The sequence below is a fragment of the Hordeum vulgare genome, chromosome 5H (genome assembly GCF_904849725.1).
Source record: "Hordeum vulgare subsp. vulgare chromosome 5H, MorexV3_pseudomolecules_assembly, whole genome shotgun sequence".
Taxonomy (NCBI): Eukaryota; Viridiplantae; Streptophyta; class Magnoliopsida; order Poales; family Poaceae; genus Hordeum; species Hordeum vulgare.
In genome coordinates, this window is record NC_058522.1 from 356,607,289 (window position 1) to 356,679,377 (window position 72,089).

Here is a 72,089-nt window from a genome sequence, read left to right on the forward strand (position 1 = left end):
ACACCGCAAAAGAAGATTACATCGGATAGATCTCCATGAAAATCATGGAGAACTTTGTATTGAAGATCCAAGAGAGAGAAGAAGCCATCTACCTACTAGCTATAGACCCCTAGGTCTGTGGTGAACTACTCATGCATCATTGGAGAGGTCATGGTGTTGATGAAGAAGCCCTCCCTATCCGAATCCCCCTCCGGCAGGGCACGAGAACATGCCCAGATGGGATCTTGTGGAGAGAGAAGCTTGCGGCGGCGGAAAAGTACTGTCGATGATCTCCTGATTTTTTGGCATTTTAGGGAATATATAGGCGAAAGACCTAGGGCAGAGGTGGCCCAGGGAGCCCACAAGCCTGGGAGACGTGGGCCCCCCTAGCCGCGGCTAGGGGGCTTGTGGGGTCCCTGGTGGCCCCCTGCCCTGATTCTCAGGCTTCCCGGTCTTCCTCTGTTTCGGAAAAAATCTTTTTGGAAGTTTTGTTCCGTTTGGACTCCGTTTAAAATCCTCCTCTGAAAAGGGTCAAAAACATGGAAAAAAACAGGATTTGGCACTTGGCACTCGGTTAATAAGTTAGTCCCAAAAAAGATATAAAAGGCATACAAAACATCCAAAGTTTGACAAGACAATAGCATGAAACCATTAAAAATAATAGATATGTTGGAGACGTATCAAGCATCCCCAAGCTTAACTCTTGCTCGTCCTCGAGTAGGGAAGTGATAAAGACTGAATTTTTGATGTGGAATGCTACCTAGCATAGGTGTCCTTTGTAACTTCTTTCATGTGACATGAATGTTCAGATCTGTAATATTCAAAACAATAGTTTGCTATTGATATCAAAACAATAATACTTCAAGCAAACTAGCAAGGTAATCATGAACTTTCAAAATAACAAGGCCAAAGACAGTTATCCCTACAAAATCATATAGTCTGGCAATGCTCCATCATCCTCACACAACTAATGTAAATCATGCACAACCCCGGTATTGGACAAGTAATTGTTTTCGCACTCTTACTTTCTCAAACCTTTTATAACTATCACGCAATACATGAGCGTGAGCCATGGATATAACACTATAGGTGGAATAGAGTGTGGTGGTGGTTGTGAGACAAAAAGGGAGGAGATGGTCACATTGACTAGGCGTATCAAAGGGCTATGGAGATGCCCATTAATAGATATCAATGTCAATGGGTAGGTATTGCCATACAAAGGATGCACTAGAGCTATAAGTATGTGAAACCTCAAAGAAAACTAGTGGGTGTGCATCCAACTTGCTTGCTCATGAAGACCTAGGGCAATTTGGGGGAAGCCCATCATTGGAATATACAAGCCAAGTTATATAATGAATATTCCCACTAGCATATGGTGGTGACGAAACGAGGGGCTCTCAATCATGAAGAACATGGTGCTATTATGAAGCACAAGTGTGGAAAAAATAGTACTATTGTCCCTTCTCTCTTTTTCTCTTTTTTTTATTTGTTTGGGCTCTTTGGCCTCTTTTTTTCTCACATGGGACAATGCTCTAATAATGATGATCATCACACTTTTATTTACTCACAGCTCAGAGCTTAGAATGATGATGACTCTATAGGAAATGCCTCCGGCAGTGTACCGGGATGTGCAACGATCTAGCTTGGCGTATGACGTTGAAACATCTCGCTAGCTATCTTACGATCATGCAATGGCAATATGAGAGTGACGGCACAAGTCATGAGACGGAACGGTGGGATTTGCATGGCAATATATCTCGGAATGGCTATGGAAATGCCATATTAGGTAGGTATTGTGGCTGTTTTAAGGAAGGCATATGGTGGGTTTGTGTACCGGGGAAAGTTGCGCGGCACTAGAGGGGCTAGCAATGGTGGAAGGTGAAAGTGCATATATACCATGGACTCACATTAGTCATGAAGAATTCACATACTTGTTGCGAAAGTTTTTATTAGTAATCGAAACAAAGTGCTAAACGCATACTCCCAGGGGAAGGGTTGGTAGGTGTTAACCATCGCGCGATCCCGACCTCTACACAAAGGATGACAATCAATAGATCAATTATGCTCTGACTTCTTAACATAGCGGTTCACCATACGTGCATGCTACGGGAATCACTAACTTCAACACAAGTATTTCTGGATTCACAACACCCTACTAACATAACTCTTAATATTACCAAATCCACGTCTCAAAACTAATTGAGGGGAATCAAAACTTATCTTTCTACTCAATGCACATGAAGATGGAGGTTTTTGTATCCTCTTTGGGTACCTATCATCTTTGGGACTACTTTTGTAGCACAAGCCAACTACCAAGTCACGCACCGTCGTGCTCTAAAAGATCCAAGTGAAGCACATAGAGCAAAATTATCTAGCTCAAAAGATATAAGTGAAGCACGATGAGCATTCTAGCCAAATCAAGATGAGTGCATGTCTCTCTCAAAAGGTGTGCAACAAGGATGATTGTGACACAACAAAAATAAATGACTCCTACGATACAGGACGCTCCAAGAAAAACACATATCATGTGGTAAATAAAAATATAGCTCCAAGTAATGTTAACGATGGATTGAAGACGAAAGAGGGGATGCCTTCCCGGGGCATCCCCAAGCTTAGGCTTTTTGATGTCCTTGAATTTGGCTTGGGATGCCTTGGGAATCCCCAAGCTTGGCTCTTTCCACTCCTTATCTCTTTGTCCATGAGAACATCACCCAAAACTTGAAAACTTCACAACACAAAACTTAAACAAAAACTCGTGATATCATTAGCACAAGAAAACAAACTACCACCTCTTTAGGTACTGTAGAAATCTTGATTTCTATTTATATTGGTGTTGGGCTACTATATTCTCACTTTTCCATGGCTAGTACCCCGTGATACTATACATAGTTTCATCAAAACAAGCAACCAACTGAACAAAAACAGAATCTGTCAAAAACAGACCAGTCTGTAGCAATCTGTATACTTCGTATACTTCTGTACCTCAAAAACTCTGAAAATTTACGACTGCCTGGGAAAAAGGCATATCAACCAGCATAAAAAAGAATCAACTCAAAATATCTTTCTGAATAAAAATGAAAAATCATCTCGTGAGCGAAACGTTTCTGTCTTTTTTCCAGCAGGATCAAACAACCATTACCAAGACTAATCATAAAGGTTTTGCTTGGCTCAAACACAAAAAGAAACACAAAAGACACAATCATAACAGAATTATGATAGTGTGGACACAGCAAAACATAAAGAAGAAGAAATAAATTCATTGGGTTGCCTCCCAACAAGCGCTATTGTTTAACGCCCTTAGCTAGGCATAAGGCGATAGAATCACGTATCGTCGTCTTTGGTGCTCAAACCATAAGTAGCGTGATCACTTATCATATTAAGGTTTTCATCTTTCTTGCTAGATGATTCACCACTATTTTTGGGAACAAGAACAGACTTGGTGACCTTATTGTGGGCAAAATTTGGAGTATTCTGCACGGCGGCAAAAGCGGAACCCAAGTTGGTTATAACATCCTCTAGTTTGCCAATCCTAGCGGAATCATGACCTAGTTTTTCGTTAACTGTGGGTTCCTTCTCCTTTAAATTTTTCAAAACCATTCCCACCATGGATTCATACCGAGTGATTTGATTATGGATGTTTTTATCCAAATTCTCAATAAGTTCCATCGTAGCGACTTTATTTTCAATTACGTCCAGCCTACGCATCACATGTTCCAGAGTTAAGCTAGTTCCATTGACCATGAGTGGGGGTCATCCTACCAAATATATTACCGCTCCATAAGAATCAACGGTATGGCTACCCAAGAAATTTCCACCTACGATGGTGTCAAGAATATACCTATTCCAAGGAGAATCACCCACGTAAAAACTGCAAAGCGGGACGGTAGTGGATTGCTTATGAGTAGATCTACTCTGAGCATTGCAAATCCTATACCAAGCGTCCTTTAAGTTTTCTTCCTCAATTTGTTTGAAATTGAGAACTTCGTTCTCGGGAGTATCGTTCGAAGTGGTGGATCTAGCCATGAGGATAGACTATCCCACACAAACGAACAGAAAACAAGCGAGAGAAAAGGGCAAACGAAAAAGGCAAAAAAAAATTGTAAACTTTGTTTTTCAGAAGTGGGGGAGAGGAAAATGAGAGGCAAAAAACTAAATGCAAGAGATGAGTTTGCGACACTTACTTGGATGAGTTCTTGACTTGATCCTCCCGGGCAACGGCGCCAGAAATCCTTCTGCTACGGTGACAGAAATATTCTGTCGTCTCTTCAGCTTACGTTGGTTTTTCCCTTGAAGAGGAAAGGGCGATGCAGCACAGGAGCAGTAAGTATTTCCCTCAGTTTGAGAACCAAGGTATCAATCCAGTAGGAGAATCTCGTCAAGTCCAGAGTACCTGCGCAAACACAAAAGCGCTTGCACCCAACGCTTTTAAGGGGTTGTCAATCCCTTCAAGTTTGATTGCAAAGTGAGATCTGAAGGCGGAAAGTGCAAAGAAGAAAAAGTGTAAGGCTGAAAATATGATGTGAAGTAGACCCGGGGGCCATAGTGCTCACTAGAGGCTTCTCTCAAAATAGCAAATATTACGGTGGGTGAACAAATTACTGTCGAGCAATTGACACAACCGCGCAATGTCATGACGATATCTAAGGCAATGATCAAACATATAGGCATCACGTCCGAGACAAGTAGACCGATACTTTCTTCTTCTACTACTATTACTACACACATCAACCGCTATCTAGCATGCATCTAGTGTATTGAGTTCATGACGAACAGAGTAACGCCTTAAGCAAGATGACATGATGTAGAGGGATAATCTCAAACCAATGATGAAAACCCCATCTTTTTACCCTTGATGGCAACAACATGATGCGTGCCTCACTACACCTTCTGTCACTGGGTGAGGTCACTGGCGGTATGAACCCAAAACCAAGCACTTCTCCCATTGCAAGAATCATAGATCTAGTTGGCCAAACAAAACCCACAACTCGAAGAGAATTACAAGGATATAAAATCATGCATAAGAGATATCATAAGAAACTCAAATAAGATTCATAGATAATCTGATCATAAATCCACAATTCATCGGATCTCGACAAACACACCGCAAAAGAATATTACATCGGATAGATCTCCATGAAGATCATGGAGAACTTTGTATTGAAGATCCAAGAGAGAGAAGAAGCCATCTAGCTACTAGCTATGGACCCGTAGGTCTGTGGTGAACTACTAACGCATCATCGGAGAGGTCATGGTGTTGATGAAGAATCCCTCCGTATCCGAACCCCCCTCCGGCAGGGCACCAGAACGTGCCACAGATGGGATCTTGCAAAGTCAGAAGCTTGCGGCGACGGAAAAGTACTTTCGATGATCTCCTGATTTTTTTCTGGGATTTTAGGGAATATATAGGCGAAAGGTCTAGGGAAGAGGTGGCCCAGGGAGCCCACAAGCTTGGGAGGCGCGCCCCCTGGCCGCGGCTAGGGGGCTTGTGGGTTACCTCGTGGCCCCCTCCCTGATTCTCATGCTTCCCGATCTTCTTCTGTTTCGGAAAAAATCTTTTCGGAAGTTTCGTTCCGTTTGGACTCCGTTTAAAATCCTCCTCTCAAAAGGGTCAAAAACATGGAAAAAACAGGAATTGGCACTTGGCACTGAGTTAATAAGTTAGTCCCAAAAAAGATATAAAAGGCATACAAAACATCCAAAGTTTGACAAGATAATAGCATGAAACCATCAAAAATTATAGATACGTTGGAGACGTATCACATAGCCTATACTATGTCAATGCTTCTCCCTTCAAAGATAAAGGGCAAACCTTCTTCTTAGCTTCATCTCCGGGTAAACCTGCAAGCTTAAACAATCCACAAAATTCATCCATGTATATCAAGTGCGTATTAGGATGTTTGGTTCCATCTCCTGCATAAGGATTAGCTAGCAGTTGTTCTACCATACCCGAAGGAATTTAATATTCAATATTTTCAGTAGGTGCAGTAGGTTGAGGGGCAACTAATTGTGGTTCCATTCAAGGTGAAGATACCCCGAACAAACCCCTCAAAGGATTTTTTTTCCATAGTACCAAGTGACAATAAATTTCAGCATGTAGTAATAATGTTTCCTTACCAATTTCCACTTACCAAGAGCGCTTCACTCTCCGGCAACGGTGCCAGAAAATAGCCTTGATGACCCACAAGTATATGGGGTCAATTGTAGCCTTTTCGATAAGTAAAAGTGTCGAACCCAACGAGGAGCAGAAGGAAATGAAAAGTGGTTTTCATCAAGGTAATGTATGCAAGTGCTAAAATTGTAAGTAGTGGAGTAGTTTGATTGCAAGATAATTTGTAACGAGCAAGTAACGAAAGTAGTAATAAAAGTGCAGCAATGTAGCCTAATCCTTTTGAGGCAAAGGACAGGCCAAAACGGTCTCTTATGATAAGCAAAGTGTTCTTGAGGGTACACGGGAATTTCATTTAGTCACTTTCATCATGTTGGCTTAATTCGTGTTCGCTACTTTGATAATTTGGTATGTGGGTGGACCGGTGCTTAGGTGATGTTCTTACTTGAAGAAACCTCCTACTTATGATTAACCCTCTCACAAGCATCTGCAACTACGAGAAAAGTATTAAGAATAAATTCTAACCATGACATTAAACTTTTGGATCCAATTGGTCCCTTATGGAATAGCCCATAAACTAGGCTTTAAGCTTCTGTCACTCTCGCAACCCATCATCTAATAACTACTCCACAATGTATTTCCTTAGGCCCAAATATGGTGAAGTGTCATGTAGTCGACGTTCACATGACACCACTAAGGGAATCACAACATACATATCATCAAAATATCGAACACATATCAAGTTCACATGATTATTTGCAACATGATTTCTCTCGTGACCTCAAGAACAAAAGTAACTACTCACAAATGATAATCATGCTTAGTACACCACTTCTTTCTCAAGTGGTCCCCATCTCAACACCATCACCATCTGGCATTAGTGGCACCCGACGAGGTTTTTGAAAAGCTTTTGAAATCGCCTCCGTGTTACCATCACCATGCATATGCTCATCCTATGCGTAGCACTACTTAGCAACCTATCAGCTTTTTATCAGCATGACCCTCAGAGATGGTAGGGTCATACTCACATGCAAGTGTTATTGAAGAACCATCGAAAACACCATACCGAGGGGTTTACCAACTCAATCATGATCACATGCATCGGAGTGATATAATAAACATGGCATGCATGAAAGTATTTTCTCAGACATGGTCAAAGGGTTGTTTGCCTTGGTGAAATAGGTCTCCGTCTTCTGGTCCAGCTCCGAGTACTTAGTTTACTCTGTCAACTAACGTCAGAAACAACCACAATAAGCCACATAACAAGCAGAAACAAAAGTGTTATATAAATAGGAGTTTTGTTTTTGTGGGATATCTCTGGTCATAAGAAAAATACCTAAAGCTTGTTCTAGGAGATTTGGATTACTAGAGAATTTCGAACGGAGGAAGTGAAGGCATTACTGGCCCCACAAGAAGTATACAGAAAACATTTTATTAAATATGATTTGAGGCACTCATTTAATAGGGAATGAATTTAGAAAAAATTAGGAAATGGGGACACTGGATTTGGAGTTGGTATGAATTTCCTATTTATTTTCTAATATGGAATAAATAGCAAAAGGGGGCTATTTATTTGATGCAACAGAAACATGACACAAATGTTGACTAATGCTGCAAAAATAGTGCATGATATTAGAAGTCTCTGGAAATTGGAATCACTCCATTTAGAGTTGATTTGAGCCCTCTAGGATTTTTGCAAGGAGGATTTCAAATATTCAAATTTGTATTTGAATATTAATACTACATGAAGTTTCCTTGTAAAAATGTGCAATGCACATATTTGGGTAGGAAATGATTTTAGGAATCTGTAGAAACTTGAATCATTACATTTGGAGTTTATTTGAATTTATTAAATATTTATTAGCTCCTTTGGAAAAGAAAATAGGAATAAATTACCAAGGCAACCGGCTATATAACCCTGTGGGCGTTACATAGCTGCTGGGCCGGCCCAGCAGCTCATCCACGGTGAAGGGGGCAATGCCGAAGACGTACTGCGTTGAGTACGCTTCCTGCGCGGGGAAACGCACCCCACGGAAGCCGCCTTCACTTAACAGAGGCCCTAGCCGGCGAGAGGCTTACATGAGGGGCCCACCCATCATATTCCTCTTCCTCCTCCTGTCCGAGAAGGGGAAGGCAGGGGAGACAAAGCCGGGCGGTGGCGGTACTTGCCCCGGTGGCTCCGGCCAGCCCCGGCGGTGCTCCGATCATTGGTGGGCTTGGGGCATCTTGCAGCACCCACCTGGGTGCTCTTTGACCCTGGGGAAGGCCTTGGCTAGCCGTGCCGTCGGCCGAGGCGGAGGCCAGCAATGACGGCTGCGGTGGGGTGGAATCCCGGCCACCTAGAGGAAGGAGGAGGACACGATGAAGCTGGTAGAGCGGTGGGAAGCATCCCAGTGCATCTCAATGGTGGGAAGGGGCTCGGAGGAGCCCGAATTGGAGCGGGGCCAAAACGGCGACCTCACTGCCATGGGAGCTTTTGTAGTGCGCGGGAGGAGAGAGGGATGGGCTCGAGGTGTCTGCGGGAGGGAGAGAAGGATATAGGAGGCATCACGGGCTCTGGGAGAGGGGCATATTGAGGAGGCGCCCGAGGGGAATCTCGGGTCCACCTTTGTTGCTCTGGGCACGGCGCCCACGCGCGGCAGAGGCGACTTGGCACGTTCTTGCCGTCGGGGAGGGGCGTGGCTGGTCAAAAGGGGAATCCCTGGCGCACGCTGGTGCTCTGCCAAGGCCAGACATGGGATGCAGGATGAGGACAGGGTGTAGAGCATCGTTTGTGCATGTCAGGGGTGTGGTCACCATGGCCACTCATATCTAAAGTGCTCATCTGGCAGACCAACCTTGTGTGACGCGCGAGGCAGGCATGCAGGAGGTTGATGGAGGAGTTTGGCCTCATATGGAGCTGGTTAGGCTAGGCTTTAACTGCAATTAAGTTTGCAGCAGCAAACTTGGGGCTAGCAAAAGTGGTTTTCAATGGGGAATCTTGGGATGAAACAATGTATAGTAGGATTATGTCTAGAAGGACTACAAGTGTACCAAGTTTGAACTCGGGGAGTTGAGTGTAGCTAGCACTTGCAGTTCAAGGCTACATTTCTGCCCCAAAACTAGTTTCACAAGGGTTGCTCATATTTCCCACATGAGCATGCCATATCTCGTAAAAATATGGGCTCAAGGAGATTAGTAGAAGGGGCCAAAGAAGCAAGTTTGGTATCTCAGCAAAAGGTGTTTGATGGGTGTTAGGGTTAGCAAATGAATTTCAATTGCTATGAAACTTAACAGGATCACATGATAGGTGAAAATGAGACAAGATACCAAATTTTGGATTTGTTGGAGAAAGTTTCCAATGTAAACTTAAAAAACCCTAGAAATAGGCAGAAGTTACTTTCTAAAGATAAACCCATGCAATTTAATTCCCACAAATGCACCACTTGGTGTGGTGACATTATTTGAGTATTATAGCATGTCCAAAAAGTTTGGGATCAATTGTATAAACTTCACAATGTAAAGTTTTCCCAATTCTAGAAATCAACACAGCAGGTTTTGAGGGGTTTTGGACAAGTTAATCTATTCTCCTTGATGCACCACTTGGTGTGGATGCATTATTGGAGCATCAAAACATGTCCACAAAATTTGAGCACAATTGGAGACACTTTGCAAGGTAGAGTCGCTCACATTTGAATCTGGAAAAATAGGGTTTTGGAATATTTAGCTGAATCAAATCATCTTTGAATGAGGTGTAATTTGGCAAGATAAACACATATCATGTGTGAATTTCTAGAATTTTACTAGGATTTATTGAGAATATTTCCTATGAAAATATTCCAAAATCTAGAAATAGGTAGAAGGGATATTGAGGGGTTTTATCCAATATTTTGAACGTGTACATGTGTTGAAACTCTTATATATGGAATATATATGTCCACTCAGTTTCCCTAAATTTTCTCAAATATTTTGAAACCAAGAAAAATAATATTTCTTTGTCAAAGACTATTTCTGGTCTCAAAAAGAGGTATTTAAATAAAATTGGAAAATAAATGTTATAATAATATTTTGTGATTTTGAGAAGTCTTTTTGATAATGGGGTTCAAATAAAATATTTGGGGCAAAAGAACTTCCCTAATTTGGGGACTTGTAGTACAAATCCCAACTCAGGGTTTTTTGGAAAGCTTAAATTAAATAACTTCCTTTTGGTCAAAATAATATTTGGTAAAAGTAGTTTCTGGTCCTATACACATGGTATGGTCATTTGACAAAGGTTTGGGACAAGAAGATGAGCCTAGAGAATAGTAGGAACCTTGTGATTTAAAACACCAGTAAACAAGCACCAAGCAATAATCACATCAAGCATCACAAGCATTCATAAAAATTTTAATTGGTCCTAATTTTTGAGCTATGTTAGTTTAGCCAGGAGAGTTAAAACATAGGGTGACATCACAGCGGCTCCGTCTCATAAAACATGATGAAATCTTCTCTCGCAAAACTGTTGTTGATGAAAGATCTCGTCCCCTTGATGGACAATTTCGCAAAGCAGCATGTGATACGTCTCCGTCGTATCTACTTTTCCGAACTCTTTTGCCCTTGTTTTGGACTCTAATTTAGATGATTTGAATGGAACTAACACGGACTAATGCTGTTTTCAACAGAATTGATATGGTGTTGTTTTGTGCAGAAATAAAAGTTCTCGGAATGACCTGAAAATTTATGAAGAATTTTTCTGGAACTAATGAAAAATACCAACGCAAAGATCCACCGGAGGAGGTGAGCCAGTGGGCCACAAGCCCAGGAGGCGCGGCCACCCCCTGGCCGCGCCTACCAGGCTTGTGGGGCCCACGTTGCTCCACCGCCTCCAATCTCCCCTCTATTTAGTCCGTCTCGCTCGGAAAAAAATAAAGGAGAAGGATTCATCGCGTTTTACGATACGGAGGCGCCGCCACTTCCTGTTATTCATCTCGAGGACAGATCTGGAGTCCGTTCTGGGCTCCGGAGAGGGGAAATCATCGCCATCGTCATCATCAACCTTCCTTCATCGCCAATTCCATGATGCTCTTCACCGTTTGTGAGTAATCTCATCTAGGCTTGCTGGACGGTGATGAGTTGGATGAGATATATCATGTAATCGAGTTAGTTTTGACGGGGATTGATCCCTAGTATCCACTATGTTCTGAGATTGATGTTGCTACTACTTTGCCATGCTTAATGCTTGTCACTAGGGCCCGAGTGCCATCATTTCAGACCTGAACCTATTATGTTGTCACCAATATATGTGTGTTTTAGATCCTATCTTGCAAATTGTAGTCACCTACTATGTGTTATGACCCAGCAACCCCGGAGTGACAATAGCCGGAACCAATCCCGGAGATGACCATAGTATGAGGAGTTCATGTATTCACCAAGTGTTAATGCGTTGGTCCGGTTCTTTATTAAAAGGAGAACCTTAATATCCCGTAGTTTCCATTAGGACCCCACTGCCACGGGAGGGATGGACAATAGATGTCATGCAAGTTCTTTTCCCTAAGCACGTATGACTACATACGGAATACATGCCTACATTAGATTGACGAACTGGAGCTAGTTACTTATCTCTCCGTGTTATAATTGTTGCATGATGAATCACATCTGGCATAATCATCCATCACCGATCCAATGCCTACGAGTCTTTTACTACTGGTCCTTGCTCTGTTACTTTGCCGCTGCTACTGTCACGGCTGCTACAGTTACTCTGTTGCTACTGTTGTTACTTTGCTGCTACTGGTTACTGTTGCTACTGCTGCTATCACCCTACTTTGCTACTGATACTTTGCTGCAGACACTAAATCTTTCAGGTGTGGTTGAATTGACAACTCGACTGCTAATACTTGAGAATATTCTTTCGCTTCCCCTTGAGTCGAATCAATAAATTTGGGTTGAATACTCTACCCTCGAAAACTGTTGCGATCCCCTATACTTGTGGGTTATCAAGACATTTTTCTGGCGTCGTTGCCGGGGAAGCACAGCTATATTCTCTGGGTCACTTGGGATTTACGTCTGCTGGTCACTATGAAGAATGTGAGAGATCCAAGAAGTAAAGTCTTGCCCTCAACTACGAGGACAGGTAAGGAACTGCCATCTAGCTCTGCACTTGATTCACCTTCAGTTATGAGTAAGTTTGCGACACCACCTCGTGCTAGAAATCTTGATATGTCGCATGTGCTTGATGATGCTACTTCTGCTGCCCATGATGCTTATGATGATGCTATGCTTGATACTGCTTTGCCCGATGATGCTATGCTTGATACTGCTTTGCCTGATGATGTTATGCTTGATACTGCTTTGCCTGATGATGCTATGCTTGATACTACTTTGCCACTAGGTCCATTCCTTGATGCACAAATTGCTAGAGTTGGTGCTAGATGTGATGATACTTCTGAAACTACTGATATTATTGAAGTAGAACCTACTTTGCCTGAATTGCCTGATATGCCTGAGCGTTATGTTATGCAGGGAGAGATAGCTGAGGATTTTCTTGCATGTAAGGATAGCTATGATGTTGAGAAATTACTGCGCCAGTGGAAAGAAAAATCTCTGAACGCTAGGATGAAATATGACCCAAAGTTTGCTACTTCGCCTATCTTTGTGGCTGATAAGGATTATGAATTCTCAGTCGACCCTGAGTTAATCACTCTGGTCGAATCTGATCCTTTTCACGGTTATGAGTCTGAAACGGTTGTAGCTCATCTTACCAAACTGTGCGATATAGCCACCCTATTCACTAGTGAGGAAAAGATCCACCACTACTATATCCTCAAGTTGTTTCCTTTCTCGCTAAAGGATGATGCTAAGACCTGGTTCACTTATCTTGCTCCTGGTTGTGTGCGTAGCCCCTAGGATATGGTCTACTACTTCTCTGAAAAATATTTCTCTGCCCATAAGAAGCAAGCTGCCTTGCAGGAAATATACAACTTTGCTCAAGCTGAAGAAGAGAGTCTCCCACAAGCTTGGGGGAGGCTCGTCCAGCTACTGAATGCTTTTCCTGATCACCCTCTTGAGAAGAATGAAATACTTGATATCTTCTATAATGGACTTACCGACGCTTCTAAAGACCACCTAGATAGTTGTGTCGGTTGTGTTTTTAGGGAACGAACCGTAGAACAAGCTGAGATTCTATTGAATAATACCTTGTGCAATGAGAATGCTTGGACTATTCCCGAACCACCTCCTAAGCCAACTCCAAAGAAAATAGGTATTATATTCCTCAGTCCTGAAGATATGCAAGAAGCTAAGAAATCTATGCGAGAGAAAGGCATTAAATCTGAAGATGTCAAAACTCTACCACCTACCGAAGAGATCCATGGTCTTGATAACCGATACAGGTAGTAGAAGTAAATTCTCTGCGTAGGTTTGATGAGAGTGATATTCCTTTTGATAAACCTGCTAGCCTATGCCTGGATGAATTTGATAACTTTGTTGCCAAACAACAGAGTTTCAATGATTATGTTAGCACACAATTGGAACAGAATGCTCGTATGCTTAGTCATTTAAGTGCTTGTGTGGACAGAAATGTCAATGATCTTATGCTTTTGAGTAAACATGCCTCTATGGTTACTACTCAGGTAGAACAAGTATGTAAAGCTCAGAATGACTTGCTCAATGAGTTGAATGAAAATTCTATTAGAGTCGTTACTAGAGGTGGTAGAATGACCCAGGAACCTTTGTATCCTGAGGGTCACCCGAAGAGGATTGAACAAGCTTCTCAAGGAGTTAGCACTAATGCACCTAGTCATCATAGAACGAAGATGATGATAGGAACCTGCACGCTAGCAACCCAGATGCTGATACACCTGAGAATCCAAACGATGTCTCCGTCTCTGATGCTGAAACACAATCTCGTGATGAACATGAGCCTAATGATAATATCAGTAGTGATGTTCATGATAATGCTCAACCTAGCAATGATAAGGATGTGGAGATTGAACCTGTTGATCTTGATAACCCACAGCCTAAGAATAAGAGATACGATAAGAATGACTTTGCTGCTAGGAAGCATGGTAAAGAAAGGGAACAATGGGTTCAGAAACCCATGCCCTTTCCTCGCAAACCATCCAAGAAAAAGGATGACGAGGATTTTGAGCGATTTGTTGAAATGATCAGACCTGTCTTTCTGCAAATGTGTTTGACAAATATGCTCAAAATGTCTCTGTATACTAAGTACATGAAAGATGTTGTGACTAATAAGAGGAGGATATCCGAGGTTGAGATTTCCACCATGCTCGCTAATTATACTTCAAGGGTGGAACTCCCAAGAAACTAGGTGATCCCGGTGTGCCCACTATACCTTGCTCCATTATAGGCAATTACGTTAGAACTGCTTTATGCGGCCTTGGAGCCGGTGTTAGTGTTATGCCTCTCTCTCTTTATCGTAGGCATGAACTGGATAAGTTGACACCCACTGAAATCTCTCTACAAATGGCCGACAAATCAACTGCTTTCCCTATCGGCATTTGCGAGGATGTGCCTGTTATGGTTGCCAACGTCACCATCTTAACAGACTTTGTTATTTTGGATATTCCTGAGGACGATGCCATGGCGGTCATCCTCGGAAGACCCTTTTTAAACACTGCAGGGGCTGTTATAGATTGCAACAAAGGCAATGTCACTTTCCATGTCAACGGTAATGAGCATACGGTGCACTTTCCGAAGAAACAATATCGAGTACATTGCATCAATGCTATTGAAAAAACTTTATCGATTCTTATTGGGAGCTTTGAATGCCCTATTCCTACTGTCAAGATGAAGTATGATTTGCTTGTTGGGGAGATACACATCCCCATTAAGGTGACCTAGTGACTATTCGAAAATTCTCCATTCTCTTTTGCGATTCGAAAAGGTTTGTCGAGGAGACTTGATCAACCTCATTGACGGATTTTCTTTTGATGACCATGAGATGGATGAATCGAGGAGTCACAAACCTCTGTTCCAAGCTTTCACCTTCGGTTGCTTAGAAGAAAAATGATAGGTTTAGTTTAGTTTTCCCTGTTTTCTGTTTTAGCGTCCGGTAGAAAAGTACCCCCAAAAAAAGTTCTCCGAACGCCGTGAAAATCAAGTATGATTTTTTCTGGAATTTTTGAAAAATACTGGGACGAAGAGCTAGTCTGGGGGCTGCACCAGTGGGCCACAAGCCTTGGAGGCGCGGGCACCCCCCCCCCCCTAGCCGCACCTACCTGGCTTGTGGGGCCCACGTGCACCCCCTCCACTCATTCTTGCTCTCATCTGGTTCTCCTACCTCTAGAAAAAACCATTTCGCAGCTCAAACCCATGTTCTTGCTCCTCTTGCTGGGATTTCCGATATCTTTGCTCAAAGCACCATTCTCCGAACTGTTTTGGGGAAATTACTCCTTGGTAAGTGACTCCTCCATTGGTCCAATTAGTTTTTTCTCTGGTGCCTTATACTTGGCATATTTTGTTGCCTTGGTGACCATGTTCTTGAGCTTTGCATGCTAATTTTAGCTGGTCCCAAGTAGTTTTGATGCGTAATATGGCCTCTAGGCACTTGTGGGAGTAGTTGCTACAAGTTTTGTTGAGACTTGTTCACTTTTCCTTTGGGTCACTGAAAATTTCAGAAAAGGAAGATGTTCAGGAGAAACTATCATGGTGGTTCCTCAAGCAAGAGAGGTCCCCGTCTTGCGAATCGGGAGCCCGATCCTTACCAACCAAGGGACGCGCAGTTACAACCATGTGAATGGCCTTCTAATGAATTTATGATTGAGGCAGGTTTCAAAGATGAGTTTGATGCACTTGTTCAGAATGTCGGACTCGAAGAATTCATCTCCGATAAATGTGAACAGTATCTTGCTCTCACTGCCTCTTTTGTTCGTAGATTCAAATTCTTAGTTGGTCGTGACACATCCGTACTGTTTGATCTCTATGACAAATCGTATACCATGGATTTAGAGGATTTCAATAGAATTTGCAAGATACCTATTTGGGGTAGTTTCAGTGATCCTCCTAAATCTTCGGTTAGAGATTTTTTTTTCTCTGGTATAACTGTTGGAGAAACTAGAGATATTACGCAGGCTACCAAGGGGAGCATTCATTTTCCTGCCTTGCATTATTTTTCCCTCTTCGTAGGCAAATGCATTAATGGCAAGATTGAGCATTGTCACCTCTGCGCACCCGACCTTAGTATCCTTAAGAGCGTAGTAACGGGTGATAAAAGTTTCAACATGGGAGCTACTATAGCAAGGAGGCTGAATAATAATGCTAATGAAGGGGATTTCTTTGGTGGGATCTATGCCACTCACATAGCAAATTTTCTTGGAGTACCCATCCACGAAGGAGATCCCCCGCTCCATACAGCTTTCCTTGACTGCGTCGCTTTGACACGCTACTACTTCCTTGAGAGGGATGATGAATCCCTCCTATACCATTTGATATTTAACCGACAGCGTGTTTTCCATATTACCCTTCCTGCTCTTGTCTTCTTTGACTTTCAGGTAAAATGGAGATATTACATAACCAGGGGAGAGGCAGAGGAGTATGAGAGGGAGGCAAAGGTTGCTCGTTTACGTGAGGCAGCTATTCAGGCAGTGGCTGCAGTGCTCCCGTATAACCCCCATTATGATTTTGGGTATCGCCCGGACATCCTTGGGAGTAGACCAACTTAGGCCAAAAGCCTAAGCTTGGGGGAGTACGTGTTTCTCACCGACTTTACATTCTTGCTTATGCTTTCACTTTGTTCGTCGGTATTCACACTTTACCACGGTATCATCCATGCTAGTTTATTTTCTTTTTCTCGTTTTTGTTTAGTGTGTCTATCTAGTTTGGAAAAAAAACAAAAAGATTTTATTTTTATTCTTTGCTTGTTGGGAGCTTTCCCGTGTAAATAGTTTTCTTTTTCTTTGGGTCAAGGTAGAAGACCATGGTTACAATGTTTAGTGGCTCTCGCATGCATACGTGTTTAGATGTCAAAGAGCCATATTACTTTGTCTTCTCCTTTGTGTTTGCCTGCAGATTCCAGCTTTAGTCCAATGCACGAGCACTCCTATTATTGTTCACATCATTCGGTCGTGCAAGTGAAAGGCAATTATGACGATATATGATGAAGTGACTGAGCCTGGAAAAGCTGGTATGAACTCGATCTATTTTGTTTTTGTAAATATGACTAGCTCATCGTGCCTAGTTCAGCTTTGTTGTGAGAGAAACATGTTTGCAATGACAACTTAGAGATCATAGTTGCTTATGCCATGCTTATTTAGCTAGGATCTTATAATGGTTTGTCTTGGATGCCCACATGAATGTTGAGATAACTATGATGTAGTGTGATAGGATGGTATCCTCCTTTGAATTATTCAAGTGGCTTGACTTGGCGCATGTTCACGCATGTAGCTGAAACAAAATCAACATACCTCTATGATATTCATGTTCATGGTGTTTATGTCCTACTCATGCTTGCATTCAATGTTAGTTAATCTCAATGCATTTTGATGACTGTTGTCGCTCTCCAGTTGGTCGCTTCCCAATCTTTTGCTAGCCTTCACTTGTACTAAGCGGGAATACTGCTTGTGCATCCACTTCCATAAACCCAAAGTTGTTCCATATGAGTCCACCATACCTACCTATATGCGGTATCTACCTATCGTTCCAAGTAAATTTGCATGTGCCACTCTCTAAACCTTCAAGAAATAATCTGTTTTGCGTGCCCGAACCACTCATGTGGTGACAGGGGGCTATCATTATCTTCCATGTTAGGCATGTTATCCTTGATATGTGTTTATTCACTATCATTCACGAGAAAGGGGCCGGTAATTGGAATTACCAATTCCATGCTCAAATCGAAAAGATAATTACAAACAAAACTCCCCCTAGATTGGTGTTGGTATGGACGGTACCCGAGGATTCGGCTAGCCGTGGAGTGTGATTGATTGGTGGTGGGGGAGTCAAAACTTTACTTTTTTGTTTGGGAACCGCCTATAGCATGTGTAGCATGGAAGATGTTGAGAACTCTTAGTCATTGCATTGACAATGAAAGCATGCCACCCAAAATTATTATCTCTGTTTTCAAAGCTTGAGCTCTGGCACCTCTGCAAATCAATGCTTCCCTCTGCGAAGGGCCTGTCTATTTACGTTCATGTTGAGTCATCCTCCTCTTATAAAAGCACCAATTAGAGAGCACCTCTGTCATTTTTATGCTTTGCTTTTAACTGTGTTGAGTATGACTGTGACTGGATCTTCTTTGGCATGAATTACAATGTTTAGTCAGCCCTTGGTCTTTGAAGGTGCTCTGCATTTCTCTTTTGCGGTCTCAGAAAGAGCTAGCGAGATACCATCTGTTCGTACTGCTTCATGTTGTTTTGTTTGAAGTGTTGACGTTTGAGGGTTATTATTATTTGCTCGCTAGTTTATTATGCCATTGATATGAGTTTACCGTGAGACCTAGATGTCATTTGCTTATGTAGTTTGATTGTGATCTTGCTGAAATTCTTGTTATGAGTTAGACATAGTTGCAACAACAATATCAAACAGAGTTCGTCAATTTTTTCTTTTGTCTCTTTCAGTTTGTCAACTGAATTGCTTGAGGACAAGCAAGGCTTTAAGCTTAGGGGAGTTGATACGTCTCCGTCGTATCTACTTTTCCGAACTCTTTTGCCCTTGTTTTGGACTCTAATTTGCATGATTTGAATGGAACTAACCCGGACTAACACTGTTTTCAGCAGAATTGCTATGGTGTTGTTTTTGTGCAGAAATAAAAGTTCTCGGAATGACTTGAAAATTTATGAAGAATTTTTCTGGAATTAATGAAAAATACCTGCGCAAAGATCCATAGGAGGAGGTGATCCAGTGGGCCACAAGCCCAGGAGGCGCGGCCACCCCCCTGGTCGCGCCTACCAGGCTTGTGGGGCCCACGTTCCTCCACCGCCTCCAATACCCCCTCTATTTAGGCCGTCTCACCCGGAAAAAAATAAAGGAGAAGGATTCATCGCGTTTTACGATATGGAGGCGCCGCCACCTCCTGTTCTTCATCTGGAGGACAGATCTGGAGTGTGTTCTGGGCTCCGGAGAGGGGAAATCATCGCCATCGTCATCATCAACCTTCCTTCATCGCCAATTCCATGATGCTCTTCACCGTTCGTGAGTAATCTCATCGTAGGCTTGCTGGATGGTGATGAGTTGGATGAGATCTATCATGTAATCAAGTTAGTTTTGACAGGGATTGATCCCTAGTATCCACTATGTTCTGAGATTGATGTTGCTACTACTTTGCCATGCTTAATGCTTGTCACTAGGGCCCGAGTGCCATGATTTCAGACCTGAACCTATTATGTTGTCGCCAATATATGTGTGTTTTAGATCCTATCTTGCAAGTTGTAGTCACCTACTATGTGTTATGACCCGGCAACCCCGGAGTGACAATAGCTGGAACCACTCCTGGAGATGACCATAGTATGAGGAGTTCATGTATTCACCAAGTGTTAATGCGTTGGTCCGGTTCTTTATTAAAAGGAGAACCTTAATATCCCGTAGTTTCCATTAGGACCCCGTTGCCACGGGAGGGATGGACAATAGATATCATGCAAGTTCTTTTCCCTAAGCATGTATGACTACATACGGAATACATGCCTACATTAAATTGACGAACTGGAGCTAGTTACTTATCTCTCCGTGTTATAACTGTTGCATGATGAATCACATCCGGCATAATCATCCATCACCGATCCAATGCATACGAGTCTTTTACCACTGGTCCTTGCTCTGATACTTTGCCGCTACTGTTGTCACCGCTGCTACTGTTACTCTGTTGCTACTACTGTTACTTTGCTGCTACTGGTTACTATTGCTACTGCTTCTATCACCCTACTTTGCTACTAATACTTTGTTGCAGACACTAAATCTTTCAGGTGTGGTTGAATTTACAACTCAATTGCTAATACTTGAGAATATTCTTTCGCTTCCCCTTGAGTCGAATCAATAAATTTGGGTTGAATACTCTACCCTCGAAAACTGTTGCGATCCCCTATACTTGTGGGTTATCAGCATCCTACTCCACAAATGATGACACTGCATCACAAGATTCTGTTGCAAAAGCCTCAGCTCAAATATCTCGTGAGACTGCCCCCATGTGATGACCGACTGTGAACTTCTGCTAAGTCTTCATGAGAAGGTCGATCGCAATCACAAGTGGGTAAAGTGTCAGTTTGGTGCAATTGTGCGTGATGTGAGTGTAACACATAATGTTGTGTGGAAGAATCACTACTATCTGCATGAAATCTTCGAACGCACATGGGCCATTCTATATCACCTCAAGACTCTCGAAGAACGCAAGGAGATGGAATTTCAGTAGGACTTTAATTGGTCGGGGCCGCCCAAGAAGAAATTTAGGAAGGTTCAAGTTCCTCTACTGGTGACTAGTTCATTTTCTTCATCGCGCTCAATGGATGAAGCTAGGAATCTTGACGACACTGATGCCAACCCTTCAATGACAAACGACGCCGACAACACTTGCCCTCCTCCTCCACCAACAAGTTGAAATTCTTCACACGCGTTAGTCCTCAGTTTCATCCCTTTTCGTCACTTGATGACAAAGGGGGATAAATCTGAGTTAGTCTTCAACCGTGTCTACCTTATGGGCTATATTTTTGTTAAGTTGTGATGAGGACATCAACACCATCGTTACACCCACAGCCCCAACTACTATACATACTACACCAATTACTAGAGCTCGTGCACACCAATTGAATTACCACGTACTTTCGTTTCTTGGAAATCCTTCTAATGTTCATGAACATATGATGCTGCCTAAGTTAGATACTTTTGTTGTACTTATGAATGAAGAATATCCGTTGGAGTGGGATCAAGCATGGATAAGAAGGTGCACACATGGGAAAGAACAATGGAGCTTCCACTTGTGATTTTCGCACTTTGAAGCCACAATAAGGAGAGCATGAAGGCTTGGACGAAATATTCAAGACTCCACTTTATAAATTTTGTCCATAGGCTATTATATGTGTTGTGTCACCTTAGTTTTGGGCCAGGCCCATGTAATGTCGAAATACCATATTATAGGCTATTTTTAGAGTCCGTATGTGTGGGGAAACTGAGTTAGGGTCGGTTTCGGACCCCTCCTCCAAGGAGTCAAGAAATTCCTCCTATATTCCCCCATATATACACCCCTTAGGGCGCCGTTAAGACTTGGGTTTTGTTTAGATTACAAGTTCTCCATAGCTGCAACTTTGCATTCTTCGTTTGTGTTCCACGACCACACAAATGCATTAGAGAACCCCACTTTCATCAATAAAGATTTCCTCTTATATTCGCAATATCCAAATTGGAATCTTAGTTTCTTGCTTGTTCTTCATTTGCATGCAGGAAACAGGCCCTCAGGGTCAGGTTGATCGTGCTCCGGCATGGTCAATAACCTCTCGGAGTTGGTTTAGCGATTGCTAAGGCGCGATGTTCTCACACGTTCGTAGTCGGATCGTCAAAGTCTACTCCACTAAAACGATAAGCGCCATCTCATCAAAAGACAGGGACAACTTTGCCTCTATCAAGTTGCAACTCTCGTTCTACTGAAGTGTTTGGATGTATGAGTTGTAAACTTATGTCCAGTGGTGGCCTCACACTTTTGAACCGTTTTCTTCACATGCTTATTCCTCACGTTGATTAATGCACGCATACTAAAATTGATCAGCCACCACTTTCCATCATGCATTTCAATTTCCTCATGATATATGTTAAATGCGTGTATGGATTACAAGATATGGGGGGATCTTCATGGTATAAACCCGCAATGTGCATTTGCACTCCAAAGAAAAGTCTTCAAATATGCACATCTTCAGGGGGAGTTTCTCTATATCTTGCAGTCAAATTCCTTAAACTTTGTACTTACACTTCATATATTTATGCCCGTTGGAAACTAAACCTATTTGTCATCAATAACCAAAAAGGGGGAGATTGTAAGTGCATCTAGTACCCCTTACTGATTTTGGTCTATTGAAGACTTATAGGTTAAGAGACTAATGTGTTTGTGAGTGTACACAGGCTTTATAAGTCGATGATGAGTTTGAGTTATTCGAAAAATATCGACCCCTAAAAATGAATGTATTCAACTGAAGACTTTGATACTTTCGAGAAGATTTTGGAAGTGAGGAAATTGGTGTGTCCTTGAGGATATTGAAGCGATGACTTTGAAGCATGAAGAATTTTGTTTTCGTAGTTTCATCCCTTCTTTTGAGTCATAGGAACACCGTACTTTTAAAGGGAGTCAAGGTAATACTATGGAAAAGTTTCCAAGTGATGCTCATCTCAAAGCCTACACATAACCAATCCCTCGAGTGAAGCATTTGGATTTTTTTACAATTTAGTCATTTTTTAAGTGACAGAGACAAATATCTTCTGGTCTTTGAGGAAATTGCTCTAACTGAGAAGTTAGGATTTCTCTAGTGTGAACTGCCTACAAGTGAGGAACATGAGAGACATGAGGACTTTCACAGCTCAAAAGTTTCGACTGTTGTTGTGCCGCATGCCAGCTGTCCAAACGGTTAGGCGTCACTCGTCTAGAACATCCAGCAGTAAATTGTGGATTGTCGGGTGACCGAGTCTGTGAGGGCTTGGAAGTCTGCCCTCAAGACTTACCACGAGTGTTGGGCGAGGACTATGTGTCCTGAGCTCAAGGAGAATAAGGTATAGGCTAAGTGTCGTGGGATTGTGTGTCCTTTGGTTTATATACCAAGCCGCTCCAAACCACACGTACCACTTTCACAACAGTTGGAATTGGGTCATCAAATCACTGTCTTCACCAAGTACCTGGTTCAATTTCCTCAACCCTACTATTTCCTCATTTATGTGTTTATGAAATTGATCATTACTGTTTGAAGAATTTGATTGAAGATTTTATCAATTTCCTCATCTCAAATTCTTCACATCACTTGCTCTTCACCTTCTTATCGTGATCATGCTACTCGCGCTAAGTGTTTGTTTCATTTCATCATGATGATCATGTTTTTTCCATGTTACACTTACACCTGAGTATTTATTCTGCTGCAAGTTGTTCGTGACTTAGCAATTTCCTCACATGGAAATTCCTTACTGACGAATTCATAAAAATTGCCTATTCACCTCCCTCTAGTCGACATAACACACTTTCAAGAACTTGCATGACATCTTTTGTCCTACCCTCCCATGGCAGCGGGATCCTATTGGAAACTTAGGAATATTAAGGCATCCTTTTAAGAGAGAACCAGGACAAAGCATTAACACGTAGTGATTAAATGAACTCCTCAAACTACGGCAATCACTAGAAAGAATTCCAATAATTGTCACCTTGGGGTATGCGGATCAAGACACATAATAGGTGACTACAACTTGCAAGACAGGATCCAAATCACTCTTATATTCATTAAAACCTAATAGGTTCAGATCTGAAATCATGGCACCCAGGCCCTAGTGACAAGCATCAAGCATAGCAAAGTCATAGAAATATCAATCTCAGAACATAGTTGATACAAGGGGTCAAGCCCTATCAACCTTAACTCGATGAATCTCATCCAAACCCTAAACCCTACTAAGGAATTACTCACACCCGGTGGAGAGCATCAAGGGATTGTTGATGGAGAAGGGTTGGTGATGATGACGGCGACGAATCCCCCTCTCTGAAGCCCAAAATAGGCTCCACATTAGCCCTTTGGAGGAAGAACATGAGGTGGTAGCGCCTTGATACGTCTCCAACGTATCTATAATTTTTTATGGTTCCATGCTATTATCTTCTCAACTTTGGATGTTTTATATGCATGAATATGCTATTTTATATCTTTTTTGGGACTAACCTATTAACTCAGTGCCAAGTGCCAGTTTTTGTTTTTTCCGTGTTTTTGGCCCATTTTCAGACGGAGTCCAAATGGAATGAAACTTTACGATGATTTTTTGGGACCAAAAGAGACCCACGAAGCTTTGGGAGAAGGACAGATGGGCCACGAGGGAGTCACAAGCCCTCACTCCGCCACCCCCCCCCCCCCCCGGTGGTGGCGCGCAGGCTTGTGACCTCCTCGTAGGCCCAACTGATGCAATTCCACCGCCATAAATTCCTATAAATTCAGAAACCCCCAGAAAGAAACCTAGATCGGGAGTTCCGCCGCCGCAAGCCTCTGTAGCCACCAAAAACCAATCTGGAGCCTGTTTCAGCACCCTGGCGGAGGGGGAATCCATCTCCGGTGGCCATCTTCATCATCCCGGCGATCTCCATGACAAGGAGGGAGTAGTTCTCCCTCGGGGCTGAGGGTATGTACGAGTAGCTATGTGTTTGATCTCTCTCTCGTCTGTTCTTGAGATGTCTTGATCTCGATGTACCATGGGCTTTGCTACTATAGCTGGATCTTATGATGTTCTTCCCCCTCTCCCTCTTGTAATGAATTGAGTTTCCCCTTTGGAGTTATCTTATTGGATTGAGTCTTTGAGAACACTTGATGTATGTCTTGCACGTGTCTATCTGTTGTGATGAACTTGCGGGTTTGTGACATTTGGAACCTATGCATATGGGTTGGCACACATTTGATTCATGTGAGCACTCGATGTATGTTTTGGTGATCAACTTGCGAGTTCGTGACATTGGAAACCTATGCATAGGGGTTGGCACACGTTTTGACTCACCGGTAGAAACTTTGGGGCACTCTTTGAAGTTCTATGTGTTGGTTGAATAGATGATTCTAAGATTATGTGATGCATATCGTATAATCATGCCCACGGATACTTGAGGTGACAATGGAGTATCTAGGTGACATTAGGGTCTTGGTTGAGATGTATCTTAAGGTGTTATTCTAGTACGAACTCTATGATGGATCGAACGGAAAGAATAGCTTCGTGTTATTTTACTATGGACTCTTGAATAGATCGACCAGAAAGAATAACTTTGTGGTGGTTTCGTACCCGACAATAATCTCTTCATTTGTTCTCCGCTATTAGTGACTTTGGAGTGACTCTTTGTTGCATGTTGAGGGCTAGTTATATGATCCAATTATGTTATCATTGTTGAGAGAACTTCACTAGTGAACTTATGAACCCTAGGCCTTGTTTCCACGCATTGCAATACCATTCGTGCTCACTTTTGTTACTTGTTACCTTGCTGTTTTTGTAATTTCAGATTACAAAAACCTATATGTACCATCCTTATTGCACTTGTTTCACCATCTCTTCTCCGAACTAGTGCACCTATACAACTTACCATTGTATTGGGTGTGTTGGGGACACAAGAGACTCTTTGTTATTTGGTTGCAGGGTTGCTTGAGAGAGACCATCTTCATCCTACGCCTCCCGCGGATTGATAAACCTTAGGTCACCCACTTGAGGGAAAATTGCTACTGTCCTACAAACCTCTGCGCTTGGAGGCCCAACAACGTCTACAAGGAGAAGGTTGCGTAGTAGACATCAAGCTCTTTTCTGGCACCGTTGCCGGGGAGGCTAGGTAAGCGACACTCACCTCCCGTCAACGAAGCTCTTTTCTCGCGCCGTTGCCGGGGAGGTTAGCGCTTGAAGGTATATCTTTAGATCTTGCAATCGAGTCTTTTTGTTTCTTGTTCTTTCGCTAGAAAACTACAAAAAATGGAATTGAGGATGCCTCATATGCTCCATCTTTTCAATGTCTTTCGTGAGCATGATGGGAAGGAAAATTGTGCTCAAGTGCCGAAAGAAGAATTACATAGAATGCTTGGCATAGAATATGTGAATGATGAGCATGATTGCAATGTTCTTAGCATGAATTCTTTGAATACCCATGATGCTAATGATATGCAAAGCCACAAGCTTGGGGATGCTATATTTGATGAAGATGATCTTTTTAGTTCTTCCACTTTGAATGATCAAAATTATTTTGATGAAAGCATGCCCCCTATCTATGATGATTATTGTGAGGATACTTATTCTTTAAAGAAGAGTGATGATAAAACTTGTCATACTCTTGAGAACCCCTTTGCTAAACCTTGCTTTTTCATTGTGGACACAATTTGTAGTGCTCAAGTCTTTCACGATACTCCCACTACTATTCTTGAGAATAGATTTCCTTATGTGGAGAGTAGTAAAATTCCTATGATTGTAGATCATGAAAAGAAAGCCTTAGGTGCTGGTAATATTGTTGAATTCAGTCATGATGCTACTGAAACTACTATGAGAGAGGATCATATGCTTCTACTTATTGCAATAGTATCAAGCTTCCTCTCCATATGTTGAAATTTTTGAAGCTATGCTTGTTTTTCCTTCCTATGCTAGTTGATTCTTGCTCCAATAAATTTTTTGATGACAAAATCCCTATGCATAGGAAGTGGGTTAGACTTAAATGTTCTAGCCATTTGCTCCATGATGTTCTCTTTGTGTTTCAATCCTTACCTTTTATGTGAGCATCATTGAAATCAATGCCTAGCTAAGGGCGTTAAACAATAGCGCTTGTTGGGAGGCAACCCAATGAATAAATTTTTCTTTGCTTTTTGCTTCCTGTTTTGTTTTCTCCACACCATCATAATTCTGTTATGATTGTGTCTTTTGTGTTTCTTTTTGTGTTTGTGCCAAGCAAAACCGTTATGATTAGTCTTGGTGATGATTGTTTGATCATGCTGGAAAAAGACACAAACTTTCTGCTCACAAAAAGAATTTCCATTTTTATTCTGTAAGAGATTTTGAGTTGATTCCTTCTGCTTCTGATTTCTATGCAATATTTTCAGATTGTCGTAATTTTTTAGATTTTTTTAAGTACGATAAGTATACGAAATATACAGATTGCTACAGACTGGTCTGATGTTAACAGATTCTGTTTTTGCTGTGTTGGTTGCTTATTTTGATGAAACTATGGATAGTATCGCAGGGTATTAGCCATGGAAGATTGAAAATATAGTAAACCCAACGTCAGCATAAGTAGAATTTAAGTTTTCTACAGTACCTAAGGAAGTGGTGGTTTGCTTTCTCATACTAATGTTATCACGAGTTTCGTGTTGTGAAGTTTTCAAGTTTTGGGTGAAGTTCTTATGGACAAAGAGATAAAGAGTGGCAAGAGCTCAAGCTTGGGGATGCCCAAGGCACCCCAAGTTTATTCAAGGATGCTGAAAAAGCCTAAGCTTGGGGATGCCCCGGGAAGGCATCCCCTTTTTCGTCTTCAATCCATCGGTAACGTTACTTGGGGCTATATTTTTATTCACCACATGTTATGTGTTTTGCTTGGAGCGTCTTGTATCATAGGAGTATTTTATTTTTTTTTGTTGTTGTGTCACAATCATCCTTTCTGCACAACTAGAGAGAGAGACATGCACTCACCGTGATTTTGTCGAGCTTCACTTATATCTTTTGGTAGACAATTCAGCTCACTTGTGCTTCACATATATCTTTTGAGCTAGATACTTTTGATCTATGTGCTTCACTTATATCTTTTAGAGAACAGCGGTGCGTGGCTTGGTAGTTGATCTATGCTTTGAAAGTAGTCTCAAAAGGGGTAGTTATCCAAAGGGATACGAGACTTCCACCTTCATGTGCATTGAATGGTTAGAGAAGTTTGATTCATCTCAATTAGTTTTGAGTTGTGGTTATGGTAATATTGAAGTTATGCTAGTAAGGTGTCGTGGATTTAGAAATACTTGTGCTTAAGTTAGTGATTCCCATAGCATGCACATATGGTGAACCGCTATGTGATGAAGTCTGAGCATGATTAGTCTATTGATTGTCATCCTTTGCGTGGCGGTCGGGATCGCACGATGGTTTATACCTACCAACCCTTCCCCTAGGAGTATGCGTTGTTGTTTCGATTACTAATAAAATGTTTGCAACAAGTATATGAGTTCTTCATGACTAATGTTGAGTCCATGGTTTAGATGCACTTTCACCTTCCACCATCACTATCTTCTTAGTGTCGTGCAACTTTCGCTGGTGCACAAAAACCACCATTAGCCTCCCTCAAAACAGCCACCATACCTACCTACTATGGCTTTTTCAAAGTCATTCCGAGATATATTGCCATGCAACTACCACCATGACATGTGCCACCACGTCTACATTGCCATTGCATGATCGTAAGATAGCTAGCATGATGTTTCCATTAATGTCTATGCCATGCTAGATCATTATCACCGTACACTACCGAAGGCATTCCATATAGAGTCATCGTTGCTCTAAGTTTTGAGTTGAAAGTGTGACGATCATCATTGATGGAGCATTGTCCCATGTGAGGAAATAAAAGAGGCCAAAGATGCCCACCAAAATATTAAAAAAAAAGAGGCCAAAGAGCACACCAAAAAAATGAGAGAAAAAGAGAGAAGGGATAATGCTACCACTTTTCCACACTTGTGCATATTAAGCACCATGATCTTCATGATTGAGAGTCTCTCATTTTGTCACCACCATATAGCTAGTGGGAAATTTTCATTATATAACTTGGCTTTTATATTCCAATGATAGGCTTCCTCAAAATTGCCTTAGGTCTTCGTGAGCAAGCAAGTTGGATGCACACCCACTAGTTTTCTTTAAGAGCTTTCACATACTCTTAGCTCTAGTGCATCATTTGTATGGCAATCCCTACTCATTCACATTGATATCTATTGATGAGCATCTCCACAGCTTATTGATATGCCTAGTTAATGTGATCATCATCTCCTTTTTTGTCTTGCAACCTCCATCACACTCCACACCACTTATAGTGCTAAAACCATGGCTCACACTCATGTATTGCATGAGAGTTGAAAAGGTTTGAGAAAGTAAAGGTGTGAAACAATTACTTGGCCAATACCGGGGTTGTGCATGATTTAAATTCGTTGTGCAATGATGATAGAGCATAGCCAGACTATAAGCTTTTGTAGGGATAACTTTCTTTTGGCCTTGTTATTTTGAAAGTTCATGATTACTTTGCTAGTTTGCTTGAATCATTATTGTTTCCACGTCAATAGCAAACTATTGTTTTGAATCTAACGGATCTGAACATTCATGTCACGTGAGAGGAGTTACAAAGGACATCTATGCTAGGTAGCATGCAACATCAAAAATTCATTCTTTATCACTTCCCTACTCGAGGACGAGTAGGAGTTAAGCTTGGGGATGCTTGATACGTCTCCAACGTATCTATAATTTTTTATGGTTCCATGCTATTATCTTGTCAACTTTGGATGTTTTATATGCATGAATATGCTATTTTGTATATTTTTTGGGACTAACCTATTAACTCAGTGCCAAGTGCCGGTTTCTGTTTTTTTCGTGTTTTTGGCCCATTTTCAGACGGAGTCCAAATGGAATGAAAATTTACAATGATATTTTTTGGACCAAAAGAGACCCCCCAAAGCTTTGGGAGAAGGCCAGATGGGCCACGAGGGAGTCACAAGCCCTCACTCCGCCACCACCACCCCCCCCCCCCCCCCCGGTGGTGGCGCGCAGGCTTGTGACCTCCTCATAGGCCCAACTGACGCAATTCCACCGCCATAAATTCCTATAAATTCAGAAACCCCCAGAAAGAAACCTAGATCGGGAGTTCCGCCGCAGCAAGCCTCTGTAGCCACCAAAAACCAATCTAGAGCCCGTTCCGGCACCCTGCCGGAGGGGGAATCCATCTCCGGTGGCCATCTTCATCATCCCGGCAATCTCCATGACGAGGAGGGAGTAGTTCTCCCTCGGGGCTGAGGGTATGTACGAGTAGCTATGTGTTTGATCTCTCTCTCTCTCTCGTGTTCTTGAGATGTCTTGATCTCGATGTACCATGGGCTTTGCTACTATAGTTGGATCTTATGATGTTCTTCCCCCTCTCCCTCTTGTAATGAATTGAGTTTCCCCTTTGGAGTTATCTTATTGGATTGAGTCTTTGAGAACACTTGATGTATGTCTTGCACGTGTCTATCTGTTGTGATCAACTTGCGGGTTTGTGACATTTGGAACCTATGCATATGGGTTGGCACACGTTTGATTCATGTGAGTACTCGATGTATGTTTTGGTGATCAACTTGCAAGTTTGTGACATTGGGAACCTATGCATAGGGGTGGCACACGTTTTGACTCTCCGGTAGAAACTTTTGGGCACTCTTTGAAGTTCTATATGTTGGTTCAATAGATGATTCTGAGATTATGTGATGCATATTGTATAATCATGCCCACGGATACTTGAGGTGACAATGGAGTATCTAGGTGACATTAGGGTCTTGGTTGATACGTATCTTAAGGTGTTATTCTAGTACGAACTCTATGATGGATCGAACGGAAAGAATAGCTTCGTGTTATTTTACTACGGACTCTTGAATAGATCGATCAGAAAGAATAACTTTGTGGTGGTTTCGTACCCGACAATAATCTCTTAATTTGTTCTCCGCTATTAGTGACTTTTGAGTGACTCTTTGTTGCATGTTGAGGGCTAGTTATATGATACAATTATGTTATCATTGTTGAGAGAACTTCATTAGTGAAAGTATGAACCCTAGGCCTTATTTCCATGCATTGCAATACCGTTCATGCTCACTTTTGTTACTTGTTACCTTGCTGTTTTTGTAATTTCAGATTACAAAAACCTATATGTACCATCCTTATTGCACTTGTTTCACCATCTCTTCGCCAAACTAGTGCACCTATACAACTTACCATTGTATTGGGTGTGTTGGGGACACAAGAGACTCTTTGTTATTTGGTTGTAGGGTTGCTTGAGAGAGACCATCTTCATCCTATGCCTCCCGTGGATTGATAAACCTTAGGTCACCCACTTGAGGGAAAATTGCTACTGTCCTACAAACCTCTGCGCTTGGAGGCCCAACAATGTCTACAAGGAGAAGGTTGCGTAGTAGACATCACGCCTCTGTCTCATGAAGCGCAATGAAATATTCTATCCAATATTTCTACGAGAATAGGAATTTAAAGGACTGGAATTAGGGTCGGGAGAGCCACATGGGACCCACAAGGCATCAGGGCATGCCCATGGGAGTGGCGCGCCGTGTTTCCTTGTGTGCCACACGCAGACCCCTCCGGTGGTTCTTCGCTCCAAAAATCCTTATTTATTCGAGAAATAGTTCACAAAAAGTTTCATCCAATTCCGAGAAATTTTATTTTTGTACAAAAATATCACCAAGGTAGTTCTGCTGAAAAAAGCGTGAGTTCGGGTTAGTTTCATTCAAATCATGCAAATTATAGTCCAAAACCATAGGAAAAGTATTTGGAAAAGTAGATACGTTGGAGAGGTATCACCAGCCTTCAAGTACTTGCACCCCTTCCCGTTGTGTTCTACCTCACCACAGTAAGAACAATGCATAATGACACCATGGCACATGCCTTGTAATTTTCTTCCCTCCCCTTCTATGATCAACCTCTCCTGGTGCTTTTCTCCTTGTGGTACATGACCTTCCAACATGCTTCTCGTACAATGGTGGCTATAATGGAGGCCCATGCAAGTCTTCTCATTGTATCCTATCTCTGCAAGGATAGATTATGTTGGCATATGCTTTCCTAAACATCTGCTTTGAGTAGCAAGGATCAACCATGTTCAAATGATCAACTCTATCATTCCTGCAGCAGGCTATCGCATGAGAGCATGGAATGCATGCTTTCTACATTCTTCTACAGGTGCAGATTTTCTTGTGCGTGTCTCATACATCTCCAATGTATTGATAATTTATAAAGTATTCATGCCATATTTTCCTATGTTTACAATACTTTTATATAGTTTGGATGCGTGTTATATGATTTATTTAGAACTCACCTGGACTAACATTCTTTTCAGGAGAATTACCATGGTGTTGTTTTTGTGCAGAAAACAAAAGTTCTCGGAATTGCCCAAAACTTTTTTCTGATTTTTCTGTGAAAAAAAAGAAATACACGAGCAAAGAACCACCAGAGGGGAGCCACCTGCGAGCCACTGATACGTCTCCAACATATCTATAATATTTTATTGTTCCATGCTATTATATTATCATTCTTGGATGTTTTATAATCATTTTATAGCAAGTTTATATCATTTTTTGGGACTAACCTATTGACATAGTGCCTAGTGTGAATTGTTTTTTTTTCTTGTTTTTTCCTTCACGGAAAATCAATATCAGATGAAGTCGAAATCCACGAAACTTTTTGGATATTTTTTTGGACCATAAGGAAACTTGAGGACCAAAGATGCTCACCAGGGGAGACCTAGGCGGCCCACTAGGCACCAGGGCGCGCCCTCGGCCCCTAGCGCTCCTGGTGGGTAGCGGGGGTCTCAGGCACCTCCTCCATCGCCTTTGAGATCTATAAATAGCCCCAATATTCCAGAAACCCTAGAAGAGAAGATGAAAAATCGTTTCAGCAACCGCAAGTTCGAGAAGCCACGAGATCTAATCTGGAGCCTTCTTCCGGAAGGGAACACGGTAACGGACGTGTTCATCATCCTCATTGGTGCTCCTCCAACGATGTGTGAGTAGTTCATATCAGACCTACGGGTTCATAGGCAGAAGCTAGGTGGCTTTCACTCTCGTTTTTCTTCTAAATATAATGGTCTCTTGGAGATCTATTTGATGTAACTCTATCTTTTGCGGTGTGTTTGTTGGGTTCCGATGAACTGTGAGTTTATGATCAGATCTATGAAATTATATCCATTCTCGATTATTATACCCTCGTATTTCTTATCTGATATTTGGTTTTTATTTGAACAACATGATTTTTTAATCTTGCAATGGGAAGAGGTGCTTTGTGATGGGTTCGATCTTGCGGTGCTCAATCTGAGTGACAGAAAGAGACATGACACGCATGTATCGTTGCAATTAAGGATAAAACGATGGGGTCTATTCCGACATGAATAGATTTTCTCTACATCGTGTCCTCGTGTGATAGCTATATTGTTGAATTAAAATATGATCCTACATGTAATTATTATGAGAGAGGGCAATATGGTTATAGTAATATTCAATATACTAAATTATCTCTCTTCATGTTGAGATTGCTATTGTTTCTTTCTTCTTCCATGCATATGTTAGATATTTCTTTTCCTGATAGTTTTTTTTTGCTTATGAGATGCTTATGCATAGGAAGTATGTTAGACTTAAATGTGTTTGGCTTATTCTACATGATGCTCTCTTTGTGTTTCAACTACTAGCTTTCATGTGATCATCAATAAAATCTCAAGCCTATCTTAATGGCTATAAAGAAAGAGCTTGTTGGGAGGCAACACAATGAATAAAATTTGTTTTTCACTTTTTCTTTCTGTTCTTGAGTCTTTGCACAATTATGCTACTATTATGATTGTGTTTTTCATGTTTTAATTAGTTTTTGTGCCAAGTAAAGCCTTTAGGATCATGTTGGGTGATAATTGCTTTGATCTTGTTGGAAAATATAAAGTTTTGCATCTAGTGGTAGAAATTCAAAAAGTCACACAAGTGTCGAAAGTGTCTGAATTTATTTACACAATATTGATATACAAATTCCCTATGTTGTCCTAATTTTTCAGAATTTTTGGAGTTACACAACTATGAGTAAAATTCGAGTATTTACATATTGTTTTATTTTTGACAGATTCTGTTTTCTTTGTGTTGTGTGCTTGTTCTGATGATTCTATGGTTTGTATCACGGGTATAAGCCATGTTAAAGTTAGAACACCGTAGGTACAATACAAAAACAAAATTATAATGGGTTTTCAACAGTACCTAAAGTAAAGTTTGGTTTTCTTATACTAACGGATCTCACGAAAGTTTTGATTAGTTTTGTGTGATTGGAGTTTTCAAGTTTTGGGTGAGATCCCGATGGATGAAGGAATAAGGAGTGATAAAATACTAAGCTTGGGGATGCCCCATGGCACCTCAAGGAAATATCCAAAGAGTACCAAGCAACTAATCTTGGGTATGCCCCAGAAGGCATCCCCTCTTTCTTCGAACAACCATCGGTAATTTTACTTGGAGCTATATTTTTATTCGTCACATATCATGAGTTTTGCTTGGAGTGTATTGTATTACATGAGTCCTTGCTTGCTTTGATTGTTATCTTGTCATAATAAACCTTGCTGGACACACCTATTTGACAGAGCCAAATTATGCTACGATTTGTTAGAATCGCTCTTTATGCCTCACTAAAAATTTTTACAGCGATGTAATTGCTCTAGTGCTTCACTTATATCTTTTTGAGAAAGGTGGTGATTTTAGTTTGAAGAAATTTTCTCTCATGCTTCACTTAGATTATTTTGAGAGTTAGTAGAAATTTTGAAGAAATCCTCTCTTGAATCACTTATATTATTTTGATAGTTGAAAATTTTAAAGAAATTTGTGCTCTCGTCCTTCACTTATATTTGTTTGAGAGATTAATATTTGCAATGGCAATTTACTTTGAATGAAATTAGTCCCAAAGTGATAGATATCTAGGGGAGGTATAATAGAAACTTTCATGAAGATCATTGGATGTTAAACTTGATTCTTTGCAATAGTTTTGCGATATGAAGATACTGATATGTGAGTTATGTTGCTGAGTAATTATGGTTTAGTAAGAATACTGGTGTTAAGGTTTGTGATTCCCTATGCATGCACATGAAGTCAATAATTGTGCTATGAAATTGCATCCTACTTGTGTTGCATTATTCGGTGTTAGTTATGTTTAATGTTCGCTTATGATGGTTTTTGTTCCTTGGTTGGGTGCTTCTCAATCTATTTGCTAGCCTTCACTTGTACTAAGCGGGAATACTGCTTGTGCATCGAAATACTAAACCAAAAGTTGTGCCAAATGAGTCCACCATACCTACTTATATGTGGTAATTCAACGCCGTTCTAAGTAAATTTTCTAGTGCCAACTCTAATGTTCAAAATAAATTTCTGTTTTGCGTGCCCGTACCGCTCATGAAGCGACGAGGGGTTGCTGGTATCTTTGATGTTAAATAGGTTATTCTCAAGATGAGTGTTTATTCACTTGTCATTGCACAAGAGTATGGAGGTAATAGGGATGCCCAGTCCCAAAATGCAAAGAAAAATTATTTTATGTTGTCAAATAATAAATTCCTTGGGAAGTGTTGGTATGAACAGTACTAGTGGATGTGGCTAGACGTGAAATGTGAAAGAATGGTGCAAAAGGAATAAACTTTATTTTAAGTTTGGGAACCGCCTATGATTTGTTTAGCATGGAAGATATTGGAACTCTTAGTCATTTTCATTGACACGAAAAGCATACCACCCAAAATGTTTTACCTCTAATTTTTTTCTTTGAGCTCTCGCATCTCAACAAATATCTCCTTCCCTCTGCGAAGGGCCTATATATTTACTTCATGCAATTTTGTATTTTTGAATTTGAGTCTCCATCTTCTCTTATAAAGCACCAACTAAGGAACAATGCTATTATACTTGAGCATTGGCTGTAGCTAATATTTGGGTGTGTTGCATGAATAGATCAATGATGGAGCATGCTGGGATAGGGAGAGCGTTCTTTAGCGTTGATATTTTGAAATACTTGGTTGCTTGTTGATATGCTTGAGTATTGAAGTTTTCATGTCAAATTATAGACTATTCCTTTGAATCATCTACAAGTCCATATGTCCATGCTATAAAGAAAAGAATATGATGAACATCTTAGGCAACATTCCACATCAAAAAATTGTTTTTATCATTAACCTACTCGAGGACGGGCAGGAATTAAGCTTAGGGATGTTGATATGTCTCCAATGTATCTATATTTTTTTTATTGTTCCATGCTATTATATTATCATTCTTGAATGTTTTATAATCATTTTATAACAACTTTATATCATTTTTTAGGACTAACCTATTGACTAAGTGCCGAGTGCAAGTTGTTGTTTTTTTGCTTCTTTTTTCCATTGCAAAAAATCGATATCATACGAATTCCAAATGCCACGAAAATATTTGGAGATTTTTTTGGACCAGAAGGAAACTTGAAGACCAAGGATGCTCACCAGGGGAGGCCGAAGCGGCCCACTAGACACCAGGGCGCCCTGGGCCCCTGGCATGCCCTGGTGGGTAGTGGGGCCTCGGGCACCTCCTCCACCGCCTCTAAGCTCTATAAATACCCAATATTCCAGAAACCCTAGAAGAGAAGACGAAAAATTGTTTCAGCCGCAGCATGTTCCAGAAGCCACGAGATCCAACCTAGAGCTCGTTCCAGAAGGGAACACAGTCACAGAGGAGTTCATCATCCCCATTGGTGCTCCTTCGATTATGCGTGAGTAGTTCATATCAGACCTACGGGTCCATAGGCAGTAGCTAGATGGCTTTCTCTCTCGTTTTGCTTCTCAATACAATGGTCTCTTGGAGATTTATTTGATGTACCTCTATCTTTTGTGGTGTGTTAGTTGGGATCCGATGAACTGTGAGTTTCTCATCAGATCTAGGAAATTATATCCATGCTTGATTATTATAGCCTTGTATTTCTTCTGTGGTTTTTGGTTTGTTTGGCCAGCTTGATCTTTTTATCTTGCAATAGGAAGAGGTGCTTTGTGATGGGTTTGATCTTGCAGTGATCAATCTCAGTGACAGAAAGAGACATGACACGCTTGTATTGTTGCTATTATGTATAAAATGACGTGGTCTATTCCTACATGAATAGATCTTGTCTACATCATGTCATCATTCTTAAATCATTACTATATTTCTCCATGAACTTAATACACTAGATGCATGCTGAATAGCGGTCGATGTGTGGAGTAATAGTAGTAGATGCAGGTAGAAGTCGGTTTACTTGTCTTGGACGTGATGCCTATATACATGATCATTGCCTTGGATATCGTCATAATTATTCGCTCTTCTATCAATTGCCCAATAGTAATTTGTCTACCCACCATTTCCTATTTTCTCGAAAGAAGGCACTAGTGAAACCTACGGCCCCCGGGTCTATTTTACATCATCTATTTGCAAGATCTATTTTGCTATTCGCGTTTCCATTTTATTTGCTCTTTTATTTTTAGATATATATTATTAAAACCCCAGAAATACCTTGTTGTGTTTTATTTACCATCACTTTATTTGCATCTATCAATCTATTATTTTACCATTTTATTTTACCCACGAGGGATTGACAACCCCTACACGCATTGGGTTACGAGGATTTGTCATTTGTGTGAAGGTACCGCTTACATAGTCTTGTGTATCTTCCTATTCGATTGATACCTTGGTTTCATATCTGAGGGAAATACTTGTTGTCGTTGTGCTACATCACCCTTTAATCTTGGAGGGAAACCAATGGAATTAGCGAGGAGTCAAGATTTCTGGCACCGCTGCCGTGGAAGATCAAGTAAAGATCTATTAGGTTCCCACACATAAACTCTCATCTCCTTGCAATTACATTATTTGCCATTTGCCTCTCGTTTTCCTCTCCCCCACTTCACAAATATTTGCCTTCTTTTCGTTTGCCTTTTTCTTACTTGCTTGCTTATATTGCCTTCATGTCAACACTCGAAAACAGAAAAATAATCAGGAAAAGTAAAGAAATATGGAGCCTCGACCACTTGCTAATCTTTTTTAGAAGATCTAATTATCTTGAACCAATTGCTAGTGAGTTGAGTGCTCTTGATTATTTTTGTGAAGTTTTGCTTGAAAATCGTGAATCTGAATATTGTGATGAAGTGTTAAAAGACTAATTTAATAAAGTGATTCATGATATCTCCTTGAATGAAAAGCATGATTGCAATGATGTTATTATAAATTCTATTAATGTCAGTCGTGCTAATAATATGCAAACTACAAGATTGGGGATGGCAATTTTGTCATGTCCACTACTCACTATAATGATCATGATTGGGGTGATGCTTCTTATTATCTTAAAAAATTTATTTAATCCTCGTGATGAATATGATATCGATAAATGTTTCCAATAGTATTGAAAGTGGGTTTGGAAGAGTGTCAACTTTAAGTAATAATGATCCCACTATTTTGGAGAATCATATATCTCGTGATTTTTTTTGATAAAAGTGGGTTTGGAGTGGTCATGACTTTATTTAATGTTAATCACACTACCTTGGAAGATTATAAGTCTTTTATGCATGTCGATCCTCAAGAGAATATTTTATGTGATAGCTATATTGTTGAATTTGAATATGATCCTACTTGTAATTATTATGAGAGAGGGAAATATGGTTATAGTAATATTCAATATACTAAATTATCTCTCTTCATGTTGAGATTGCTATTGTTTCTTTCTTCTTCCATGCATATGTTAGATATTTCTTTTCTTGATAATTTCTATTCTTATAAGATTCATATGCAGAGGAAGTATGTTGGACTAAAATTGTTTGACTTATGCTACATGATGCTCCCTTTTGTGTTTCAACTACTATCTTTCATGTGAGGATCAATAAAATATCAAATCTATCTTAATGGTTATAAAGAAAGAGCTTGTTGGGAGGCAGCCTGATACGTCCATTTTGCATCATGCTTTCATGTTGATATTTATCGCTTTTTGGGCTGTTATTTCACTTCACGGTACAATACTTATGCCTTTTCTCTCTTATTTTGCAAGGTTTACATGAAGAGGGAGAATGCCGGCAGCTGGAATTTGCTACTGCAACAAAAGACCTTCCAACGGCGTCAGAAACGTGCTGACGGGAGACTGTTCTTGTCTTGATACTCCTCAGCAACGGCACCAGAAATCCTTCTGCTACGGCTACGCCTTAAGGGACTTCCTAGGAAAATATGCAAAGGATTTCCCCTGTGGCCTTGGAGCCTTGCATTGGTGTTCCCTCGAAGCGGAAAGGGTGATGTAGCGCAGCGGTGGTAAGTATTTCCCTCGGTTTGAGAACCAAGGTATCGATCCAGTGAAGGAGTATCTCAAGTGCATGCACAAACACAAAAAGCTTGCTCCCAACGCTATGAAGGGGTTGTCAATCCCTTATAGATTGTTCGCCAAGTGAGAACTGAAAGCAACAAAGTAACAAAGCAAAGTAAAAGCAAAAGTGGAAACGATAGGTGTGAATAGACCCAGGGGCCACAGTGTTTACTAGTGGCTTCTCTCATGAAAGCAAGTAGACGGTGGGTCAACAAATTACTGTCGAGCAATTGATAGAACCGCGCAAAGTCGTGATGTCATCTATGGCAATGATTATATCTATAGGCATCACGTCCAAAACAAGTAGGCCGATACTTTCTGCATCTACTACTATTACTCGACACGTCAACCGCTATCCAGCATGCATCTAGTGTATTACGTCCAAAAGAACAGAGTAATGCCTTAAGCAAGATGACATGATGTAGATGGACAATCTCATATCTACGACAAAGCCCACCTTGTTACCCATGATGGCAACTACACGATGTGTGCCTTGCTGCCCCTACTGTCATTGGGAAAGGTCACCACACGGTAAGAACCCAAAACCAAGCACTTCTCCCATTGCAAGAATCATAGATCTAGTTGGCCAAACAAAACCCAAGACTCAGAGAGACTTACAAGGATATCAAATCATGCATATAAGAAATCAGCAAAGACTCAAATATATATCATAGATAATCTGATCACAAATCCACAATTCATCGGATCTCGACAAACACACCACCAAAGAGGATTACATCAGATAGATCTCCATGAAGATCATGGAGAACTTTGTATTGAAGATCCAAGAGAGAGAAGAAGCCATCTAGCTACTAACTACGGACCCGTAGGTCTGAAGTGAACTACTCATGAGTCATTGGAGGGGCGATGATGTTGATGTAGAAGCCCTCCAACTCCAAAGTCCCCTCCGGTAGGGCACCGGGAAGGGTCTCCACATGAGATCTCGTGAAAACGAAAGCTTGCGGCAGCGGAAAAGTGTTTTCGAGGATTCCCTGATTTTTTTCTGTATTTTAGGGAATATATAGGAAAAGGAGCTAGGTCACGGGGCGCCAGGGAGGCCACAAGCCTGCTGGACGCCCCCCTGGTGGCGGCTACATGGCTTGTGGGCTTCCTGTAGCTCTCCTGGCTTCACCCACAAGCCCCCTGATCTTCTTCCGTTCGGGAAAAATTATTTTGGGGATTTTATTCCGTTTGGACTCCGTTCCAAAATCGGATCTGAAAAGAGCCAAAAACACAGAAAAAACAGGAACTGTCACTTGGCACTGAATTAATAAGTTAGTCCCAAAAAAGATATAAAAGGTACATAAAACATCCAAAGATGACAAGATAATAGCATGAAACCATCAAAAATTATAGATGCGTTTGAGACGTAACAAGCATCCCCAAGCTTAACTCCTGCTCGTCCTCGAGGAGGGAAGTGATAAAGAATGAATTTTTGATGCTTCCATGCTACCTAGCATAGATGTCCTTTGTAACTCCTCTTATGTGACGTGAATGTTCAGATCCATTAGATTCAAAACAATAGTTTGATATTGACGTGGAAACAATAATAATTCAAGCAAACTAGCAAGGTAATCATGAACTTTCAAAATAACAAGGCCAAAAGAAAGTTATCCCTACAAAAGCATATAGTCTGCCTATGCTCTATCATCATTGCACAATGAATTTAAATCATGCACAACCCCGGTATTGGCCAAGTAATTGTTTCACACCTTTACTTTCTCAAACCTTTTCAACTCTCACGCAATACATGAGCGTGAGCCATGGTTTTAGCACTATAAGTGGTGTGGAGTGTGGTGGAGGTTGCAAGACAAAATAAGGAGAAGATGATCACATTAACTAGGCATATCAATGAGCTGTGGAGATGCTCATCATTAGATATCAACGTGAATGAGTAGGGATTGCCATAAAAATGATGCACTAGAACTAAGAGTATGTGAAAGCTCTTAAAGAAAACTAGTGGGTGTGCATCCAACTTTCTTGCTCACGAAGACCTAAGGCAATTTTGAGGAAGCCTATCATTGGAATATACAAGCCAAGTTATATAATGAAAATTTCCCACTAGCTATATGGTGGTGACCAAACGAGAGACTCTCAATCATGAAGATCATGGTGCTTAATATGCACAAGTGTGGAAAGGTGGTAGCATTGTCCCTTCTCTCTTTTTCTCTCATCATTTTTTTATTATTTTTTTATTTTTGTGTGGGCTCTTTGGCCTCTTTTTTTTATTTATTTTTATTTTCGTGGGCATCTTTGGCCTCTTTTATTTCCTCACATGGGACAATGCTCCATCAATGATGATCATCACACTTTCAACTCAAAACTTATAGCAACGATGACTCTATATGGAATGCCTTCGGTGGTGTACCGTGACAACGATCTAGCATGGCATAGACATTAATGGAAATATCATGCTAGCTATCTTATGATCATGCAATGGCAATGTAGAAGTGGTGGCACATGTCATGGTGGTAGTTGCACGGCAATATATCTCGGAATGACTTTGAAAAAGCCATAGTAGGTAGGTATGGTGGCTGTTTTGAGGGAGGCTAAAGGTGGGTTTTGTGCACCGGCGAAAGTTGCAGACACTAAGAAGATAGTGATGGTGGAAGGTGAAAGTGCATCTAAACCATGAACTCAACATTAGTCATGAAGAACTCATATACTTGTTGCAAAAGTTTTATTAGTAATTGATACGTCTCAAACGTATCTATAATTTTTGATGGTTTCACGATGTTATCTTGTCATCTTTGGATGTTTTATGTACCTTTCATATATTTTTTGGGACTAACTTACTAATTCAGTGCCAAAGTGCCGGTTCCTGTTTTTTCTGTGTTTTTGACTCTTTTCAGATCTGATTTTGGAACGGAGTCCAAACGGAATAAAAACCCCGAAATGATTTTTTCCCGAACGAAAGAAGATAAGGGGGCCTCTGGGCCAAGCCAGGTGGGCTCCAGGGAGCCCACAAGCTCCCACTCCGCCACTAGGGGAGCCTCGAAAATACTTTTCTGCCGCTGCAAGCTTCCGTTTCCGCGAGATCTCATGTGGAGATCCTTCCCGACACCCTGCCAGAGGAGACTTTGGAGTTTTAGGGCTTCTTCATCATCATCATCGCCCCTCCAATGACTCGTGAGTAGTTCACTTCAGACCTACGGGTCCATAGTTTGTTGCTAGATGGCTTCTTCTCTCTCTTGGATCTTCAATACAAAGTTCTCCATGATCTTCATGGAGATCTATCCGATGTAATCTTCTTTGGCGGTGTGTTTGTCGAGATCCGATGAATTGTGGATTTGTGATCAGATTATATATGATATATATTTGAGTCTTTGCTGATTTCTTATATGCATGATTTCATATCCTTGTAAGTCTCTCCGAGTCTTGGGTTTTGTTTGGCCAACTAGATCTATGATTCTTGCAATGGGGGAAGTGCTTGGTTTTGGGTTCTACCATGTGGTGACCTTTCCCAGTGTTAGTAGGGGCAGAAAGGCACACATCAAGTAGTTGCCATCAAGGGTAAAAAGATGGGGTTTTCATCATTGATTTGAGATTATCCCTCTACATCATGTCATCTTTCTTAAGGCGTTACTCTGTTCTTATGGACTTAATACACTAGATGCATGCTGGATAGCGGTCGATGTGTGGAGTATAGTAGTAGATACAAAAAGTATCGGTCTACTTGTTTTGGACGTGATGCCTATAGATATAATCATTGCCTTAGATATCGTCACGACTTTGTGCGGTTTTATCAATTGCTCGACAGTAATTTGTTCACCCACCGTCTATTTGATTTCATGAGAGAAGCCACTAGTAAACACTACGCCCCCGGGGTCTATTCACATCCATCGTTCACACCTCCGCTTTTACTTTGCTTTGTTACTTTGTTGCTTTCAGTTCTCACTTGGCAAACAATCTATAAGGGATTGACAACCCCTTCATGGCGTTGGGAGCAAGCTTTTGTGTTTGTGCAGGATCTTGAGATACTCCTCCACTGGATTGATACCTTGGTTCTCAAACTGAGGGAAATACTTACCACCGCTACGCTACATCACCCTTTTAGCTTCGAGGGAACACCAACGCAAGGCTCCAAGGCCACGGGGAAAATCCTTTGCATACTTGCCTAGGAAGTCCCTTAAGGCGTAGCCGCAGCAGAAGGATCAAGCCAAGTATTCTCCCATCAACATGCCTATTTCTGCCGCCATTGGAAGGTCTTTTGTTGCAGTAGCAGTAATCGAAACAAAGCATTCAACGCATACTCCTAGGGGAAGGGTTGGTAGGTATAAACCATCGCGCGATCCCGACCGCCACATAAAGGATGACAATCAAAAGACTAATCATGCTCAGACTTCATCACATAGCGATTCACCATACGTGCATGCTACGGGAATCACTAACTTCAACACAAGTATTTCTAGATCCACAACACCTTATTAGCATGACTTCAATATTACCAAAACCACAACTCAAAACTAATTGAGATGAATCAAACTTCTCTAACTATTCAATGCGCATGAAGGTGGAAGTTTTTGTATCCCTTTGGATAACTACCCCTTTTGAGACTATTTTCAAAGCATAGATCAACTACCAAGCCACGCACCATGTGATCTAAAAGATATAAGTGAAGCACATAGAGCAAAAGTATCTAGCTCAAAAGATATAAGTGAAGCACATGTGAGCTGAATTGTCTACCAAAGGATATAAGTGAAGCTCGACAAAATCACGGTGAGTGCATGTCTCTCTCTCTAGGTGTGCAGAAAGGATGATTTTAACACAAAAAAATAAAAGACTCCTACGATATAAGACGCTCCAAGCAAAAACACATAACGTGTGGTGAATAAAAATATAGCCCCAAGTAACGTTACCGATGGATTGAAGACGAGAGAGGGGATGCCTTCCCGGGGCATCCCCAAGCTTAGGCTTTTACGACATCCTTGAATCTCTTGGGGTGCCTTGGGCATCCCCAAGCTTGAGCTCTTGCCACTCTTTATCTCTTTGTCCATAAGAACTTCACCCAAAACTTGAAAACTTCGCAACACGAAACTTAAACAGAAACTCGTGATAACATTAGTATGAGAAAGCAAACCGCCACTTCCTTAGGTATTGTAGAAAACTTAAATTCTACTTATGCTGATGTTGGGTTACTGTATTTTCAATCTTCCATGCTAATACCCCCCCCCCCCCCCGATACTATCCATAGTTTCATCAAAATAAACAACCAACACAACAAAAACAGAATCTGTTAACAGCAGACCAGTCTGTAGCAATCTGTATATTTTGTATACTTCTGGTACTTCACAAATTCTGAAAAATTACGACGGTGAAGAATTTGTGTAGCAATCAGCAGCAAAAAGAATAAACTCAAAAGCTCTTACAGAAAAAAAAATGAAAATTCTTTTCGTGAGCAGAAAGTTTCTGTCTTTTCCAGCATGACCAAACGATCATCCCCAAGACTAATCATAACGGTTTTGCTTGGCACAAACGCAAAAAGAAACACAAAAAACACGATCATAACAGAATTATGAAAGTGTGGAAAACACAAAACAGAAAGAAAAATGATAGATTCGTTGGGTTGCCTCCCAACAAGCGCTTTTGTTTAACGCTCTTAGCTAGGCAAAAGGTGATGGAATCACGTATAGTCATCTTTGGTGCTCAAACCATAAGTAGTGTGATCATTTATCATCTTAAGATCTTCATCTTCATTGGATGACCCACCACTAGCTTTAGGAACAAAAACAGACTTGATGGTCTTTTTGAGAGTGAGATTTGGAGTATTTTCCACAGCGGCAAAAGCGGAACCCAAGTTGGTTATGACATCTTCTAGTTTGCCAATTCTAGAAGAGTCATTAACTATAAGTTCCTTCTCCCTTAAATTTTTCAAAAAAATCCCACTTTGGATTCGTACTGAGTAATTTGATTGTGGATCTTTCTATCCAAACCCTCAATAAGTTCAACTGTGGCAATTTTGTTTTCAATAGCGTCAAGCCTTTGCATCACGTGTTCCAGGGTTAAGGTTGTTCCATTAACCATGAGCGGGGCTCAGCCTACCAAATTCATGATAGCTCTATAGGAGTCAACAGTATGGCTCCCCAAAAAATCCTCGCCTACAATGGTATCAAGGATATACCTATTCCAAGGATAAATTCCAACATAAAACTTCGAAGAAGAACGTTAGTGGATTGCTTACGAGTAGATCTACTTTGAGCATTGCAAATCATGTACCAAGCGTCCTTTAAATTGAGAACTTCATTCTCAGGGGTATCGTTTGGAGTGGTGGGTCTAGCCATTGATGGACTATCTCACACACAAACGAGCAGGAAGAGAGAGTGAAACGAGTAAAAGAAAACGGCAAAGGAGAAAGGCAAATGAAAACGGCAAAGGAGAAAGGCAAATGTGAAGTGGGGGAGAGGAAAACGAGAGGCAACTGGCAAAAAAAGTAAATGTAAGAGATGAGTTTGTGAGACCTACTTGGATAGATCTCTCCTTCCCCAGCAACGGCGCCACAAATACTTCTGCTACTGCAACAAAAGACCTTCCAATGGCGCCAGAAACATGCTGACGGGAGACTGTTCTTGTCTTGATACTCCTCAGCAACGGCACCAGGAATCCTTCTGCTATGGCTACGCCTTAAGGGACTTCCTAGGCAAATATGCAAAGTATTTCCCTCGTGGCCTTGGAGCCTTGCGTTGGTGTTCCCTTGAAGTGGAAAGGGTGATGTAGCGCAGCGGTGGTAAGTATTTCCCTCAGTTTGAGAACCAAGGTATCGATCCAGTGAAGGAGTGTCTCAAGTGCTTGCACAAACACAAAAAGCTTGCTCCCAACGCTATGAAGGGGTTGTCAATCCCTTATATATTGTTCGCCAAGTGAGAACTGAAAGCAACAAAGTAACAAAGCAAAATAAAAGCGAAAGTGGAAACGATAGGTGTGAATAGACCCGGGGGCCGTACTGTTTACTAGTGGCTTCTCTCATGAAAGCAAGTAGACGGTGGGTGAACAAATTACTGTCGAGCAATTGATAGAACCGCGCAAAGTCGTGACGTCATCTATGGCAATGATTATATCTATAGGCATCACGTCCAAAACAAGTAGACCGATACTTTCTGCATCTACTACTATTACTCCACACGTCGACCGCTATCAAGCATGCATCTAGTGTATTAAGTCCAAAAGAACAGAGTAACGGCTTAAGCAAGATGACATGATGTAGATGGACAATCTCATATCTATGACAAAGCCCACCTTGTTACCCTTGATGGCAACTATACGATGTGTGCCTTGCTAACCCTACTGTCACTGGGAAAGATCACCACACGGTAAGAACCCAAAACCAAGCACTTCTCCCATTGCAAGAATCATAGATCTAGTTGGCCAAACAAAACCCAAGACTCGGAGAGACTTACAAGGATATCAAATCATGCATATAAGAAATCAGCAAAGACTCAAATATATATCATAGATAATCTGATCACAAATCCACAATTCATCTGATCTCGACAAACACACCGCCAAAGAGGATTACATCGGATAGGTCTCCATGAAGATCATGGAGAACTTTGTATTGAAGATCCAAGAGAGAGAAGAAGCCATCTAGCTACTAACTGCGGACCCGTAGGTCTAAACTGAACTACTCACGAGTCATTGGAGGGGCGATGATGTTGTTGTAGAAGCCCTCCAACTCCAAAGTCCCCTCCGGCAGGGCACCGGAAAGGGTCTCCAGATGAGATCTCGCGGAAACGGAAGCTTGCGGCGGCGGAAAAGTGTTTTCGAGGATTCCCTGATTTTTTCTGTATTTTAGGGAATATATAGGCGAAGGAGCTAGGTCAGGGGGGAGCCAGGGAGGCCACAAGCCTGCTGGCCGCCCCCCTGGTGGCGGCTACAGGGCTTGTGGGCTCCTTGTAGCTCTCCTGGCTTGGCCCACAAGCCCCCTGATCTTCTTCCGTTCGAGAAAATTTATTTCGGGGATTTTATTCCATTTGTACTCCGTTCCAAAATCAGATCTGAAAAGAGCCAAAAACACAGAAAAAACAGGAACTGGCACTTGGCACTGAAGTAATAAGTTAGTCCCAAAAAAGATATAAAAGGTACATAAAACATCCATTGATGACAAGATAACAGCATGAAACCATCAAAAATTATAGATACGTTTGAGACGTATCAGAATTCTGGCCTGAAAAAGGAGCAAGTTTGAGATACCTATTCTGCGCAACTCCAAACGCCGTAAAAATCAACGAGGATTTTTTCGGGATTTATAAAAAATACTGGGCCGAAGAAGTGCCAGAGGGGCGCCAACAGGTGGCCACAAGCCTGCTAGGCGCGGCCACCCCCCTGGCCACGCCTAGGGGGCTTGTGGGCACCCAGCTGGCCCTCTGGCTCCCCCCTTTTGCTACAAGAAGGGTTTCGTCCGGAAAAAAATTAGGAGGAGGCTTTTCGGAGGATTCGCCGCCGCCATGAGGCGGAACTTGAGCAGAACCAATCTAGAGCTCCGGCAGGACGATCCTGCCGGGGAAACTTCCCTCCCGGAGGGGGAAATCATCGCCATCGTCATCACCAACACTCCTCTCATCGGAGGGGACTCGTCACCATCAACATCTTCATCAGCACCATCTCATATCCAAACCCTAGTTCATCTCTTGTAACCAATCTCCGTCTCGCGACTCCGATTGATACTTGTAAGGTTGCTAGTAGTGTTAATTACTCTTTGTAGTTGATGCTAGTTGGATTACTTGGTGGAAGAGTTTATGTTAAGATCCTTGATGCTACTCATTACCTCTCTAGTCATGAATATGATTATGCTTTGTGAGTAGTTACTTTTGTTCCTGAGGAGATGGGATAAGTCATGCTAATAGTAGTCATGTGAATTTGGTATTCGTTCAATATTTTGATGTGTTGTATGTTTTTTTCCTCTAGTGATGTTATGTGAACGTCGACTACATAACACTTCACCATTATTTGGGCCTAGAGGAATCCATTGGGAAGTAGTAAGTAGATGATGGGTTGCTAGAGTGACAGAAGCTTAAACCCTAGTTTATGCGTTGCTTCGTAAGGGGCTGATTTGGATCCGCTAGTTTAATGCTATGGTTAAACTTTGTCTTAATTCTTCTTTCGTAGTTGTGGATGCTTGCGAGAGGGGTTAATCATAAGTGGGATGCTTGTCCAAGTAAGGGAAGTACCCAAGTGCCGGTCCACCCACATATCAAACTATCAAAGTAACGGACGCGAATCATATGAACATGATGAAAACTAGCATGACAGAAATTCCCGTGTGTCCTCGGGAGCGTTTTTCCTCCTATAAGACTTTGTCCAGGCTTGTCCCTTTCTACAAAAGGCATTGGGCCACTTTTCTGCACCATTGCTACTTTTGTTACTTGTTGCTTTCTACGAATCATCTCACCACACAACTACTTGTTACCGATAATTTTAGTGCTTGCAGATTTTACCTTGCTGAAAACCACTTGTCAGATCCTTCTGCTCCTCGTTGGGTTCGACACTCTTACTTACCAAAAGGACTAAGATAGATCCCCTATACTCGTGGGTCATCAAGACTCTTTTCTGGTACCGTTGCTGGGGAGTGAAGCGCCTTTGGTAAGTGGAACTTGGTAAGGAAACATTCATATAGTGTGCTGAAATTTATTGTCACTTGTCACTATGGAAACTAATCCTTTGAGGGGCTTGTTCGGGGTATCTTCACCACGAACGGAAGCAAAAAGAGTTGCTCCTCAAGTTGTTGCACCTACTGAAAATATTTTCTTTGAATTTCCTTCGGGTATGCTTGAGAAACTGCTGGCTAACCCTTTTACAGGAGATGGAACATCACATCCAGACTTCCATCTAATCTATGTAGATGAAGTTTGTGGTTTATTTAAGCTTTCAGGTTTTCCCGAGGATGAGGTCAAGAAGAAGGTATTTCCTTTATCTTTGAAGGATAAGGCGTTGACATGGTATAGGCTATGTGATGATACTGGATCATGGAACTACAATCGGTTGAAATTGGAATTTCATCAAAAGTTTTATCCTATGCATTTAGTACATTGTGATTGGAATTATATTTATAACTTTTGGCCTCGTGACAGAGAAAGCATCGCTCAAGCTTGGGGGAGGCTTAAATCAATGTTATATTCATGCCCCAACCATGAGCTCTCGAGAGAAATTATCATTCAGAACTTCTATGCTCGGCTTTCTCATGATGATCGCACCATGCTTGACACTTCTTGTACCAGTTCTTTTATGAAGAGAGATATTGACTTAAAATGGAATTTATTGGAGAGAATTAAACGCAACTCTGAAGATTGGGAGCTTGATGAAGGTAAGGATTCAGGTATGAATTTCAAGTTTGATTGCGTTAAATCCTTTGTTGAAACAAATACTTTGATGAATTTCAAGTATGGACTTGACTCTGAGATAGTAGCTTCATTGTGTGAATCATTTGCTGCTCATATTGATCTCCCCAAAGATAAGTGGTTTAAATATCATCCTCCTTTAGAAGTCAATGTAGTTAACCCCAATCCAGTTGAAGAGAGAGTCATTGCCTATAATGATCCTGTTGTTCCCAGTGCTTACACTGAGAAACCACCTTTCCCTGTTAGGATAAAGGATCATTCTAAAGTTTCAACTATGATAAGTAGAGGCTACATTAGAACACCTACACCCCCTGAGCAAATTAGAGTTGAACCTAGCATTGTTATTATCAAAGATCTCCTGTCCGACGATGTTGAGGGGCATGATATTCACTTCTGTGAAGATGCTGCTAGAATTGCTAAACCTCACGCTAGAGACAAACATAGGCCTATTGTTGGCACGCCTGTTGTTTCTGTTAAGATAGGAGATCATTGCTATCATGGTTTATGTGACGTGGGTGCTAGTGTTAGTGCAATACCTCAATCCTTATATGATGAAATCAAAGACGAGATTGCACCTATTGAGATAGAGCCTATTGATGTCACTATTTAGCTTGCCAATAGCGATACTATCTGCCCTGTGGGAATTGTTAGGGATGTTGAAGTCTTGTGTGGTAAAATGAAGTATCCTGCTGAAGTCCTCGTTCTTTCTACCACCCAAGATAGCTTTTATCCCATCATGTTTGGTAGCCCTTTTCTTAATACCGTCAATGCTCATATTGACTGTGAGAAGCAAACTGTCACTATTGGCTTTGAAGGTGTGTCACACGAGTTCAATTTCTCCATGTTTGGTAGACAAGCTCATGAAAAAGAGTTGCCTAGTAAGGATGAAACTATTGCCCTAGCTTCTATTGACGTGCCTCCTACTGATCCCTTAGAGAAATACTTGCTTGAGCATGAAAATGATATGCATATGGATGAAAGGGATGAGATGGATAGAGTTGTCTTAGAACAATATCATATCCTTAAGAATAACTTGCATGTTGAACCACTTGGGGGTCCATCCCCACCAAAGGGTGATCCTGTGTTCGAGCTTAAACAGTTGCCAGATACTCTTAAGTATGCTTATCTGGATGAAAAAGACATATATCCTGTTATTATTAGTGCTAGCCTCTCAGAGCATGAAGAAAAGAAGTTACTAAAAACTGTGAGGAAGCACCGTGCTGCTATTGGATATACTCTTGATGATCTTAAGGGCATTAGTCCCACTCTATGCCAACACAAGATCAAAATTGATCCTGATTCCAAACCAGTTGATGATCATCAAAGGAGATTAAATCCTAAGATGAAAGAGGTGGTAAGAAAAGAAATACTAAACCTCCTGGAAGCGAGTATTATCTATCATGTTGCTCATAGATATTGGGTGAGTCCGGTGCATTGCGTCCCTAAGAAGGGAGGTATTACCGTTGTCCCTAATGATAAGGATGAATTGATCCCACAGAGGATTATTACTGGCTATAGGATGGTGATCAATTTTAGGAAATTGAATAAAGCCACTAGGAAAGATCATTACCCTTTGTCTTTTATCGACCAAATGCTAGAAAGACTGTCTAAACACACACACTTCTGCTTTCTAGACGGTTATTCTCGTTTCTCCCAAATACCAGTTGCACAATCTGATCAGGAGAAAACCACTTTCACCTACCCTTTCCGTACCTTTGCTTATATACGTATGCCTTTTGGCTTATGCAATGCACCTACCACCTTTCAAAGATGTATGATGGCTATATTCTCTGACTTTTGTGAAAAGATTGTTGAGGTTTTCATGGATGACTTCTCCGTTTATGGGTCTTCTTTTCATGATTGCCTCGGCAACCTTGATCGAGTCTTACAGAGATGTAAAGACACCAATCTTGTCTTGAATTGGGAGAAGTGCCACTTTCTGGTTAATGAAGGCATCGTCTTAGGACATAAAATTTCTGAAAGAGGTACTGAAGTCAATAAGGCTAAGGTTGATGCGATCGAGAAAATGCCATACCCCAGAGATATAAAGGTATAATAAGTTTCCTTGGTCATGTTGGTTTCTATAGAAGGTTCATTAAAGACTTCTCTAAGATTTCTAGGCCTCTTACCAATCTCTTGCAAAAGGATATTCCTTTTGTTTTTGACGATGATTGTGAGTAAGCCTTTGAAATACTTAAGAGGGCTTTGATAACTACACCTATTCTTCAACCACCTGACTGGAACTTACCTTTTGAAATCATGTGTGATGCTAGTGATTATGCTGTTGGTGTTGTTCTAGGGCAAAGAGTTGATAAGAAGTTTAATGTTATTCACTATGCTAGTAAAACTCTAGACAGTGCCCAAAGAAACTATGCTACTACGGAGAAGGAATTTTTAGCAGTCGTGTTTGCATGTGAAAAGTTCAGGTCTTACATAGTTGATTCCAAAGTCACTATTCACACTGATCATGCTGCTAATAAGTACCTCATGGAGAAGAAAGACGCTAAACCTAAACTTATCAGATGGGTTCTCTTGCTACAAGAATTTGATTTGCACGCTGTCGACAGGAAGGGTGCTGATAACCCTGTAGCACATAACATGTCTAGGTTGGAGAACATTCTTGATGATCCACAACCTATTGATGATAGCTTTCCCAATGAGAAATTGAATGTCATCAATGCTTCACGTAGTGCATCGTGGTATGCTCATTATGCAAACTATATTGTTGCCAAATATATACCACCTAGTTTCACGTACCAGCAAAAGAAGAAATTCTTCTTTGACTTGAGACATTACTTTTGGGATGATCCTCACCTTTATAAGGAAGGAGTAGATGATGTTATTAGACGTTGTGTACCTGAACATGAATAGGGACAGATCCTACAGAAGTGTCACTCCGAGGACTACGGAGGACACCATGTGGGAGATAGAACTGCACACAAGGTATTGCAATCAGGTTTCTATTGGCCCACTCTCTTCAAGGATGACTGTAAGTTTGTCTTGTCTTGTGACGAATTTCAAAGAGTAGGTAATACCGGTAAATGTCAGGAAATGCCTATGAACTATTCACTTTTCATTGAACCATTTGATGTCTGGGGCTTTGATTATATGGGACCTTTTCCAAAATCCAACGGGCAATACTCATATCCTAGTTGTTGTTGATTACGTCACTAAGTGGGTAGAAGCTATCCCCACTAGTAGTGCTAATCACAACACATCTATTAGGATGCTTAAAGAAGTTATCTTCCCTAGATTTGGAGTCCCTAGATATCTAATGACCGACGGTGGTTCCCTAATATGTATGATCTATTAGTGTGTCGAAAATAAGCTTTGTACGAACCTGTGATGAGGAAGACATAAAAGCGACAGACTGCATAATAAAGTTCTTTATCACAGGAGGCAATATAAAGTGACGTTCCTCCGCACTAAGAGGACACGCATCCAAACCTCAAAAGTGCATGACAACCTCTGCTTCCCTTTGCGAAGGGCCTATCTTGTACCTTTACTTTTTTTCCCTTGAAAGAGTCATGGTGATCTTCACCAATACCTTGTTTCGCCTTCATCTTGGCTAACGTCATATGCTTGGGAAAGATCTATGTTCATATGTCAACTTGGAGGTAAGCATTCATGAATTATTATTGTTGACATTACCCTTGAGGTAAGCAATTGGGAGGCAAAACTATAAGCCCCTATCTTTCTTTGTGTTCAGCTGAAACTTTGATCTCATGAGTACCACGTGAATTGTAGCAATTGTAGAGAACGAAAGATGATTGAGTATGTGGATTTGCTTTACAAGCTCTTATTTGACTCTTTTTGATGTTGTGATAAATTGCAATTGCTTCAATGACTAAAGGCGATCGGTTGCTAATTCTCGGTAAGGTTCTTGATCCATACTTTACTTTGTGAAGGAATTGTCACTTTAGCATGAGAGCTTATATGTTGGTATTGCTGTTCTAATCATGATCATGATGCCTGCATGTTCGTATCTTGTTTTGTCGACACCTCTCTCCCTAAACATGTGGACATATTTATTGAGCTCGGCTTTCGCTTGAGGACAAGCGAGGTCTAAGCTTGGGGGAGTTGATACGTCCATTTTGCATCATGCTTTCATGTTGATATTTATCGCTTTTTGGGCTGTTATTTCACTTCATGGTACAATACTTATGCCTTTTCTCTCTTATTTTGCAAGGTTTACATGAAGACGGAGAATGCCGGCAGCTGGAATTCTAGCCAGAAAAAGGAGCAAGTTTGAGATACCTATTCTGCGCAACTCCAAACACCGTAAAAATCAACAAGGATTTTTTGGGGATTTATAAAAAATACTGGGACGAAGAAGTGTCAGAGGGTCACCAGCAGGTGGCCACAAGCCTACTACGCGCGGCCACCCCCCTGGTCGCGCCTAGGGGGCTTGTGGGCACCCAGCTGGCCCTCGGCTCCCCCCTTTTGCTACAAGAAGGGTTTCGTCTCGAAAAAAATCAGGAGGAGGCTTTTCGGAGGATTCGCCGCCGCCATGAGGCGGAACGTGAGCAGAACCAATCTATACCTCCGGCAGGACGATCCTGCCGGGGAAACTTCCCTCCCGGAGGGGGAAATCGTCGCCATCGTCATCACCAACACTACTCTCATAGGAGGGGACTCGTCACCATCAACATCTTCATCAGCACCATCTCATCTCCAAACCCTAGTTCATCTCTTGTAACCAATCTCCATCTCGCGACTCCGATTGGTACTTGTAAGGTTGCTAGTAGTGTTAATTACTCTTTGTAGTTGATGCTAGTTGGATTACTTGGTGGAAGAGTTTATGTTCAGATCCTTGATGCTACTCATTACCTATCTGGTCATGAATATGATTATGCTTTGTGAGTAGTTACTTTTGTTCCTGAGGAGATGGGATAAGTCATGCTAATAGTAGTCATGTGAATTTGGTATTCGTTTGATATTTTGATGTGTTGGATGTTGTTTTTCCTCTAGTGGTGTTATGTGAACGTCGACTACATAACACTTCACCACTGTTTGGGCCTAGAGGAAGGCATTGGGAAGTAGTAAGTAGATGATGGGTTGCTAGAGTGACAAAAGCTTAAACCCTAGTTTATGTGTTGCTTCATAAGGGGCTGATTTGGATCCACTAGTTTAATGCTATGGTTAGACTTTGTCTTAATTATTCTTTCGTAGTTGCTGATGCTTGCGAGAGGGGTTAATCATAAGTGGGATGCTTGTCCAAGTAAGGTCAGTACCCAAGCGCCGGTCCACCCACATATCAAACTATCAAAGTAATGAACGTGAATCATATGAACATGATGAAAACTAGCATGACAGAAATTCCCGTGTGTCCTCGGGAGCGTTTTTCCTCCTATAAGACTTTGTCCAGGCTTGTCCCTTGCTACAAAAGGGATTGGGCCACTTTGCTACACCGTTGCTACTTTTGTTACTTGTTGCTTGCTACGAATCATCTCACCACACAACTACTTGTTACCGATAATTTCAGTGCTTGCAGATTTTACCTTGCTGAAAACCACTTGTCAGATCCTTCTGCTCCTCGTTGGGTTTGACACTCTTACTTATCGAAAGGACTACGATAGATCCCCTATTCTTGTGGGTCATCACAGCCCATTGAATAAAATTTATTTTTCACTTGTTCTCTCTGTTGTTGAGACTTTGCACAATTATGCTACTGTTATCATTGTGTTTTTCATGTTTTAGTTAGTGTTTGTACCAAGTAAATCCTTTAGGATCATGTTGGGTGATAGTTGCTTTGACCTAGTTGGAAAACAGAAACTTTTGCGTCCAATAGAATAAATTCTAAAACTCACGGAAGTGATGAAAGTTTGTGAACTTTTTGACATAAGATTGATATACAAATTCCCTATGTTTTCCTAAATTTTCAGAATTTTGGGAGTTACACAAGTGTGAGTAAAGTTCGAGTCTTTACATACTATTCAGTTTTTGACAGATTATGTTTTCTTTACGTTGTGTACTTGTACTGATGATTCTATGGTTTGTATCGAGGGTTATAGGGCATCTTGAAGTTAGAATACATTAGGTATAATGCAAAAACAAAATTGGAATAGGTTTTAAACAGTACCTAAAGTAAAGTTTGGTTTTCTTATACTAACGGATCTCACAAAAGTTTAGGGTTTAGGGTTTAGGGTTTAGGGTTAGGGTTTAGGGTTTAGGGTTTAGGGTTGAGTTTTGTGTGATTGAAGTTTTCAAGTTTTGGGTCAGATCATGATGGATGAAGGAGTAAGGAGTGATAAAAGCCTAAGCTTGGGGATGCCTCATTGCACCTCAAGTAAATATCCAAAGAGTACCAAGCAACTAAGCTTAGGTATGCCCCGAAAGGCATCCCCTCTTTCTAACCATCAGTAATTTTAGTTGGAGCTATATTTTTATTCGTCACATATCATGAGTTTTACCTGGAGTGTCTAGTATTATATGAGTCTTTGCTTGCTTTGCTGGTTAGCTTTTCATAATAAACCTTGCTGGACACACCTATTTGAGAGAGCCAAATTATACTATGATTTGATAGAATTGCTCTTTATGCTTCACTTAAATTTTGTAGAGGCACGAAATTCTCTAGTGCTTCACTTATATCTTTTTGAGCACGGTGGTTCTGTTATTTTGAAGAAATTTGATCTCATGCTTCACTTAGATTATTTTGAGAGTTAGCAGAAATTTTGAATAAATCCTCTCTTGCTTCACTTATATTATTTTGAGAGTTGAAAATTTGAAAGAAACTTGTGCTCTCGTTCTTCACTTATATTTGTTTGAGAGCTTGTTATTTGCAATGGCAATTTGCTTTGAATGAAATTAGTCCCAAAGTGATAGATAACTAGGGGAGATATAATAAAAACTTTCATGAAGATCATTGGATGTTAAACTTGATTCTTTGCAATAGTTTTGCGATATGAAGATAGTGATATGTGAGTTATGTTGATGAGTAATTATGGTTTAGTAAGAATATTGGTGTTAAGGTTTGTGATTCCCTATGCATGCACATGAAGTCAATAGTTATGCTACGAAATTACATCCTACTTGTGTTGCATTATTTGGTGTTAGTTATGTTTAATGTTCCTTGGTTGGGCGCTTCTCAATCTATTTGCTAGCCTTCACTTGTACTAAGCGGGAATACTGATCGTGTATCCAAATCCTAAACCAAAAGTGGTGCCAAATGAGTCCACCATACCTACCTATATGCGACATTTCAACGCCATTCTAAGTAAATTTGCAAGTGCCAACTCTAATGTTCAAAATAAATTTCTGTTTTGTGTGCCCGTACCGCTCATGAAGCGGCGAGGGGTGGGCGGTATCTTCAATGTTAAATAGGTAATTATCAAGATGAGTGTTTTTCACTTGTCATTGCACGAGAGTATGGTGGTAATAGGGATGCCCAGTCCCGGAATGCAAATAATTTTTTTTATGTTGTCAAATAATAAATTCCATGGAAAGTGTTGGTATGGATGGTACCCGTGGATGCGGCTAGCCGTGGAATGTGAAAGAATGGTGCAAAAGGAATAAACTTTATTTTTAGTTTGGGAACCGCCTATGATTTGTTTAGCATGGAAGATATTGGGAACTCTTATTTGTTTTCGTTAACAGGAAAAGCATACCACCCAAAATATTTTACCTCTGTTTTTTTTTGCTTTGAGCTCTCGCACCTCAACAAATCTCTGCTTCCCTGTGCGAAGGGCCTATCTATTTACTTCATATAATTTTTTTTATTTTTGAATTTGAGTCTCCATCTTCTCCTATAAAGCACCAACTCAGGAACAATGTTATCATATTTGAGCATTGAATGTAGCTAATATTTGGGTGTGTTGCACGAATAGATCAATGACGGAGCATGATGGGCTAGGGATAGCGTACTTTAGCGTTGATATTTTGATAGACTTGGTTGCTTGTTGATATGCTTGAGTATTGAATTAGTCATGTCAAATTATAGACTATTGCGTTGAATCATCTGCAGGTCCATATGTCCATGCTATAAAGAAAAGAATATGATGAACATGTTAGGCAGCATTCCCCATCAAAAATTCTGTTTTTATCACTTACCTAATCGAGGACGAGCAGGAATTCAGCTTGACGATGTTGATACGCCTCCAACATATCTATAATTTTTGATTGTTCCATGTTGTTATATTATCATTCTTGGATGTTTTATAATCATTTTATTGCAACTTTATGTCATTTTTTGGGGCTAACCTATTGAAATAGCGCTGAGTGTGAATTGTTGTTTTTTTGCTTTTTTTTCCTTGGCAGAAAATCAATATCAGATGAAGTCCAAATGCCACAAAAAAATTGGAGATTTTTTTGGACCAGAAGGAAACTTGAGGACCAAGGATGTTCACGAGGGGAGGCCCAGGTGGCCCACTAGACATGAGGGCGTGCCCTAGGCCCATGGCGCACCCAGATGGGTAGTGGGGGCCTCGGGCACCTCCTCCACCTCCTCTGAGCTCTATACATACCCCAATATTCCAGAAACCCTAGAAGAGAAGGCGAAAACTCGTTCCAGCCGCCGCAAGTTCGAGAAGCCACGAGATCCAATCTAGAGCCTATTCCGGAAGGGAACACTATGACGTAGGAGTTCATCATCCTCATTGGTGCTCCTCAGATGATGCGTGAGGAGTTCATATCAGACCTATGGGTCCCCAGGTAGTAACTAGATGGCTTTCTCTCTCGTTTTGCTTCTCAATAAAATGTTCTCTTGGAGATCTATTTGATGTAACTCTTTCTTTTGCAGTGTGTTTGTTGGGATCCGATGAACTATGAGTTTATGATCAAATTTGTGAAATTATATCCATGCTTGATTAGTATAGTCTCGTATTTCTTCTCTCATATTTGAGTTTTGTTTTGCCAGCTTGATCTTTTTATCTTGCAACGGGAAGAGGTGCTTTGTGATGGGTTCGATCTTGTGGTGCTCAATCTCAATGACAGAAAGAGACATTACACACATGTATCATTGCTACTAAGGATAAAACGATGTGGTTTATTCCTACATGAATAGATCTTGTCTACATCATGTCATCGTTCTTAAAACCATTACATCATTTCTCCATGAACTTAATACACTAGATGCATGCTCGATAGTTGTCAATGTGTGGAGTAATAGTAGTAGACGCAGGCAGAAGTCGGTCTACTTGTCTTCTATGTGATACCTATATACTGTTGGGGAACGTCGCATGGGAAAGAAAATTTCCCTACGTGCACGAAGACCTATCATGGTGATGTCCATCTACGAGAGGGGATTTCTGATCTACGTACCCTTGTAGATTGCACCACAGGAAGCGTTAAGAAACGCGGTTGATGTAGTGGAATGTCCTCATGTCCCTTGATCCGCACCGCGGACCGTCCCACTAACTTTCCCGCGATCCGTCCCACGATCCGCTCCGATCTAGTGCCAAACGGACGGCACCTCCGCGTTCAGCACACGTACAGCTCGACGATGATCTCGGCCTTCTTGATCCAGCAAGAGAGAAGAAGAGGTAGACGAGTTCTCCGGCAGCGTGACGGCGCTCCGGAGATTGGTGGTGATCTTATCTCAGCAGGGCTCCGCCCGAGCTCTGCAGAAACGTGATCTAGAGGAAAAAACCGTGGAGGTATGTGGTCGGGCTGTCGTGGCAAAGTAGTCTCAAATCAGCCCTAATACCTCAGTATATATAGGAGGGAGGGGAGCGACCTTGCCTTGAGGCTCAAGGAGCCCAAAGGGGTCAGCCGATGTGGGAGGAGGAGGATTCCTCCTCCAATCCTAGTCCAACTAGGATTGGAAGGTGAAGTCCTTCTCTATTTTCCCACTTTCCCTTTTTTTTCTTTTCTCTTTGATTTCCTTTCTCTCCTGCACAGGGGCCTTCTTGGGCTTTCCCACCAGCCCACTAAGGGATAGTGCAGCATCCCTAAGGCCTATGGGCTTCCCCGGGGTGGGCTGCCCCCCCCCCCCCCGGTGAACATCCGGAACTCATTCGTCACTCCCGGGACATTCTCGGTAATGCCGAAAACTTTCCGGTAATCAAATGAGGTCATCCTATATATCAATATTCGTCTCCGGACCATTCCGGAAACCCTCGTAACATCCATGATCTCATCTGGGACTCCGAACAACATTCGGTAACCAACCATATAACTCAAATACGCATAAAACAACGCCGAACCTTAAGTGTGCAGACCCTGCGGGTTCGAGAATTATGTAGACATGACCCAAGGGACTCATCGGTCAATATCCAATAACGGGACCTGGATGCCCATATTGGATCCTACATATTCTACGAAGATCTTATCGTTTGAACCTCAGTGCCAAGGATTCATATAATCCCGTATGTCATTCCCTTTGTCTTCGATATGTTACTTGCCCGAGATTCGATCGTCAGTATCCGCATACCTACTTCAATCTCGTTTACCGGCAAGTCTCTTTACTCGTTCGTAATACAAGATCCTGTGACTTACACTAAGTCATATTGCTTGCAAGGCTTGTGAGTGATGTTGTATTACCGAGTGGGCCCCGAGCTACCTCTCTGTCACACGGAGTGACAAATCCCAGTCTTGATCCATACTAAATCAACGGGCACCTTCGGAGATACCTATAGAGCATCTTTATAGTCACCCAGTTACGTTGTGACCTTTGAAACACACAAGGCATTCCTCCGGTGCCAGTGAGTTATATGATCTCATGGTCATAGGAATAAATACTTGACACGCAGAAAAACAGTAGCAACAAAATGACACGATCAACATGCTACGTTCATTAGTTTGGGTCTAGTCCATCACATGATTCTCCTAATGATGTTATCCCGTTATCAAGTAACAACACTTGCCTATGGCCAGGAAACCTTGACCATCTTTGATCAATGAGCTAGTCAACTAGAGGCTTACTAGGGACAGTGTTTTGTCTATGTATCCACACAAGTATTGTGTTTCCAATCAATAGAATTATAGCATGGATAATAAACGATTATCATGAATAAAGAAATATAATAATAACTAATTTATTATTGCCTCTAGGGCATATTTCCAATAATATCCCACTTGCACTAGAGTCAATAATCTAGTTCACATCACCATGTGATTCTAACGAATCTAACACGCATATAGTTCTGCGGTCTAATTGTTGGAAATATGCCCTAGAGGCAATAATAAATTAGTTATTATTATGTTTCTTTGTTCATTATAATCTTTTATTATCCATGCTATAATTGTATTGATTGAAACACGATACTTGTGTGGATACATAGAAAAACACTATCCCTAGTAAGCCTCTAGTTGACTAGCTCGTTGATCAAAGATGGTCAAGGTTTCCTGACCATAGACAAGTGTTGGCACTTGATAACGGGATCACATCATTAGGAGAATCATGTGATGGACTAGACCCAAACTAATAGACGTAGCATGTTGATCGTGTCATTTTGTTGCTACTGTTTTCTGCGTGTCAAGTATTTGTTCCTATGACCATGAGATCATATAACTCACTGACACCGGAGGAATGCTTTGTGTGTATCAAACGTCACAACGTAACTGGGTGACTATAAAGATGCTCTACAGGTATCTTCAAAGGTGTTTGTTGAGTTAGTATGGATCGAGACTGGGATTTGTCACTCCGTGTGACGGAGAGGTATCTCGGGGCCCAATCGGTAATAGAACATCACACACAAGCCTTGCAAGCAATGTGACTTAGTGTAAGTCACGGATCTTGTATTACGAAATGAGTAAAGAGACTTGCCGGTCAACGAGATTGAAATAGGTATGCGGATACTGACGATCGAATCTCGGGCAAATAACATACCGAAGGACAAAGCGAATGACATACGGGATTATATGAATCCTTGACACTGAGGTTCAAACGATAAGATCTTCGTAGAATATGTAGGATCCAATATGGGCATCCAGGTCCCGCTATTGGATATTGACCGAGGAGTCCCTCGGGTCATGTCTACATATTTCTCGAACCCGCAGGGTCTGCACACTTAAGGTTCGACGTTGTTTTATGCGTATTTGAGTTATATGGTTGGTTACCGAATGTTGTTCGGAGTCCCGGATGAGATCACGGACGTCACTAGGGTTTTCGGAATGGTCCGGAGACAAATATTGATATATAGGATGACCTCATTTGATTACCGGAAGGTTTTCGGAATTACCGGGAATGTACCGGGAATGACGAATGGGTTTCGGATGTTCACCGGGAGGGGCCAGCCCACCCAGGGGAAGCCCATAGGCCTTAGGTATGCCACACCAGCCCTTAGTGGGCTTGTGGAACAGCCCAAGAAGCCCTATGCGCAGGAGAAAGAAAAATCAAAGAGAAAAAAAGGGGAAGTGGGAAAATGGAGAAGGACTCCACCTTTCAATCCTAGTTGAGAGGACTTCCCCCCTTGGTTCGGCCGGACCCCTTGGGGATCCTTGAGCCCCAAGGCAAGGCCCCTCCCCTCCCACCTATATATAAGGAGGTTTTAGGGCTGATTTGAGACAACTTTGCCACGACAGCCAGACCACATACCTCCACGGTTTTTCCTCTAAATCGTATTTCTACGGAGCTCGGGCGGAGCCCTGCTGGGATAGATCACCACCAACCTCTGGAGCGCCGTCACGCTGCCGGAGAACTCATCTACCTCTCCCTATCTCTTGTTGGATCAAGAAGGCCGAGATCATCGTCGAGCTGTACGTGTGTTGAACGCGGAGGTGTCGTCCGTTCGGCACTAGATCGGAGCGGATCGTGCGACGGATCGTGGGACGGTTCATGGGATGGTTCGTGGGGCGGATCGAGGGACGTGAGCACGTTCCACTACATCAATCGTGTTTCTTAACGCTTACTGCTGTGCGATCTACAAGGGTACGTAGATCGAAAATCCCCTCTCGTAGCTGGACATCACCATGATAGGTCTTCGTGCACGTAGGAAAATTTTGTTTCCCATGCGATGTTCCCCAACAGTGGCATCATGAGCTAGGTTCATGCGTAGATGTTATCTCGAGTAGAACACAAAAGTTTTTGTGGGCGGTGATGTGCGATTTGCTACCCTCCTTAGTCTTTTCTTGATTCCACGGTATTGTTGGATCGAAGCGGCTCGGACCGACATTACTCGTACGCTTACGAGAGACTGGTGTCATCGCTACGAGCAACTCCCTTGCTCAAAGATCACAGGCGAGTGTCGGTTTCTCCAACTTTAGTTGAATCGGATTTGACCGAGGTGGTCCTTGGATGAGGTTAAATAGCAATTCATATATCTCCGTTGTGGTGTTTGCGTAGGTAAGATTCGATCCTACTAGATACCCATGGTCACCACGTAAAACATGCAACAACAATTAGAGGACGTCTAACTTGTTTTTGCAGGGTATGCTTGTGATGTGATATGGCCAACAATGTGATGTGATATATAGGATGTATGAGATGATCATGTTGTAATAGTTAATATCGACTTGCACGTCGATGGTATGGCACCCGGTAGGAGCCATAGGGTTGTCTTCAAACTAACGTTTGTGCTTGCAGATTCGTTTACTATATTGCTAGGATGTAGCTTTAGTAGTAATAGCATGAGTAGCACGACAACCCCGATGGCGACACGTTGATGGAGATCATGATGATGGAGATCATGGTGTGACGCCGGTGACAAGAAGATCGTGCCGGTGCTTTGGTGATGGATATCAAGAAGCACATGATGATGGCCATATCATGTCACTTATGAATTGCATGTGATGTTAATCCTTTATGCACCTTATCTTGCTTAGAACGACGATAGCATTATGAGGTGATCTCTCACTAAAATTTCAAGACGAAATTGTGTTCTCCCCGACTGTGCACCATTGCGACAGTTCGTCGTTTCGAGACACCACGTGATGATCGGGCGTGATAGACTCAACGTTCACATACAACGGGTGCAAAACAGTTGCACACGCGGAACACTCAGGTTAAACTTGATGAGCCTAGCATGTGCAGACATGGCCGCGGAACACATGAGACCGAAAGATCGAGCATGAATCATATAGTTGATATGATTCGCATAGAGATGCTTACCACTGAAACTATTCTCGACTCACGTGATGATCGGACTTGGGATAGTGGATTTGGATCATGTACCACTCAAATGACTAGAGAGATGTACTTTTTGAGTGGGAGTTCTTAAGTAATATGATTAATTGAACTAACTGTCATGAACATAGTCTAATGGTCTTTGCGAATTACGATGTAGCTTGCGCTATAGATCTACTGTTTTTATATATTCCTAGAGAAAATTTAGTTGAAAGTTGATAGTAGCAAACTTTGCGGAGTGGGTCTGTAAAAACTGAGGATTGTCCTTGTTGCTGCGCAGAAGGCTTATGTCCTTAATTTACCACTTAGTGTGTTGCACCTCGAGCGTCGTCTGTGGATGTTGCGAACATCTGACATACACGTTTCTGATGACTACGCGATAGTTCAGTGCAAAATACTTAATGGCTTAGAAGCAAGGCGTCGAAGACGTTTTGAAACGTCACGGAACATAAGAGATGTTCTAAAGAGATGAAATAGTGATTTCATGCTTGTGCCCTTGTTAAGATGTATGAGACCTCCGACAAGATTCTTTGTCCATGAAGTAAAGGAGAAAAGCTCAATCGTTGAGCGTATGCTCAGATTATCTCAGTACGATAATCGCTTGAATCAAGTGGGAGTTAATCTTCCAGATGAGATGGTGATGGTTCTCCAAAGTCACTGCCACCAAGTTGTGAGAGCTTCGTGATGAACTATAACATATCAAGGATAGACACAATGATCCTTGAGCGATTCGCGATGTTCGACATTGGGAAAGTAGAAATCAAGAAGGAGCATCAATAGTTGATGGTTAGTAAAACCACTAAGTCTCAAGAAAGGCAAGGGCTAGATGGGATACTTCATGAAACGGCAAAACAGTTGATGCACTAATGAAGAGACCCATGATTAAAACCAAGCCCGAGACTAAGTGCTTCTGTTATGAGGGGAACGGTCACTGAGGCGGAGCTACCCTAGATGCTTGGTAGATAAGAAGGCTGGCAAAGTCGAAAGAAGTATATTTGATATAAATGATGTTGATGTGTACTTTACTAGTACTCCTAGTAGCGCGAGGGTATTGGATACCGATTCGGTTGCTAAGTGATTAGTAACACGAAATGAAAGCTACGGAATAAACGGAGACTAGCTAAAGGCGAGGTGACGATAAGTGTTGGAAATGTTTCCAAGGTTGATGTGATCAAACGTCGCACGCTCCCTCTATCATCGGGATTGGTGGTAAAACCTAAATAATTGTTATTTGGTGTTTTCTTTGAGCATGAACATGATTGGATCGTGTTTATTGCAATACCATTATTCATTTAAAGAGAATAATAGTTATTCTATTTGCTTGAATAACTACCCTCAATGGTTTATTGAATCTCGATCGTAGTGTTACACATGTTCATAATATTAGTGCCAAAAGATACAATGATAGTACCACTTAGTTGTGGCACTGCCACTTGAGTCATGTTGGTGTAAAATGCATGAAGAAGCTCCATGCTGATGGATCTTTGTACTCACTCATTTTTGAAATGTTTGAGACATGCAAACCGTACCTGTTGGTATAAATGCATGAAGAAACTCCATAGAGATGGATCGTTTGGACTCGCTTGATTTTGAATCACTTGAGACATGCAAAACATGCCACATGAAACAAAAGAGTAACTTGTTGGGAGTAATTCATTTTTGATGTTTGCAATCCAATGAGTGATAAGGCACGCAGTGGATATCGTTATGTTCTTACTTCACTGACGATTTGAGTACATACAGGAGTATTTACTTGATGAATCACAAGTCTGAAATATTGAAAAGTTCAAGGCAATTTCAGAGTGAAGATCGTCGTGACAAGAGGATAAATTGTCTACGATATGATCATAGAAATGAATATCTGAGTTACGAGTTTTGGTACGCAGTTAAGACAATGTGGAAATCGTTTCGCAGTTCATGCCACCTGGAACACCATAGTGTGATGATGTGTCTGAACGTCATAGCCGCGCACTATTTGATATGGTGCATACTATGATGTCTCTTATCGAATTACTACTATCATTTATGGGTTATGCATTAGAGACAACCGCATTCACTTTAAATAGGGCACCGCGTAATTCTGTTGAGATGACACAGTATAGACTGAGGTATAGAGAAATCTAAGCTATCGTTTCTTGAAAGTTAGGGGCTGCGATGCTTATGTGAAAAAGTTTCGGTCTGATAAGCTCGAACCCAAAGCGGATAAAAGCATCTTCATAGGATATCCAAAACAGTTGGATACATATCCTATCTCAGATCCAGGAGCAAAATGTTTGTTTCTAGAAACGGATACTTTCTCGAGGAAAGGTTTATCTTGAAATAATTGAGTGGGAGACTGGTGAAACTTTATGAGGTTAGTGAACCGTCACTTCAACCAGTGTGTAGTAGGGCGCAGGAAGATGTTCCTGTGGCACCTACACCAATTGAAGTGGAAGCCAATGATGGTGATCATTAGAGCTTCGGATCAAGTTACTACAAACCTCGTAGGTTGACAAAGGTCACGTACTACAGAGTGGTACGATAACCGTGTCTTGGAGGTCATGTTGGTGAACAACTATGAACCTACGAGTTATGGAGAAGCAATGGTGGGCCCGGATTCCGGCAAATGGCTGAAGGCCATGAAATCCGAGAGAGGATCCATGTGTGAAAACAAAGTGTAGACTTTGGAAGAACTACTTGATGGTCATAGGACTATTGAGTAAAGATGGATCTTTAAAAGGAAGACAAACGATGATGGTGATAAGTCACTATTAAGAAAAGCTTGACTTGTCGCAAAGAAGTTTTCCGACAAGATCAAATAGTTGACTATGATGAGACTTTCTCACTCATAGCGATGCTAAAAGTCTGTTGGAATTATGTTAGTAGTTGCTGCATTATTTGTGAAATATTGCACATAGGAAGACAAAACATTGTTTCCTCGACGGTTTCCTTGAGGAAAGATTGTATGTGATACAACTAGAAGGTTTTGTCGATCCTAAGGATACAAGCAAGTATGCAAGCTCCAGCGATCCTTCAATGGACTGGTGCAAGCATCTCGAAGTTGGAATATATGCTTTGATGAGTTGATCAAAGCTTTTAGGTTTGTACAAGGTTTATGAGAAAGTTGTATTTCCAAAGAAGTGAGTGGGAGCACTATAGAATTTCTGATAAGTATATGTGGCTGACATATTGTTGATCAGAAGTAATGTCGAATTTCTATGAAGCATACAAGGTTGTTTGAAAGGAGTTTTTCAAAGGAATACCTGGATTGAGCTACTTGAACGTTGAGCATCAAGATCTATGGAGATAGATCGAAACGCTTAATTGAAGTTTCAACAAGATGCATGCCTTGACAAGTTTTTGAAGGAGTTCAAAATAGATCAGCAAAGAAGGAGTTCTTGACTCTGTTGTAAGGTGTGAATTTGAGTAAGACTCAAAACCCGACCACGGCAGAATAAAGAGAATAGACGAAGGTCGTCTTCTATGCCTTAGCCGTAGACTCTAAAGTATGCCATGTTGTGTACCGCACCTGATGTGTGCCTTGCCTCAAGTCTGTTGAGAGGTACAGAGAGTGATCCATGATTGAATCACTAGCAGCGGTCAAAGTTATCCTTAGTAACTAATGTACTAAGGAATTTTTCTCGATTATGGAGGTGGTTAAATAGTTCGTCGTAAAGGGTTAAGTCGATGCAAGATTTGACACTAATCCGAATAACAAAGAGTAGTGAAACGGATTCGTATAGTAGAGTAGATATTTGGAGTATTTCCGAATAGCACGTAGTAGCAGCATCTATAAGATGACATAAAGATTTGTTAAGAACACACGGATCTGAAAGTTTCAGAACCGTTGACAAAAACCTCTCTCACGAGCAAGACGTGATCAGACCCCAGAACTATATGGGTGTTGGATTCGTTAGAATCACATGGTGATGTGAACTAGATTATTGACTCTAGTGCAAGTGGGAGACTGTTGGAAATATGCCCTAGAGGCAATAATAAATTGGTTATTATTATGTTTCTTTGTTCATGATAATCGTTTATTATCCATGCTATAATTGTATTGATTGGAAACACAATACTTGTGTGGATACATAGACAAAACACTGTCCCTAGTAAGCCTCTAGTTGACTAGCTCGTTGATCAAAGATGGCCAAGGTTTCCTCACCATAGACAAGTGTTGTCACTTGATAACGGGATCACATCATTAGGAGAATCATGTGATGGACTAGACCCAAACTAATAGACATAGCATGTTGGTCGTGTCATTTTGTTGCTACTGTTTTCTGCGTGTCAAGTATTTGTTCCTATGACCATGAGATCATATAACTCACTGACACCGGAGGAATGCTTTGGGTGTATCAAACGTCGCAACGTAATTGGGTGACTATAAAGATGCTCTACATGTATCTCTGAAGCTGTTCGTTGAGTTAGTATGGATCAAGACTGGGATTTGTCACTCCGTGTGACGGAGAGGTATCTCGGGGCCCACTCGGTAATACAACATCACACACAAGCCTTGCAAGCAATGTGACTTAGTGTAAGTCACGGGATCTTGTATTATGGAACGAGTAAAGAGACTTTCCGGTAAACGAGATTGAAATAGGTATGCGGATACTGACGATCGAATCTCGGGCAAGTAACATACCGAAGGACAAAGGGAATGACATACGGGATTATATGAATCCTTGGCACTAAGGTTCAAACGATAAGATATTTGTAGAATATGTAGGATCCAATATGGGCATCCAGGTCCCGCTATTGGATATTGACTCAGGAGTCCCTCGGGTCATGTCTACATAGTTCTCGAACCCGCAGGGTGTGCACACTTAAGGTTCGACGTTGTTTTATGCGTATTTGAGTTATATGGTTGGTTACCTAATGTTGTTAGGAGTCCCGGATGAGATCACGAACGTCACGAGGGTTTACGAATGGTCCAGAGACGAAGATTGATATACAGGATGACCTCATTTGATTACCGGAAGGTTTTCGGAATTACCGGGAATCTACCCGGAATGACGAATGGGTTCCGGATGTTCACCGGGAGGGGCCAGCCCACCCGGGGGAAGCCCATAGGCCTTAGGGATGCCACACCAGCCCACTGGGCTGGTGGACAGCCCAAGAAGCCCTCTGTGTCGGAGAAAGAAAAATCAAAGAGAAAAAAAGGGGGAAGTGGGAAGTGGAGAAGGACTCCACCTTCCAATCCTAGTTGGACTAGGATTTGAAGGGGAGGACTTCCCCCCTTGGTTCGGCCGAACCCCTTGGGGCTCCTTGAGCCCCTAGGCAAGGCCCCTCCCCTCCCACCTATATATACGGAGGTTTTAGGTATGACTTGAGACAACTTTGCCACGGCAGCCCGACCACATACCTCCACGGTTTTTCCTCTAGATCGTATTTCTGCGGAGCTCGGGCGGAGCCCTGCTGGGATAGATCACCACCAACCTCCGGAGCGCCGTCATGCTGCTGGAGAACTCATCTACCTCTCTGTCTCTCTTGCTGGATCAAGAAGGCCGAGATCATCGTCGAGCTGTACGTGTGCTGAACGCGGAGGTGTCGTCCGTTCGGCACTAGATCGGAGCGGATCGTGGGACGGATCGCGGGACGGTTCGTGGGACGGTTTGCGGGGCGGATCGAGGGACGTGAGGACGTTCCACTACATAAACCGCGTTTCTTAACGCTTCTTGCTGTGTGATCTACAAGGCTACGTAGATCGGAAATCCCCTCTCGTAGATGGACATCACCATGATAGGTCTTCGTGCGCGTACGAAAATTTTGTTTCCCATGCGACGTTCCCCAACACTGATCACGTCTAGCTCGTGAGAGAGGTTTTAGTCAACGGTTCTGAAACTTTCAGATTTGTGTGTTCTTTACAAATCTTTATGTCATCTTATAGATGCTGCTACTACGTGCTATTCGGAAATACTCCAAATATCTACTCTACTATACGAATCCGTTTCACTACTCATAGTTATTCGGATTAGTGTCAAAACTTGCATCGACGTAACCCTTTACGACGAACTCTTTAACCACCTCCATAATCGAGAAAAATTCCTTAGTCCATTACTTACTAAGGATAACTTTGACCGCTGCTAGTGATTCAATCATGGATCACTCTCTGTACCTCTCAACAGACTTGAGGCAAGGCACACATTAGGTGCGGTACTCAGCATGGCATACTTTAGAGTCTACGGCTAAGGCATAGGGGATGACCTTCGTCCTTTCTCTTTCTTCTACCGTGGTCGGGTTTTGAGTCTTACTCAAATTCACACCTTACAACACAACCAAGAACTCCTTCTTTGCTGATCTATTTTGAACTCCTTCAAAAACTTGTCAAGGCATGCATCTTGTTGAAACCTCTATTAAGTGTTTCGATCTATCTCCATAGATCTTGATGCTCAACGTTCAAGTAGCGCAATCCAGGTATTCCTATGAAAAACTCCTTTCAAACAACCTTTTATGCTTTACATAGTTCTACATTACTTCTGATCCACAATATGTCAACCACATATACTTATCAGAAATTCTATAGTGCTCCCACTCACTTCTTTGGAAATACAAGTTTCTCATAAACCTTGTACAAACCCAAAACCTTTGATCATCTCATCAAACTGTATATTCCAACTCCGAGATGCTTGCACCAGTCCATTGAAGGATAGCTGGAGCTTGCATACTTGTTAGTATCTTTAGGATCGACAAAACCTTCTGGTTGTATCACATAAAATCTTTCCTCAAGGAAACCGTCGAGGAAACAATGTTTTGACATCCTATGTGCAATATTTCATAAATAATGCAGCAACTACTAACATAATTCTAACAGACTTTTAGCATCACTACGAGTGAGAAAGTCTCATCATAGTCAACTGTTTGATCTTCTCGGAAACATCTTTGCGACAAGTCGAGCTTTTCTTAATGGTGATGTTTCACCATCATCGTTTGTCTTCCTTTTAAAGATCCATCTTTATTTAATAGTCTTACTACCATAAAGTAGTTCTTCCAAAGTCTACACTTTTACATGGATCCTCTCTCGGATTTCATGGCCTCCAGCCATTTGTTGGAATCCGGGCCCACCATCACTTCTCCATAGCTCGTAGGTTCATTGTTGCTCAACATGACCTCCAAGACAGGGTTACCGTACCACTCTGTAGTAGTACGCGACCTTTGTCGACCTACGAGGTTTGTAGTAACTTGATCGGAAGCTCTAATGATCACTATCATCAGCTTTCACTTCAATTGGTGTAGGCGCCACTGGAACAACTTCCTGCGCCCTGCTACACACTGGTTGAAGTGACGGTTCATTAACCTCATCAAGTTCCATCACTCTCCCACTCAATTCTTTCGAGAGAAACCTTTCCTCGAGAAAGGATCCGTTTCTAGAAACAAACACGTTGCTTTCGGATCTGAGATAGGAGATGTATCCAACTGTTTTGGATATCCTATGAAGATGCATTTATCCGCTTTGGGTTTGAGCTTATCAGACTGAAACCTTTTCACATAAGCATCGCAGCCCAAAACTTTCAAGAAACGACAGCTTAGGTTTCTCTAAACCATAGTCTATAGTGTGTCATCTCAACGGAAATATGTGGTGCCCTATTTAAAGTGAATGCGGTTGTCTCTAATGCATAAACCATAAACGATAGTGGTCATTCGATAAGAGACATCATAGTATGCACCATATCATAATAGGGTGTGGCTATGACGTTCAGACACATCATCACACTATGGTGTTCCAGGTGGCATGAACTGCGAAACAATTTCCACATTGTCTTAACTGCGTACCAAAACTCATAACTCAGATATTCATCTCTACGATCATATCATAGACAGTTTATCCTCTTGTCACGACGATCTTCACTATGAAATTGCCTTGAAGTTTTCAATATTTCAGACTTGTGATTCATCAAGTAAATACTCAGGTATCTACTCAAATCGTCAGTGAAGTAAGAACATAATGATATCCACTGCGTGCCTTAGCACTCATTGGACTGCACACATCAAAAATGCATTACTCCAAACAAGTTCCTCTCTTGTTTCATGTGACATGTTTTGCATGTCTCAAGTGATTCAAAATTATGCGAGTCCAAACGATCCATCTCTATGGAGTTTCTTCATGCATTTATACCAACAGGTATGGTTTGCATGTCTCAAACGTTTCAAAAATGAGTGAGTACAAAGATCCATCAGCATGGAGCTTCTTCATGCATTTTGTACCAACATGACTCAAGTGGCAGTGCCACAACTAAGTGGTACTATCATTATTACTTTGCACCTTTTTGGCACCAATATTATGAACATGTGTAACACTATGATCGAGATTCAATAAACCATTTAGGGTAATTTTTCAAGCAAATAGAACAACTATTATTCTTTTTAAATGAATAATCGTATTGCAATAAACACGATCCAATCATGTTCATGCTCAACGTAAACACCAAATAACAATTATTTAGGTTTTACCACCAATCCCGATGATATAGGGAGCGTGTGATGTTTGATCACATCAACGTTGGAAACACTTCCAACACGTATCGTCACCTCGCCTTTAGCTAGTCTCCTTTTATTCCGTAGCTTTCATTTCGTGTCACTAATCACTTAGCAACCGAACCGGTATCCAATACCCTCGCTCTACGAGGAGTACTAGTAAAGTACACATCAACATCATGTATATCAAATATACTTCTTTCGACTTTTGTCGGCCTTCTTATCTACCAAGCATCTAGGGTAGCTCCGTCTCAGTGACACTTCCCCTCATAACAGAAGCACTTAGTCTCGGGCTTGGGTTTAATCATGGGTCTCTTCATTAGTGCAGCAACTGTTTTGCCGTTTCACGAAGTATCCCTTCTAGCCCTTGCCTTTCTTGAAACGTAGTGGTTTTACTAACCATCAACTATTGATGCTCCTTCTTGATTTCTACGTTCGCATTGTCAAACATCGCGAATCGCTCAAGGATCATTGTATCTATCCTTGATATGTTATAGTTCATCACGAAGCTCTAGCAGCTTAGTGGCAATGACTTTTGGAGAATCAT